Raw genomic sequence first — 72,089 nt, forward strand, 5'->3', positions numbered from 1 at the left:
AGGGGAGGGGAAGGGAGCGGGAAGTACGGACACACAAGTCACAACTATCGACGTAACAGACTGAAGAGGGGCGAAAGCCCGAAACGCGTTTCTGTAAGAAGTAAATGTAGGTGATGGAATTATTTGCCAAGTGTCTATAAATGCACCAAGTCGTGACATAGAATCAGAAGAAACAAGAAAAAGAAGACACGGTTTCGACAAATAACTAAAACAATATCATATAAATGTTTTACATTTATTTGACAGCGCTTAATATATATATATATATATTTTTTTTTTTTCGTTTAATACACCATCCCGTATATCCTCTACTTATATGCTGACATAATGATGATAATATTACATAAAATTGTGGAGCAATTAATGACATTTGTATTTCTCGAACTAACAAATTTTACAAATATTTTTCAGTTCATGATGGCTGTCTTAAATTTGTCTTCTGAACTTCCAAACTTCATTTTCGGAAAATATTTAGTAAGCTGGAATACTTTACAAAGAGGATCCTTGTGTCCTGTTGGGGATGCGATTGATTTATTTTGTACTAAGAGACGTTATAAAAACTGAAAGCATGAGCAACCTAAACATGAGCAGCTAACCTAAAACAGAAGTTGCTAAACTTTTTAACAAGGCTATTTTAAGCAGCTTTATCAACGCATCCTCCGAAAGTAATATTAGAATTGAAATTATTTTCCACCTTCTGGAAACAGAAGAAATAACAGTAATTCCTATCGGTATTTACTATCTGATCAGTTTGGAAAATTATAAAATTATCAATATGACAATTTATTTTTATAAATACTAAGCAAAAACGACAAACTATATAGCCTACTGTATTGAATCTCTAGAGCAGTGTTTTTCAACCTGTGGGTCGCGACCCCCTCTCAGGGTCGCAAAGCCTTACACGGGGGGTCGCGGGTAAAAGAAAAAGACAAGTGTTTGTAGGTCCTACACTATAATAAAAAAAAAAACTAAAGTCTCAGTGAGAAGGCTGTGCCTGTTTATTTTACAGTACAATTGGTTTTTTGATCGCTATTTAAGTCTCAACAGAAAGAAACTTAAATACGTAGTTTTTAAAATCACTGACATAGTTTTAATATGGCCCTGGGGGGTCGCCAGAATTTTTTAACTTGTAAAGGGATCGCTTATTCAAGAAGGTTGAAAAACACTGCTCTAGAGTATCATTTCTGTCCGCAGTTTTTGCCATCTCTCTTGTTTGTAACTTACGAGTAATTGAACGATACAGCAAAGCGTCAGCTTTTGAAACGAATTTATCGAACTTATGAAATGTTTGGTTTAATTCTTGATGTTATTTGTTTATTTGTTTAGAAAGGTGCTGTTTTGTGTGACGGTTAGTCTAAAAATACAGCAGAGCGTCGATTATCCGAAACAATTCGGGACTGGGATTGTTCGGATAACTGATCATTTACGAAAAATATATTAAACACAAAACTATACTGTATATATTTTGTATCATACGTCCTACAAATGCATATCTTATATAAAGTAGTACATTAAAGCAGGCCTACAGTTTAGGTTGTCAGGGAGGGAAAGAGTGATGCAGCGCCACAGCACTAGCGGAAATTTGAATTTGCTGACTGAAACACTTTCGGTTAACTGGTGTTTCGGTTGATTGGTATTCGGATAATCGATGATCTACTGTAATTAAGTTTAAATTAATTAAACAAATAGTAAATACACGACGGAAATGTTAAGATCTTTGTAAACATTTGTTATTAATAGAATAATGCAAATTATGAGTTTACTTCCGGAAGTAAAACAAATAAATCAATTAATTTTTACAAAATTTAATTTTAAAAATACAGAGTCTATTTCTATACTACATTAAAAATAGAGCGTGAATAAATCCTTTTCGATTTTATTACTGGCTCGAAAGATTATCCATTCTAATCAGTTTATTGTTTGTATGTTTAGTTTCTTGAAATTTCTTTGGGAATCGTTCAATACGAGAACGAGATCTTTCTCGTGTAGTATTTTAATCATCCAATAACGTTTTATATGTTATCACTGCATTTATCAACATGAAGTGTATGTTGCAGGTGCTCAAATGTTTCGAGAATCGCACTTAAGGAATTGACTCCATCGATAAGACCCGATACTGTAGTAACAATATAATACTGATGTTAATCGTGTCATGACAATACTACATCTTGGTAATTGTCAATCAGATTAAATTTCTAAAATAGAGTATATTTAGTGCATGGACGTTGATTTTATCCTTCTAACAAAATATTTTTATCATTTTTAAAAGAGTATAGTGATATTATCTAAGCTTTTCAGTCAAATATATTGCATGAGCCGCACCGCTAACGTTCAAGAGTATTACGCGACTCACGAACCGTGTGTCGGCCACCGTTGGTATATTACATGTTATTATCCAGCCTTAATAAAATTTATCTCATTACAGCATCTTTATTACATTTTCCCAGATAACACTGGATGCTTAAGCAATTTATACATAAATTTATATTAATTTTTTTTCAATTAGTTTAAACTTAAAACTAATAATTTGAATAGCTTCTATTTTTACTTGTGGTTAACAAATTGTATAATTGATAAAAATACAATTCAATAGAAACTAAAATTTATTTAATAATAATTGCTATACAAAGCCATGTCTTCTGTCAAAGATAATAGAATAAATCCATATAAAATTAGATAAACATTAACTTCAAACATAATGATGTAGCCAAATTACAAAAGATGAATTCAACAAGCACAAGATAAACAATTCAAAAATCAAAGGAAGTAATTGTAATCGAAAAATATTTGTAAGCATTAATTGTTAAATATAAGATAGAACTTAATAAGACAATCCAAATTACTAGGGTATGAGAATATATAAAAGTCAAATTGTAATTAATAGATGTGATTATTGTAATAATTATTATTAAGAAAAGAAAAACGGAAATAAATTAATTGTAAATTAATGTTTATTTTTTTTTCAAGATTAAGAAATTTCTATTTTATTTTATTTATTTCCTATATTTATTTTCTTTCCTGACAACATATTATTAAAATAGATTAACAAAAATGTACTTACAGTTTATGGAAGTTTTACAAATTCAATAATGTATTTAAAAACGCCAGGATTAGACAACATTCTAAACAAATATATAAAACTTCCATAAACTGTAAGTACATTTTTGTTCAGAGATTGCTTTAGGGAGAAGTGTGTAAGTGTAGAAATTTGTTTAGAAGAATAGAGGAATATCTATATCTTTTCTCTATTCTTCCAAACAAATTTATACACTTCTATCTAATTAAATATCTAATTAAACATGTAGATAGATAAAGAGAACAGTGTTTCCTGGATAAGCGTACGTCTGGGTTAGACAAAGAACTTTTGTTGTACGCGAAAAAATTTGTAATCGCTGCCAAATGTAATTTTAAGTTAACAAATTTTCAGTTTTTTTGTAAATTAAATTATTTTGTTTCTGAAAACCATTTTACTACATTTTTTAATTAATTTCAATTTATAGACGTTCAGAGGTAATTTACAAAAAATTTTCATTTTTATGAAAAGGATGCGGTCTGGAAAAGGTTAAGAACCACTTATACAAAAGGACAATACAGTATACCAGGTGATCGTATTTAAAATACCACTATTCAACGCTGACTAGAGTGATAGCAGTCCAAATGCAACTAACTTTGATATGGTTACATTTCAGAGCATTCGTAAAAAATGAATACCAAACTCACCAACATCGCATTTTTGACATTGTAAGCAATAAACATTTTATTTGGTTATTGCTTACAATGACACAAATTCAAAGACACTCAATATGTTATATAGAAATCTTAGAGATACAGAAAATACTGTTCAATAAGGTCCGTAAAAATGCAAAATCTGAAGGTGATGAACAGTATGCTCAACGACAGACCATAATTGATCCTCTGTAATGCTTCTCAAAGACAGTAATACACTGTTTCTCATTCAAGCCTGACAAATTTGTAATATATTCTCGATAAACTACGCTAAGAATGCCTACGGAACCAAAAATAACATGAATTACGATCCCGAGAATGAGGTGGCCAAACTGTAGGAATCACGCTGTTATAAATGAAACGTCGCCAAAAACTACTGTAAGCTATATAACTGCGATATGTGGAGATGCTTCATCTTGCATGAAAGTAGTTGATTCAAGGATTTGTCACTGTTGCAATCAGGTACGGCAAAAGAGGCGTTGAGCATCTTTCGATATCTTTGAGATGTCACATATATTGTCCCGGACCCATTAGGACTAAAGAAAAGACACTTCGTAGAAGAATGGTCTAAGGATAAATTTAGCTGTAAATCATACAAAATTGTAACTTTAGGCAAGTACATTGGAATCTGTTTGAAAAATTAGGGTTTCCCATAGCTCAAATGCGACAGTTAAAGATACTTACTGTTCCACTGAGGTAAAAATGTGCCTCATTGCTTCACAGGATTTTCCACATAACCATTTTCATTTTTGCAAAGAAGTTTAATACAAAGATCAATCGGGTTTCCATGTCGGTGGCAACTGTTTGCTGTGGATGGTCTTCTTCCAATAACAATGCATCAACTTTCTCAATACTTTCCATATTATAAGATAAAGCCAACTGCTTTGCACTGCACGTGCATTATTAGAGCCTGCAATATTTTTCATTGTTTGTTCAACAACCGTGATAACATCTTCAACACTTGCAAAATGATAGGTTTGCATTCTCTACTGAGTTGAATTCCCAGATGCCCAGTTTTCTGGAATAGAGTGATCATTCTAGAATTCGATAATTTAATGTAATCGCAACATTACCGCTGTTTTCCTAATACAGCTTTACAAGAAATGTGCGTTCGGTCAAGGTACTCCGTATGTTGCTGAATTGCTTTTGTCAGTAAACTGAGCAGAAATTTTGAAATTGCAGCCCTATAAATTCTCGAGAACAAAGTTAGATACATGAATGTCGAGACTAGATATGGATAGCATGGGGATAGGAAGCCCGATTAACTACTGTATATATAAACTTTCGGTTTAAACCGATAGACACCTTACTTTAACTCAAAAATTTTCTCGAATGGAGAGTTAGATAGATGGCCAGCCTAACTCTACTGTTATCACGAAAAGTATGCTGTACAGGAGCAAGGCGCTACTAAAATTGAGAGAATGTATTTTAAATTAAATAAATTAAAAATTGCAACCCAGAATTGTGAATACATTTTCTTTTCTTACCAAACAAAAGCACAAGTTCCCAGGCTATGACATAATCATTTAAAAAAAAAGCTAAAAAGAAAAGTGAAAGGTCACAAATGACTTATTCTCTAGTTTACTCACTTAAAGTTATCGCGAAAAATACACTCGCTTGCATTTCAATGGTTGTAGCTTAAGTCCTAGCAAACGCTTTCTTCTTTAGGTGTCTTCTCCTGTCAGGAAGTTGAAGACCATTTCACGCCACAATGATCTATCTTGTGCTTCTCTTGAGCACTCTTCGTACATTAAGTATGTCCAATTCCTGATGTTGTTGAACCAGTTCATTCTTGGCCTACCCCTGCCTCTTTGCCCTTCAATCATTCCCTCCAGTAATACTTTTTGTAGGCTTTGGTGTCGCAGTACATACCCCAGTCACTTTTCTTTTCCTTACTACTTCTAGTAAGGTTCCTTGCTGATTTGCAGTTGCCAAGATATCTTCATTTGTTTTTCTTGCCCTCCAAGGAACGCTCAGCATTATTCGAATCATCCACATTTCAAAATACCTTTAATTTCTTTTCAGTATTTGCATTCATTGTCTAACTCTCTGCTCCGTAAAGTAGGGTCGAACAAACATAACATTTTTCCAATCTAGTTCTTGTCTGTATACTAATCTCGCTTGATGTCAATCAACACTTGTTTCATGTTTGTAAACGCAGTCCTTGCAATTCCAATCCTTCTTCCAATTTTCATATTATTCCTTCCATCATCTGTAATGATATGTCCCAGATAGACATAACTTTTTACCTGCTCCAGTTTACTGTTTCCGATTTTAATATTTACTTTTCGAGTTTCTTTCTCATTGGAACTGACCATAGTTTTGGTCTTTTTGCAGTTTAGTGTTAGTCCGAATTGATTGCTCAATTTTGATATTTCCTCTATCAGCATCAATAGATCCCATTCATTTTCTGCTAATAGCACAGTGTCATCAGCATACCTTAGATTATTGAAATTCTTGCCCCCTATGTTTACTCCTTTTAGATCTTTGACCTGATTGAAAATTCTTTCTGTATAAAGATTGGACAAAATCGGAGACAGCACATAACCCTTCCTTACTCTTTTTTGTATTGGGAAGCTTTGTGAAAATTCTTTGCCAATCCTTATTGCAGCACTCTGTTTCCAGTATAAATTGGTAAGTAATCTGACATCCTTTCCATCCATACCGTTTTCTAATAAACATGTAATAAGGTAATCATGTTTCACATTATCAAACGCCTTTGTATAGTCTATAAAACATAGATAAATGTTTTTCTGCAAACGGTTTATGTAACAGAAAACTTTTTCGTACATTTTTCTTATAGTGTAAATGAACAAACAACACAAATATTTTTGGAAAAAGGATGCAATTGGGAGTGCTGTTATGTAAAACTGCCCAAAATTTGGATGGGCTACAACTTTTTTTTGAAGGGCGGGCAAACGAAACTTTTTGTTGGACAAACGTGAGCAAACGATGGGTAAACGAATGGCATCAATTACTTTCAAAAAATTGCAATTAGGGGAGCCAACTTCACAGACTTAATATCTATTTTTCTGAGCAATCTCTTTATCAAGCAAGAGATCATCGATATTGATTATTTTTCCATTATTGGTATTAATTTAATTGAGGTTAATTCAGTACCGTTAAATAAGATTTTGTTTCTTCTTAGAACATTCAAAGATTTTACAATTTAATATTATTTTTATTCATTTTGATTACATATATTATTTCTGCATGAGTGAATAATGACTGGAAAATCATTAAATGAAATCGTAAGAGTCAATATTCAAAATCTAATTGGGCTGTAATTTGAAAAAATTGTAAACCTATAAATTCCTATTGTCGTCTGTCCTTACTTAATCTCGAGAATGGAGTTAGGTAGATGGAATCTGAGATAGATATGGAAAGCTTAAGGGCAGAAGGCCCCGATTAACTATATGCGAACTTCCAATATAAATCGAAAGTCACGTTATTTCAATTCAAAACTTTCCCTGAAAGGAGTTAGATAGATGACCGGCACGACTCGATTGCTAAAAGAAAAGTATGAAATACAAGGACAAGACACTACTAATTTGAAGATGGGTAATATATATTCTAAATTAAATTAATTTAAAAATGTGATTAAAAATTGCAGCCCGGCATTGTGACAATATCACAATAAAATAATTGCTCGTTAGATTTATGATTTTAAGATTAAATTTCCGAAAAATGAGAAAGAAATAAAGTTAGTTATAAGGATTTTACAAAATTCTCAGTGCAGTTAAATAGTCAAAGGGTAGTAAGATTACTTGAATAAGTAATCGAAAAAACAGACACAATCTGGCTACATTAAAAATCTAACATCAAAAATAAATTTTCTTTTATTTTTGTAACGTTAACAGGCTATTAATTCTTTACAATAAAAGTAAGAGAAAAAGTGAAATCACATTTAAAAAATCTTAAAAAATTGAATATTTCAGACAAACACGTATAAAATATAATATATACCTATGTATATATACAGAATATAGAATCTTATCTAATAATTTTGATATATAAATGAATAAACTTGAATATATGCTTCTGTGAAAATATTCTTTCATGATTATAATTAATATTCTGTTTTTCTTAACTTTTTAAACTATGTGAAAAATTGTAGTAGATGTATTACAAATTCTATATTATCTGTTAGTATCTAACATATAATTCTGATTGATTTAAAAAAAAGAAATCTTTACCTGTAATACAACAGAATATCGGTCGTAAAAGTTTTTTAAACGAGATGATAGAGACCAGCTGTTGAATGTTTAGTCGAAAATCAAAAACAAAACATCATTAAAACCTATATATAATGCATTAAATCATTAATTTTAAAAAAAACATATATATTATTTATCCATTACAAGTACATAAAATAGTTTCATTTTGTAACATCTATAATTCCTAATATTATTTTCCGGCAAATACCATGTTGATATCGATTAGCAGAAAGATTGTTTTTGTTTGTTGATATATCATCAATATCATATTTGTCTGTCTTCTCAGACATCTTGTCGCTATCTCCAGAATCTATAGAGATCGGTTATTCTATTGAATCTGTTAAGGAGAGTCTGTTAAAATATTTTCTATTGTATCATAATTTGTTTCGATTTCGTCGACTACATGTAAAAATATTAGAATTCGTAAGTTAATATCATCTTTTTCTTAATAAATACAAGAAAGTTAAACATTCTTTCTTTATTTTTATTTGTCATTGCAATTAAAATGAAATTTTTAAATCATTCATTCTTTCATTCAAAATTCTCTTTAAAACATTTTATTTTTGTACATAAGAGAAACATCGTAATTTATTGAAATACATATACTTAACATTAATATATTGACTTATTTGTAATTAGTCTGTAAAAGTGTAAAAATATCTATAACTTACATATACAGTACTTGTATAGTACATCCATATATACACGGAGTATATAGTATATGTAGAAATAATAGCTGTTTTATTATTTTAAAGAAATCACACATGAAACATGTTTTATCATTTAGGAAATGTAAAATGCTATAGCTTACTATTTTTGATATTAGTAGTCAGAAAATACTCTGTAAATTTCATATTTTTCATTTGATGAAATAACAATTACATAAATAATTTTTTATACATGTTATGCACAAATAAATATTTTTAGTGACTTTTTTTGTTGTTGTTGTTGTTTAAATTTTCTTTATTTTGAATGTTAAAAACACTTTTAAAGATTAAATAATCCAAGTATTAGATCTCTTTTAGTGCCATAAAATGGAGAACTGACTATCTTCTTGATAAAAAATGAAGAGGAAAAAACATTTTTGCAAGTAAAATCTCGTTACTGTAGATTTCGAAAGGAAAATTTTAGAATCAACAATAGCTCATTACTTTTTTGAATCTACTTTTATATAAAAAAAATATTATTTTTTCACATAAAAGTCATATATTTTCTCTTTTCTTCAGAAGGGTTTGGTGGATATTAACATCAAATTTTGGTTTATTTATTACAGATAAAAACTTGCATCATTATTGATGACAACTTTGAAGAATCGCAAAAGAGAATGTAAAATTAAGGTATACTCTTCAGGATATTCGATTTCATCACCTTTAACAATCATTTATTTTTTCCTTTATAAAAACTTGTTTAACCCTTAAAGACTGTAACTTCAAGCTTTGACAACTTCAAACTTTCGTGTTGATGATTGAAGGTAATCGAGAAAACAAAAACAAAAATTCGTCCTTGAACTCATTTGAGGGTCGTTCTTCTCACCGAAAGTAAATTTTACAACGTTTTTTGATCCGTTCGGTTTATTCTTAATGGCATTTCAGTTGCCATTTCCTTTATATTACTATACATCAACTTATAAATATTAGCCTTTCAATAAAATACGAAACTTGAATTTTTGTTTATTGTTACGGATTTTGTGCTATACGTGAATATAACCTGAATTATAATTTATTTTGTTATATTTTTTCTCTTATGTCCATAGAATAGTTTACAATCTAGAGATGTGTGATATGTCATTCTTAAACTATTCCACTATATTACTTTTAATTGTTTTATTAAAAATACGTTTGAAGTCTTCGAACTTCCCAACTAAACATTATAGAAAATAATATTAAGAGTGAAACCATTGTTGCACAAAGTTATAATTAGACTATTCTATTACCACTTGCTATATAATTACAGCGAAAGCACTTTCTACATTTCGGTAGGTTTAGCCCGAAGGAGTTTTGATGAAAGAATAGTACGAGCACGTAGATAAGATGACAATATTTTGAATTATTTTTGTTTCTTTTGTCTAATTATTTAGATGTAAATTGAAAATGTATATATATTTTTTAATCTGCATCCGAAAGCACTTTCTACATTTCGGTAGGTTTAGCCCGAAGGAGTTTTGATGAAAGAATAGTACGAGCACGTAGATAAGAATACAATATTTTGAATTATTTTTAGAAATATTTGCATATAAATTTGTAAATTAAATTCGAATCTTAATTAGTATTGTTTTTAATTATCTATACTACCACGCGAGGCGCTTTATATGTCAAATGGTTATCCTCACGTGATGTAAAAAAGCCAATTAAAAAAGAACGTGTACCAAGTAAGATTTCTAGCGCCATCTCGTATTCGATTTTAGTGATATATTTTATTTTATTTAAAACTTTGAATAATGAAAAATATATTAATGCTTTATATAATTAGAGTAACTTTTGAAAATTAAATAAATATGAAAATATAAATAAATTTTAACAAAAAATAAATGATAGGTAACTATAAAATTTTTTTCCTGTCGCCTAGCGACTACTCTGCTGCCATCTTTGAAGAGAAATAATTACTATTAGACTACTTTTTAAACTATTACTGAATAAATACAGTGATATATATGTACTTAATTTTTCTTTATTTCATACTCATTAAATTTTAAGACAAAGAAAAAAATGAAATAGTAAAGTGTTATCTTTCTAATATTATTTTTCTCAGAATATGCATTGCATCTATTATGCTACAATTACTCCTTTAAAAATGGCAATTTATTCTTAATTGATTTGTATAAAAACATAATTATTGTTTTAAAACATTTAAATATATAGTTTTAAACAGCTTTTAAAAAATTGATTATGGATTTTATAGTCTAAGCTCTTTGTAACACAAAAAAAGATCATATAAGTAAAATAAGGAAGGACTTTTATATAAGTAAAATATAAAAAAATTCACAAAAATTTCTTATAAAATCTTCATACATTTAATTTAAAATATTGTTTTATAAATNATTTCGATGCGTAAAAATTTTTATTTTTAAAAAAAAAAACATTCGTATAATAAGATTTTATTGTAATTATGTTCTTATTCCATGGATGATTTTTATGATCTTATTTGCAGATTCAACGATGAGGAGAATCCTTATTACATAAATAAAACTATATAAAAATAACTTCTATGACACTTTAACTTCTAAATCTTCTCAACTTCATATTTTTTGTTTAAATAACTATTTAAAAAACTTGTATATTAGATGCATTTTTAACGCAATTAGTCTACTATTGATTTGTTATTCTAAAATTATAATCTAATTATAACTATTATATAATTTATCTCTGCTTCTCTTAAAATAAAATATACAGAAATCATAAATATTGTTTTTAACATAATAAATATTGCATCTTTACAATATTTAAGTTTAATTATTATTATTAGAGCCAATTTCCAGTTGAAATAACTTTATTTTTAGGATTGTTAATTTGACGAATAGAATTTTATTTTTCACATAACTTTATTACTCAACGGAATGGAAGTACATTTAGAGTTTTTTTTCTTCACCAAGAAATATCCTGATTCTAATCGATCCGCATTTTCACGATTTTTAATGGATTAAAGCTTCATTCCTCATCTCTCATTTAGGCTGAACGTTTAGTCGAAAATCAAAAACAAAACATCATTAAAACCTATATATAATGCATTAAATCATTAATTTAAAAAAAAAACATATATATTATTTATCCATTACAAGTACATAAAATAGTTTCATTTTGTAACATCTATAATTCCTAATATTATTTTCCGGCAAATACCATGTTGATATCGATTAGCAGAAAGATTGTTTTTGTTTGTTGATATATCATCAATATCATATTTGTCTGTCTTCTCAGACATCTTGTCGCTATCTCCAGAATCTATAGAGATCGGTTATTCTATTGAATCTGTTAAGGAGAGTCTGTTAAAATATTTTCTATTGTATCATAATTTGTTTCGATTNTATTATTTTTAAAAATGTATTTAGGAAATAACTCTAAGGTTTACAGGGTGTTTTAAAAATGGTTATTTTGATAGTCATTAAATTAGCACTATATATCAATAGTGTGCATTTAGGAGAGATGGGATGGAGGAGAGAGAACACCCTGAACAGAGAGAAGTGGAGAAGACAGATTAAAGGTGAAAACGCTTATCACATATAAACCTGGGAAAAAGCGGAGACAAAAGAAGTATGCATTTAAACAAAATACATACTATATGGGCTTAATCTAATGACTAGTTTTTAGGTGGTTACCATCAGTATATCTAGAGAACTGAAAACGATTAGCTGTTTTGCGAAGCATACGTTCAAGCATTTTAAGCATTATCTTTTAAATAGCTACGTCTATGGCGGGGATATGGGGAATGATGTGGGTGTCGGTTCCCTAAAAAGCTTTAGGAATAGAATTTAATTAAATTTAAAAAGTTTATTAAAAAATAAATATATAATTTTTTTAAAAAAAATAAAAAGTATTGTGTATAAATAAACGGTACTTTATGATACGCTTAATTTTTCTTTGTTCTGATTTTTACATCATCCTCCCAGATCAATCTTAGAGCAAAATCTTAGTTATACCACCTGCTACAGTAAAACAATTTCGAAGATCAGCAATATCTCTAATATTTCTGCGATATACCTCAGACTTAATGAATTGTTAGGTAAAAATTCAGTGTTGTTAAATCTGGTATTCCAGACGATCAGGTGATATCAAGAACAGGTCCAGTCCTCAGAAATTTGTTTACTAATTCACGAATAGTTTCGGTAAGATTTGTTTAATACTTTCTCCTAAACTTTTCTCAAGTTTTATTGTTCTTCGTGTCTTTTATCTTGTGTGTTACCACAAAAACTCGTTCTCGCGCATTCATTGTCACTGATATGGGTTTGAAAGTAAAATAAAAACAAATTGAATATTTGAAAAGACATAAATTCGTAAAACAATGTGCATACTATTATGGCAGTATAAAAGTTTTTTAAAATATCTCGAAATATCCTGTATTAATCTACAAATATAAACTATAAGAGATACTTAAATGTAAAGTTTCAATATAGCTTTCTTAATTATGTGTAACATATAAATCATAATAGTTATTGCACTTATATAATAATCTATTATTCTTTCTAAAATTTACAAGAATACATTTATTCCTTATTTATTATCATTTCTTCCAAATCAAATATTCAGCATTTCTATATTTTTAAATTTGCAATTTAAAAAAAAAATTATCGGAAAAATCAACTGTTTTCGAACTTTTGAATCAAATATTTTCAAAAAATTAAAGTTATAAACAAAGAATTTATACTTAATTCCGTAAGAAAAATAATTATATACAGATATAAATTAAAATTTGTACATTATAATAATTATGTTACTTAATTTGATTTTAACTTGAAGGTTTAGAATTCTCCGAAACTGTAATCTACTACATCAAACCACGTATTAAAGTAATGAAAAAAGACAGAGAGAGAGAGATTCTTTCTACCTATCAATTGTAGTTTCTCTCGCATACAAAATAAGGGTTACCCTTTTTCACCACCATTTGTTGAAGGGAGCCAAGTTTTCAGTTTTCATCCAGATAGTGATAACATCGCCCATTAAATCAGTCAGTATGCCGAATTTTTTGGTTTGCTTCTTGAGATAAACCGAGATAATCTCAGCCTTGTAATTGCTAACTTGAATTCAAGGCTATTATTTTCACACTTGATTTTTTTTTTTTAAATTTTTTAGAACTTGCCACGTTACTATTATTTTTCAAACGCAAAATGCTCAGAGGATGCTGTTGTTCAGAAGGCCAGAGGGCCAGGGGTCATTGTCATCACGATTTAACAAGCCACACCGCATGTAATGGTCAAAAAAGAAATCATTCCTTTAAACAAAAAGCTATTTAACAATAGAACACCGAAGATAACCATGTTTAGGATGACAGCTGCTATGTTTTTGTTTTTACATAGGTAACGCGTGAGTCACTTCACGCATCACGAATCGTCACGCAATTGTTATTCGACAAGTTGGCCTATTAAAGTAAGCTTTTATGGATGTCGCATCTTTTTAAGTAGATTATGCCAATAGTATTTATATTTATATTTTGTCATATAGAAAAAAAAGTTTCATTTTTCTTATTTTCAAACTATTTTCAACTGAATAGATCCGCGATTTTAGATAACTATCATTTTACATATAAATGTATTATATAACCCTATAGACTTTAGTATGAAACATTTTAGACTAGTTATAAAATTTATCTATATGGGAATTTTAATTTAAAAATTTTTGTATGTAGAAAATTGTCATCCATCATCTATTTCAAGATGATTACGTTAGAAGTAAAAATTTTAAAAAATAAAAAACAAAATAGATTTTATGAAAGACAACAATTTAGGCAAAGCAGATTATACTCGTAATGAAAGTACGAATGATTCCCACCATATTTATTCATCATTTCTCTTCTTTGAATTTACCGAATTAGCAATCAAGTTGTCAAAAAAAAGTGAAAACAAAAAACTTGTTTTTCTGTCTATTCTGAAAGAGAATTTGCTACACTTTTTCACCTGTGATTTATTATTTATGGTTCAATTGGTGACCTTTTCTATGATCGTCATATATTAGTCACATCCATTTATTTTCATAAATTTACCGTGAACTTTTTAATATACTTAATGCTTATGAACTGGTTCAGCTGGTCACTGGAACGATATTTAATTTTAAAATATAAGTTTAGTGAACTCAAAAAACCATTTTAACTCTGGTTTTCCTCGCATTTTACTACTATACAATAAATTGCTTGGAATTTTTTAAATACTCTATCAGTGTTTATTAATCAAAATATCTAGATATGAGGTAGTTTGAATAATTTACAAACATCATAAAAAGTTATTTCTAACAATTTAACGTTCATTTATTCCATTTTAAATAAGTTAAAAAGTTTTAATAAATAATATTCTGCGTATAAAATGTTTAGATATTTAAAAAGTTATATAATAAGCACTTATTATAATATATTTTTTCATTTGGTATTACTAATATTTAAATTTTTATGATCAGAATTTAATAATGTTCCATGGCGTGTTCATATGTAAAAAAACGAAAAGAAATTCTTAACTTCTTGCTCTCTAATTATAATCATTATCATTGGACGATTGAAAAGAATCGAAAGTAAATGATTGCTAATCTATTATCTGTAGAATAAAAAGAACTGTATCTGGTTAAGCTATGGATTTAAATGAGCATTTGTTATTATTAGAAACAAAATCGTATCAATCGTTGATTAATACAACAAACCAGGAAATGCATTCATCGGAAAATTGTTACGAAAAACCAGCGAAACAAAAACATATGCTTGTACATTTTTTGATTTATCAAACAAGCAGTAATTCCCAAGTAATTTCTTTGCTTCGATGATTTTAACTTAGCGTGAAGTTAAAAAGGAAACCAAGACGATTCGAAAGCAAAACGAGTAAGTTTCTTTGGTAAACATCATTAGTTTTGCACCCCGTCGTCTTTGACTTTTTGTTAAAGGTCAAAACTATCATAATTTACCATTCTATTTTTCATCTGTAAACAGTATTATATTCGAATTGGTTCAGAATTCGTCCTCAAAATCAACGAAATTATCAGCTTTATAAACGATTTTATAATGATTTCATTAAATTTGTAAGTTTGAGCCCTGAATTCCTTGCTGTCGCTATTACAACTTACATGTTTTAATTAAAAATTTCTTAAAACAATAACCTAATTATTATTATTAAAGTACAGTATATTCAAATTCAAGTTAAAATTTTAAATTATTTTCAGAAAAGTCTATAAATCATTTAAATCACATTTTTTATCAAAACAGCAATAATTTCGACAAAATTTGTTTTTAGATATATGCACATTAATGATAATTAGGTGCTTTTACTTTTTAAAATGGAAAAAATTGACTTTTATGTTGAGTTTTCATTCATCTAAGCGAAAAATAGATCAATAAATGTCAATAGAAATAATTTCCATGACAGTTGTGTCTTTTGCTTTGACTGCATATTTTTAACTCGATTTTATTTATGAAATAAAATAAAAACTCGAACAATAGCAAGAAATGATATAAATTAAAAATGAAATAAATTATTTCATTTTTTGATTTATGTTGTTTAATTTTAAATGAAAAAATAGTATTATAATAAACAAGAAACAATTCCTGTAAAATTAATGGAAAAACATTTATTTCAATCGAGAAGTTTATTTTCTTCTTTAATTTGAGGCCACTCATTTGATGAAAAAGCAATTCCTTTACAGATTGTTCTTCATTCTTTGACTGACAACTATGGATAGCAATGACTTTCTAACTTAAATGATGGACTAACTTTTTTTAAAAGGTCACCCAAACGCCTATGGGTAATGATGCGTCGATAACGAGAGACACAGTTAATAGCGCATGAATTCGTTAATCAGGCTACTGGGCCATTGATGAGTTCTTGAACTCATCAATATATTCTCTTTATTATAAAGATGTAACACACCTCTAACAATCTAAAATGATTTATTAAAGCACGTCAATGAGGACTTAGAAGAAGATCAAAGACCCTTTCCTTAATGAAAATAATTTTCTTTATCAATAACAGAGTTAAAAACTTTGAATACTTGAATTGAAAATAATGTTTATTTCTCTGACTGAGTTACAAAGGAAAATAAAATTTACAAAAGTCAAAATAAAATATGATCTTAACAATAAAAAATATAATTTTTAAGAATTTGGCCGGATAACGATGATGACATTGCACCAAAATCTTTTATTGCATTTGGCAAGCAAAGTCGACACGAATCGATTTGGATCGCCAATGATGCAATCAACGTTTCAATTCCCCTAAAACACCGACACATACTGCTGATATATATGTATATATATACATATGACCCTAACCATCACCTTAGCTGCCTTACAGGGAATGTTGTAATAAACATGGACATCACGTGATACACACACATGATACAGTATGTACAATTAAGGTGAGATGTCAACAGTCATCAGCAATTCTGTAACACCTCACCAGAATTTCGTAATTTTGTTTTATAAGAATTTATATCTGATATTTTATAAAAACGACTAAATTTTTGGCTTACGTCCTAATCAGATAATATTGAAGACGCCTAAATTTAGAGTATCGTTTACTGGCGCGATAATATTGATACATAAAACAAAAAAACGTTTAGGAATACAATGTTTCTAATCGGAACTAATCGCGACATTGTATAAACCAAAATTTTAAAATTTAACACAAAAAATGGCAACCATGGATACAGACCTGATATTTTTTCGAGAGAAATCTGTAAAGCCAAGGAATCAATGTTGCAAACAGATGCCTGATGACCATTGATTCCAAAGGCTTATAAAAATTTACCTTCCATCACCAGATGAACCTTTCACCCAAAGTTTAATCCTTGAGATTCCAAAAGGAGTAGCATCTGATCTATGTCAGATTTTTTACATGATGTCGTATTCATAGGTTGTAACAAGTCAGCTGAATTTAAATTTGAGATCGGCTTCCAAATCTAAAATGAAAATTTTTCCTGAAAAAAGTTTCTTAAAAAAATATTCTATATTCTCTCTTCTAGGAAGAAAACGCCATTTTGGCACCACATCTACCGAAAATAAATAGAATTAAGGCCATCTTTGTTTTAATCCGAGATTACAGACATTCTCAAGGCAGATGGCACTGAAGAAAGGGAAGAGAAGTTCACAATAGCATTCGAATGGAATTCCAGGATTAAGGCTAGTCTCGAGTGTAGGCATGGTTGGAATAAGGGCCAGAATAAATGGAACTGCCAGAAGAACTGACGTCTTTCCTTCGTCTTCTTCGTCTTAACAGACAAGCAACAAGTAGCATAATAGCCAACATTAAGAGAACTCCAGCTATTGCGATTCCTATTGCAAATTTCCTTGTGGAGACACAGAACTCATCTTCGATGAAAGTCGGTTGTGCTTCGGTTTTTATATCTGAAAGTGTAATGATTTTCATTATAATTATTATAAATTATACAATTTAAGAAATTCTCAAAATTTCTTAATTTATTTTATTATATATGGAGATTTTCAAGAAATTGTTTAACTTAAGTATTTAAAAAAATAAAGATTAAATTAAAAATTACCATTTTTATCGTCAACGTCCTCTACTTCGTTGACATAAAGACCCGAATAAACTTCAACTGTTAAATCTTTAACATCATCTTCATAGCGACTGATATCAGTTACAGTTCTTTTGAAATCGGAATTTCTTCTTTTTCTTATTTTATTTCCTCCCGCCGATTGACTACAATCAGGAGGCTTAAAAATAAAATAACATAAATTGTTAATAAATGAGAAAATTATTCAAGCATAACTAAAAATAAAATTTAATAAAATTTTTAGTCATTTTCTCCTACGTGAAAAGAACTCGACTATACAAATTTTTTGAATCATGGTTAATAAGAAAAATTGAAAAATGCTAACCACATCATCGCATCCGCCGGTTTGCTTCAGGCAAAGTTTGACGTTGCATTGATAGTAAACTGAAGAAGTATACGGAAATTTATGAGCTGGAAATCCAACTGATGCTGTTGTTATATTAAGAGTGTAATTAAATGCACCCATAATATCCTCATCTACTGGACACCTATTAAAATATAAGTGATTAGCATTATCATAAAATTCCTCTTTATAGAATAAGTTATACAATTAGGCTTAATCCTCAAAGGCGATCATTAAATTATCATCAGATTACTTCAGATTATATGAATAACAAAGCATAGTTACAGTAATGAATACGATGATTAAAAGTAGTATTAAGTTAATTAGCGGTTGGTTCAATAAACTTGATTAACAATTGGAATATTATAAGAAGAATCTCACCCTTCGTTATTAATCAGAGGCTGTTCACCCCAGTTCATTCCATCTCTGACAATACAGTTGGTCACTTTCATCCCGTAAACGTCTAAAAATGACAATTAAATTGTTATTTACACTTATTTAATATAAAAAATATATAAATTTAAGATAAATCTTAGAGTCTGATACATCTACCATGACTTCATTTTACTAATTTTTGATCAATGTGTGTGAAATTACGTTTCAAAATAAATTATAAATAATTATCGACACAGGAAATTAATTATTCAAAGCATCGCTTCCCTGCCCAAAAATTTCATTTTGCTTCACACTCCGAAGATCGAAAAAACTGAAGGAAACTCTTTAAACATTTGGATTATAAGTCGAAGATAGTTGATTCGAAAAACATAGCCAATATATAAAACATTTTCAAATTATTAAAGTCACGTCAGCATTTAAATAGCATAAGCATAATCCTTCCTTCATTGTCAGAAATGAACATTAAAAAAATAAAACAGAGACGATCTCAAACGTTTGAGCGGTGAACCATAAATAATAGTACTTTACTTATCGTATAATTAGATAAAAATTTATATTATTTTTCTTTATAATTATAAAAATAAAAATATGATATATAAATTCCAATTAAATTCTAAGAGACGTTCGCTCGAAATATATTTATATTCTCACCTTGCAAATCGATAGTTATAACTAGAGTTAATTGATCTCCAATTCGAACGTTTTCTGCTACGATTCCTCTTTGTGGATCTCCCAGATAGATTTTCATAGAACAGACAGGCATTGGCGCCGTAGCTACTAAAGGTGTGGTACCGATCATACTGGAAAAAAAATCCAATTTTTAAATGAATGTTCAATTATTTAAAATACATTTTAGAGTTCGATAGCCCAAATTAATATATATGAGTTATCGTAGAATTCTGATTAATTTGATTCTTTAGTCATTTTGATTTACTAAAAGAAAATACTTGGAAATTATGTAGAGTTCGCCTATTATAATGTAATTGAATGTTTTGTATAAGATCATATGTATTCAATTGTGTTGTACCATGGAATTTTTCTTTGAATTTAAGAACTTTTTTTTGTTTCAATTTAGCCCAGAATGAAATAACGGTTAGAAACGTTGCTTAAGTACATTATAGGTGTTATAGATTCGATAATTTTCATACTAATCTATAATTTGACAATTGCTAAAGGCTTAAATTAGCGTTTTGCTATATTTTAATATTTTATTTCTTATATTTTTAAACTAATTTGATTAATTAAAATATTACGTATGCTTTTCTTATAAAAATACATTATCTTCAAATTAAAAATTTCTATTTTAATGATTATTATAATTTATTAAACTCTACAATTAATTTTATTTTAGTTTAATTAAACAAAATTTAGCAAATATAATTAAGTTATATGAATAACGTGCGTTTTATAAATAGTTTTGAACTATTGAATATATTTTATCAATTTTGTAAACAATAAAAGCTGGTTAAATATAATTACATTTTCTAACTAATATTTCAAATAGTTCTTTTTTTATCAATAGATAGAAAATGCCATTCGCTAGAAAAATCATGAGGCTCAAATTGGGGTATTACTCAGTACAATCAAAGAATGTCATAAACATTACATGGCTATTCGACCAACAAATCAAAAAGATTTATATCCTTAAAGCTATTCTGAATGTCCCTAATTTACGCCAAATTAACAGAAAATTACCTGTCAAGATAATTAAATGCTTATTTTATCACTGTATCTATAATAATGTGTAATTTCAGAAAAGACACGTATTTAGATCTCATTTCAAATTTTTTAACATTATTCCTATTTAATTTTTTTAACTCTATTGATTTCCGAAATTTAGAATCGTTTCATAAAAAAACGATTTTTTCTCTTTCTTTTTATCAATTGTAGTAGTATTTAAGCCATTTTTTTTTAAATAAATGATTGAACCTAAAAATATAAAAGATTAAATCTATAATTGAGAAGCGCATTAAGCCTCGCATACGCAAATACTTAAATGACTGATCAATAATGATTTATTAAAAATAAATTACTATATTATTTTGAACATTAAAAATAAGTTCATAATATTATTTCATAAAACAATTTCATTATATTGATAAATAATTATATTGATATTCATAAGTATGTATACTTACTTTCTCAAGAGTTATTAAAAGGAATAGTTAAAAATTATTTCTATGCAAAAACTTTAAATACGGAAAGACTTTACAAAATCTGAATACTTATATAGGCCTACATATTAATACAAGTATATATTAATATATACAGGATGGAGGAGAGCGTGAGCTGGGAATCGTTCCCCGGAAAGGAGAAAACAAGGGTTCCCTAGTGCTTTCTATCCCTATGAATTGATGTTATTTTTTACAAACAAAAATAAAATCTTTAAAACTGCCTTCTTTATTAATAAATAAACATTCTACGTATTTCATTTGTTCAAAAGAAGGCAATATATAGGCTATATATGTGGGGGCCCTGAGGTAAAGCTATCTCCTTTTGTTTTTTATTGTGCCCCTGTTGTCTTTTTTGTATAGAAATATATTTTAACTATTCCTAATAATAACTTTTGAGAAAGTGAGTATACACACTTATGAATATCAATATATTATAATATAATATAATATAATTATTTCTCAATAAAATGAAATCTTAATATAATGTATATCGATTGAAATATTTATATATTGATATATCCATACAGGAGTGAAATATATTGTCTATAATAAGATATAAAAACTTATATTACTATAATACATTTAGCATATTTAAACAGTATATCTAAATTTTATGAATTGCAAGTTAAATTTTAAAAAAGTGGTATTTATAAAGTATAAGATATAGAAGGAAAATACGAAAAATGTCATTAACCTTATAAACAGTTTTGATATTTTTTATGGAAACGAGTAAGGATATTATTTTTTAATAATATCCTCATTCGTGTCGATGTTAAGGATAATTTTGCAAATCATTAATAAAAATTTTCTTCGGGAGAAAGAATCGTTTAATTGATCAGATTTATTCTTATTATTGCATTAATAAAGTAGAAAATAAACTGTCAACCGATTCGCATATTTAAATGATTGATGCGGAAGAACAGGAAGTGGAAAGAAACAGCTCGACGATATATAGTTAAAAGTAGTGTAGGGTTATGGGTTCAGTGTGTATCGTACCCGTAGATATACCTTATTACCAAACCGATCCATCAAGTTTTCGAAGAAGGGTGGACCGTCAGCCACCCTTCTTCGAAGTCCAACCGGGTTCAATGTCCGAATGAAAAAGTGCTATCACTAAATACTTAATGGCTTCTTTGTTCGTTCGACAGTGAAACCCGGATGTTGATTGAATGAAGATCTCGTGAACAACTTACCTGACATTGAAAGAAGAAGTGACGGTCTTCTCTTTAGTCTGATACCTGCATCTAATATGGTAACCTCGTCCTTGGTTGGTCACCAGTTTACGATGGGGTTGAATCACGACCGTGTTGAAGTATTCTACTCCGTCATCCTAGAAAGGAAAAGTGGTAAGATTGGTTCGTGATTATGAAATATTAAATAATCAAGGGTCAAAAGAAGAGACACAACAACATTATTAACAATAAAAACCTACATTTAAATCTTAATTATCAATTTTTGTAATAATTAAACTCTTTTAGTCAATAGGAACTGGAAACTTATTGATATTTTTCAGATTTATTAAAATATTTAATCGATTCTACTTATTTTCTACTCTTCTAATTTAAATTTTCCGTCAAAAATAAGAAATTAACTTGCTTTATTATGTTGTATAAATTATACAAATTAATAATCGTTTCGACAAACAGTTTTGACCGAAACTGAAATGAAAATAATTTTCATCCTGCTTGAAAAATTTAGGCCAAAAAGAATCGACTGTAACTAGTAATTAGATTGAATCAGTACGCTTAAAATTCGATACGATCCACAGATGATTAAATGTGGGAATTTCAGGTAATGCATTACACGATTCGGACGAACGAAAGGGAGTGTCTGTAATTGTGTGTGAAAATTCTTACCATATCAGTGCTCATGGTGTTGCAAGATCTCAAGGGTAAAATATAGCTGACATTAGCACCGGCATTGCTATATTCCGACATACAAGTAGAATTCTTAGATAATCCTTTGGGGTAAATCATCCCGTTGAAGTTAGTAGCCGTAGATATCGTCACTAATATATTATTACTATTACAAGCGATACTGACATCGGTAATGAGGCCGGGATCTGTAAAAGAAGTTAGAGATATAAAAATGCAAAAACATAAATTCGTTCAAATTGATAATTCGGGAGGCAGAACTGACAAAACACGAAGTCATGTTTTTTTCATCACGATTTGTAATATAGACGCTTGGCGGTTTGTTTTGCTGGCAGCGTCAGGACGCTGACACTAGTAGAAGTGCAGCGACCTGTAGTTGCTAGGAGACGAAATCTGCTGCCGACCTTGCGGATGAAAGTGAACTCTGAAAAATGAAAGCGCAAGGACGAACTCGACATGTATCTTTGTAATCATAGAAATAAGGAAAAGATATACATTCACCTTTAAAAAGTGATTAATTCTTATTTGTAAAAGATTTCTCTCTTATTATCTAAATACAAAAAAAGCAATTTTAAATAGTAAAAGGTACTTTGTTTCTCAAAGACCTCCTGTGAAGATGGGGTCTTTAAAACACATAGTGATAAGGTACTTATTGTTCACACGTGATTAGAAAATGTTACATTGTACTTTGTCCTGTAATACAAATATAACAGTTGCAGTAACGAAGCCACTATAAATTTTAATAAGGGAAGTTGTTCGGAATATTTAATATCACTTCCTAATATGTTTGCATTTGTAGTTCATTAATGAACTACAAAAGCACAACAAAGTTGCTAAAAAAAATAATAAAATAGATATATGGAAAATCTTTCCGGATTATTAAATTTTTTACATAAAAATTAATAGTCTAATAGGATCAATAAAAATATGTAATGTGCCTTAAAACATAATTTGTCTTACATTTAAATGCAACTATAAAATTTAAAATTAATATAGTTAAACATTAGTTATATTGTATACAAATTTCTGATTCTAATTAAACGTATAAATTTAAATACCAAAGTAAAACTTAATTAAATAACCTTAATTAAATATTTTTTTAACGATTAACTTTTGAAATGTAATTACATTAATTAGTTTACAGTTGCATTACTTGAATTTCAATTAACGATCAGTTAACGTTACATGTGAAATACACATGTCGTAGTATTTTAAACTAGACAAACACATTCTAAAGGCAAGAATAATACATTTTTCTTTTTTAAATTGTGGACATCCCATTTATTCTCAAAACTCTAACATGTGATTTATCTAGATCATCTCAAATTGCCATGTGGGTAAAATTAGAGTAGGTTTAAAAAGGCTTTTTAAAAATTATAAAAAAATAAGATAAATAGTATGATAAATGTCTTATCTACAGAATTTTTCGAACAACTATTCTCGTGTGATAAAGAAGTACACAATAAATACTATAAGCTACGACTTTTGTTATCAGAGTTAGTAGGATACCATCAAAAATGTGCATCAAAAGTCGTTCCATTAAGAAAGTTCTGTGAACACAGGACCATCGTGCGAAGAAAATATCACACAAAACACCAAGAGATAGTAAGTCACGCTAAATGAAATGTGTTTGAATGACTTCCTGGTTAGGTCCAAACAGAAATGTGGAAGGATGACTTTTCTTCCATTAGGAGAAATCCACCGCCACAGCAATTGTTTCAGTTTGGAGGTCGAGGGTTAAAGTAGGTATATTCGCCCTACAGACGTGGGAATGACACTCTGCAGGAAGTTCAAGCCACAAAGTTATTCTGTTTATTATGTAAAAATCTATTTTGAAGTTAAATGAGATCATTTCTAAAAAGTTTTGTTTGATTACAGAAGTTTGCAAGTCGTAAATTTTGACCTATGATATGTCCCTTTATAAGAACAATACAACAACGGAGGCGAAAATGGGTGCAAAATCTTTTGAACTACTTTAACCTTGTTTCAGTTGATGAACTTTAAAAAGTCATTTGTCTAATATAATTTTATATAAGAATTTTCATTGAAATTACAATTCTTTTAAAATTTTCAATTAACTGAGTTTTAAAGATGTTTATTTTTAATTAAAATTTGTTTATCGTTATTGATTTTATTTTGATATTTTAATTCTTGCTTTAAAATAAAACAATCTAAAATTAAAAACATTTTTATTGAATTGAAAATAATATTATTTTCAAATTTAATGCACCTGTACTGAATTGTTCAATCTAAGTCTAAGAAAAATTCTGATTTTACCTTAAAAAGTGCTCTAGTTAAATTAAAAAAAAAATATATATATATATTAAAATAAAGTAATATGAGGAGGTTATTTAATTAGCTATCTTAGAACTATAACTTTCCAAGATTAATGTATAAAGTACAGATACTGTAATTTGAATATTTCAATAGAAGTAAGTTTATATATTTAGCTTGTGTGATTGAAGAACGCTGAAAAATATGACTGGGTCATAAAAAATAATCAACTAACGAGGATTCGATTGAGCGATCGACTGCAATTGTTAAAGTCATAAAAGGAGGAATGAAAAGAGAAAATTAGACATAAAAGTGCTTTTAAATTCAGGACAGCCGATAAAGAGAAGTGGAAAATTCGTAACGGTCAGTTCGTAGACAGTCGCCACCAGCACTGGTATTTTTTCTTAGATACCTAAAAATATAACCAGTCACTCTTCAGACAATTGAATCGAGAATTGTGTCATAAAATTCGATGTACAGTACACACCGATCCACAAAACAAATTTTATCCTTTTAAATAGTCCACTTTTTCATTTCGATGCGTAAAAATTTTTATTTTTAAAAAATATTTATTTTTCTAAGATTTGCATTGACGGAAATGATTACGGTTAATTTGTTGAATTTTAAAATAAATTTCCTGTTTTTTTACATACTCCCTTGAATTTCTATTTTTAGATTTCGCTCCTACGGAAAAATGTTTAATAATTTAAAACATTATTCATAAATCAAATAAATTTTTCATATGAACACTCGAAATAAATATTAATATTATTAAAGAAACTAAAATTAGATATAAAACGAGTTAAATAATGCAAGGTTACTTGGTAACTGTAGACAACAGAATTGCAACTAATTTTACATTAAAAATAATCACAATTCAAGATAAAATTTGTAAAATCGGATTAAAAATAACTAAATAATTCATTGTTTTATCATTCTGTGGATATAAATAAAGTGTAATCAAATAAAAGAATATGAGAAATATTTTTGTAAGCTTATTAAAGGATGAGCTTTGACCGCTCTTTTGTTATTTAAAGTCTGTAACAAAAACGCTAAGAAGATAAAATTTCTATCTGGAGGCTGTTTCCTATAGATTCACCTATCCGGCCTCACACGCAATCTTTTTATCCACTATAATAAAGAAAAATATAAAGGATGGACTAAACGTTTTCTATCCACTCATCTCATCTATTTTTAGATGTTAGTCAACTCAGTGCCACATGTTGAGAAAACTGGTTTCCGAGACCTCCCAGTGACTCTCAGACAACTGTTGGCATAAAGTATTGACTACTATGTCTAAATGATTAGAAAATTTTTCTGTATAAGAACATTTTCTGTCACGTTATTTCGTGCGGCCTTGCCAAGGACATTTTCTACAGTCACCTGCATCGGATGATGGAGGTAACTGCGCTGATTCATCAACCAGGTGTTTTTGACCTTACGTATAAAATTTTCGATCAAAACAACTTTGCGATTTTTAGACAGAAATCGAATTAAGAAATTAAAGAAAATAATCCTCATTATCTGCACATCCGTACTCGAATAGCTACTAATAGTTTAAATCGTGGGATTAGGTAAGCAATTGTATTAAAATTGTTCATCGCGGATGAGACTGAGCAGATGTATCATGAGATATTACGCGTGGGTGTTTCGTGACTTCACGAACAGGTAAGGGCCCACAGGAAAACATTCCTTTTCGAGCTGATAGAAAACAGTTCTCCTTTAGCACGTTATAAATAATTTCATAAATATTTTCTTTTCTTACTCACCTGCCTTTGTAATAAGTTGGGAAGAAACATGCCTCGTAACTAGTAGTGCCTGTGAATATAAAAATTTTCCTTATTAGTTATGTCTCCGAAATGCTGCGACCAACTTGTCACTAACGGTTACAATCATTGTTCATTTTTTCAAATCAATGAAAATGTTATTCATTAAATTAATGACTTAATTAACTTCCGTAATTTTAATTGAGAGCAAAAGTACAGATATTACAATTAGTGACGTCAAAGACGAACTTGAACTGGTATTTTTCGTTCTTTGTCTCGACCGTGAATATGATAAACTGCGGTACTATAAATTATGTTATGGTTGTAATTCTAAAACAATAATAGAATTTTTAACCAAAACTTTACTATACTTTCAGTGTATAAATCTTAATAATTTTTATACGGAATTTTTATGTAATTATAATTTATCTGCTAATTAATATCTTTAATTATAAATTATATGTTAAACTTACCAAAATGACTACAGCAGATTGCCAAAGGTCCATTTTAACTATAAAAAAATAAATTTTATTTTTAATTGATATTTTGAAATCTCTCGAAAATAAATTCGAAATTGAATGAATAATATACAACTATACATTTATAAGTGATATCAAAAGAAAATTGAAAGTGAAATGAAAGATAACTTTAGCACTTTCTCTTATATGCCTACCCTTTCGGCTATACTTTGAAGTGCATTGAACTTTGACATCGACCATCTTTAGTCCGAGGCCCACTACACACCCAACGCAGCCCCATATCTTATCCGTACTCATGACATGAATACTAAGAAGCAGTTTGGATCGAGACTCGCCCGTCTGCTAGTCTTTTGTCAGACTTTATTATCTACAGATTTAATACAGTTAAGAGTTTTTCAATTAAGGAAATCTTCTATCTTAACAACTTCAGTAAATGTTTTAGCTGTAAAACGAATGAAGTTTATTATATTGTCGGTTAAACCTTTTATCGAGAAAAAGATAAACAGAAAAGGGAAAATAGCAATTTTTTTCAAGTTCATGATGTCTGTCACACTATGAAAAGAGATAATATTTCCACTTTAGACATATTGTGTTTATGCTCATTTTATATGAAATTAATGACTACTCCCTCAAAAACTCATCCATCAAGGTAGGATTTCATTTTAAGAGAACCTCCCTCGTGATTTAAACGATTTGGATTCGGCAAATTATCTTTACTAGTAAACAGTTAAAATTGAGGATGGATTACTACGTTTCGAGATGCAATTTTATGCTGCTTAATTGATTATTATTTTCGGCAATTAATATTTTATTTCTCTGCATACCGAGAACAATTGCTGGCACAAGACGTGGGCACAGGGAAAAAGCCCTCGAGCTACTTATCCTGACGTGTAATATATAATAATAAACCTGTTTCGTCCGTGACTTCGTTAACCTCCAGCATTTCACTCTCTCTTTCCTTCTCAAGAGCGAACTAGTTCAAGTTCACTGTCTGACTTGCCCTCCAAATTACACCGTTTCTTATTAAGACTCATATGGGATTACTACCTTCCGTAATAAGATGTTCTCAACAAGGTTCACTGGAGCAAGGAATTTTGAAATCAAAAACTGCCAAATTTGAAGAGTCAGGCGTAATTTGACTTCCGCCTAAAGTAGTGTTCCGAGAAGGATATAAAATCTAATATACTCTTATTGCATAACTGACTTTAATGACTGCTCTGTATTCTTTAATTCTACTTTGTAACATTTAATAGAATACTAAGTAATAAAATGTACGGGATAGGATTTTAAAAAAAAGGCATTAACTGGAAGAAGTATTTCGGTATTTTGAAAGTAATTAGCCATTCTTTCTGAAAAAGAAGTTAGGGTGTGCTCGGTTCGGATGCGCTTCATTAGTTGCGATACCAACTGACTCCATCTCTACTACGACACGAAGCTAGTGTTACGAGTTTGCTCCGAATTTTCGCATCAGTTCATCCAAAGTTTTACTATCGCTATTTCTCTCTGCATGTAAAGAAATTTTAACAGGTCATTAAAATGCTTTTTTCTTTTATTTAAACATACTTTTTTGTGCATTTTGTATTTTCAATTTTAATGTTCGAAATCTGAACTCATAATAATATTATTATTTTATTTATTTGCGTTCTAAATTTCTAAAGTAGATCAAATTTTGATTCGAGTGATTGATTTTTAACCATTTCCTTGATATTTATTTTATAAGTTTTAACTTAAAAAATTCTACACTAGTAAAAAATAAATGCTTTAAATTTCAGTAAATTTTTATAGTTTCTAAAATTTTGACATGTAAACAATTTTTAAAATTAATTTTTCTATTAATTGATTCGATTGAGTTTGATATTTTGAATCTTCTTCTGATTCAAAACATCAAATTCGATAAATTTCAAAGCTGATCTTAAAATATGAATATATTCGATATTATTTATAAGTTTGATTCTAAATTTTAAGTATGTTTTCTCCAAATAAAATATAAATTGATCATTGGTGTAAAGATTAAAAATAAAAATGATTTTTTTCATTGATTAGAACTAAACAAACACGATTAATTACGTTTCCGTTTCCGTTTTTTACAAAGTGGAGAATTAAGAACAACGCTCTTACATTTAACTGTCTTGAAATCTGTCTATTTTCTTAGTAATCCTCACCTCATTAAAACTTTCATTCTTTTAAATAGTTATCAACTGATCATTGAACTTCGAATTGAAATTTTTGTAACTCGCATAACTTGTCAATGCAAACCAATTAATGAAGATTCATTTCAGATAAACAGCATCACCGGACACGAGATTTAGATCCGTAAACAGACTCATTAAGTGAAAAAAGTAGCTTGGGCCAGTTCAACAATAATTGCTCATTAAGAGATATGAACGTAGAAATTTCCGATAAAGAAGATGAATCATAATTCGAAAGAAGAAGTGATTGCACTTTCTTTCATGCTTTATCTTGTATTTCATATTCCACTGAACACAAAAATGTGTATGAAACGATAATGGTTTCAGTATAAATTTCGAAATAAATATTATATGTGTTTTGTACATTTTATCTGAATCATCAACATTCAGATGTTTAAACGGTTGGATGAAGAGCTATAGTCTATGGCTTTCTGAGTTCACTCTCATTTTTGTTTCAATGTCACCTTCAATCTTCAGTAAATATTGATTCATCGACTAAATCTAATATAAAATTTAAATTATAGACTAATTTATTAAAAACTTACGAACTAACTTCTTTGTAATGAAAACATAGAAAGAGTGAAAGTGACTTACTAAGACCTCCAATGCCTGCGTCCACTTTCTCCCACCTGCCTCTACCTGTTCTGATGTGCTTGTAACCTCGCTGTACAGGTCGTCTGTGCTTATGTACGAGAACGCCGATTTCTATCACGTGACGTAGACGGCTGGCTGCTACTGTCCGAGAAGAAAAAAAACGGCTCCGCACATTCCGACCACCAGATGGATCATTGTCGCTTTCAAGGTTGTCCGGCGACCTCCGAACAAATTAGGGGTTAGTACACTTTGATCTCTAGAATGAACTTGGTTGGAATTGACAGAAAAAAGGAAAGAAACAAATGTTTCTGCATATTGCTTGTGTTGTTTCCTAAATATCACTCCTCGGGCTATTTTTCGGTTCCGACAGTAGTCCCTCCAAAGTGAAAAGGTTGAAAAGATGTGATGTCATCTTTCATCCCGAGTGAAAATATGCGAGTTACTCATTACCGAGTTTTTTCCGGATGTGGTTTCTAGCGACGAAGATTTCTCTAGCTCCGTTAAGAGTGTAAAAAATTTTTTATACCTAGCTCCTTTCTATTTTTTTCTTGGTCATCTTCTGCGAATAGCTTATTATTGCCAGAAGGAGTTTCTAGAATAGTCAAGAAAAGCTGGAAATGACTTGAAAAACTCAAGTTCAACCATTTCGGGTCAAGGACAAATTCGCGTTTCTCCTTCATCTTAAAAGTATTTATTGTAGCCTTACTTCTTTTTTTCGAGTGTTTACAATCATTAGGTAACATGTTAAATAGTTAAATGTTATATAAATATGTGAGGAACGATTGTGAAAATAAAAGTTTTTCCAAAGTCAAGTTTTTTTGTCAAATACTTTGTATATTTTAGTAGACCGATATGTAGTCATTTATTGCATTATTTCTTTTAACAATAAGTGAAGAATTGAATTCTTAGAATAGACAGAAGCTAATAATAATTATGAGGTTTTATTCTTAACTGAATTTTTAAAATTTGAGTTAAATCCAACTAAATATTTAATATTCATTAATTATTCACTAATGAAAATTTAATCAATTCCAAGAAAATTCATAAATTAATTTGCATGATATTTATTTATATTTATTCTTTGTAATATCTAATGGTTGTAAGAAAGTTTGGAACATAAAAATCAAAATGCGAAAACTTTATTGTAGTCTATGTTTTTACTATTAAAAAGTTTTAATTGATGCTTTAACGTTGAATTTAAAATTGTAAAATTATAAATGTAGAAAAAAAGATTTACAAATTTAAAAAACTATTAATCTAATATGATTAAATTAACTCTTTCTTTAGAATTATTATTGGATTCAAGAATAATAAAATTTCTAAACGCGATAACCATGAAGATTTTTCAGTAGTTTTATAATATCAGATATATCAATTTCATTCGCAATCAATGATATTATATATCCTTATTTATTGTTTGCCACAAAAACAATTTTATCTTTTGTTAAATAGTAACTTCACGTTTACATTCGTAAAAGTAGACTTTTCTTTAATTAAATTGTACTAAATTATGATCGGCAGAAATGCTGAATAATTCAGTAGCCTATTTATTAATGACTTTCTTAAAAGTAGTAAAAGATATTTTCGTGCAGATTTTGAGATATGAAATAAATATATGCCGATAAAATAAAATAGTAAATAATTATCATTTATATATCTATTTGATACGGATGGTTATATTATAACTATTTTTTTTTCCTTTACAGTACATACAGTACATAACTTATTAAATGTATCTAAAAATAAATATATACAATATTTAATAGGATAGATTTCGAACGAATCGCGATTTGTTTGTTTTGTATTAAATGTTTAATCAATCTATTGTGTTTCTTGTCTTTATATATATCGGATGATATTACTAAAGGAAAATTTAGCTGATTATCGATAATATTTCCATTGCTTCTTATATCAGTTCATACATTTCCTCATTTTCTTTTCGAGAAGTTAATCTATGAAGGATTTTCCTTCTGATAATATTCTGACAATATTTCAAATGGCGTATATTGGAACGAATTGATAATTACTCCATCACTGCAACGTAGATTAGGCATACATTGTTTTAAAAATAATCTCATTTGCTTAGATTTTTCCTTTTGATAATTTCGAGTTTCCGAGGAAAAATGCGAGAAATCGTGTAGATTAATATTAATATAATTGTATTTGTCATTAAACCTATATAAGTATATAGTTCGACATTTTATCGATTTTTTCAAATAGAAAACATTACACCAGTCATAATACAAATGGAGATTTTACAAATCTCTCGAAAACAGATAATAGGGCTTCGAAAGACAAATGATTAATATAATACTTGGATTTCCTCTTAAACTAGTAATTTGGACATCAATTGAAGTGTGCTGACTTCTTTAAGGTTTATGCTGTAATATATAATTATTTATTTGAGTTTGGAACCTGGCATCCTGTTTCAGAATATATTCAAGGTCAAAGAAAGAAGCTTTTGTTTCATTTTTTCTTATAACACTTTATACAACATTATTGGATTTTTAAAAAAATGAAAAACAGGAAGAAGTTATGAATTGATATAATTAACTATAAAATAATTCGAGACATTATAGGCCTACAACTCAAGCATTTAGTAAGAAAATCGACACTAGGAAACATTTTACAAAGTTTGTCCTTTGTACTTGGCATCAAACAACCAGGATAATATCAAAGATTTGTTTTTTCGAATCCTGTGCTTTAAAAAAAATTAATTCTATTCTCATTTGAACTAAATTAAATAAATTAGATAACAATGTAAGCTACAAAGAAGTTATACCAAATTTTAATGTAATTTCAATTGAACATTTTAAAACTTATATTGAATATATAACAAATACACCTAAACACTAGCGTTTTTAATAATTTTGTAGTTTATTTGATGATACTTTATATAATACAAATGCTGAAAAAAAAAACATGTAATAATGCTTCGCAGTATGTATCAGCATTTGATAAATGTATTTTATTAACATTTGCATTGTTATATGACAAATTATAAATGTTAGTAGTATAACAAAATCAATAAAATACTGTAATTATTTATTAGGTCCAATGAGTAGATACTTTATGGACACTCAATATTAAGTGCAGTATATTAACATTGACTAATCGCAAAAATCAGAATTTAATAATGATCCATTACTTTTTTATTGTATTTATATTAAATATTAACTTTTACTTCGATATTAAAAATTTAGTTTAATAGTTATTTAGTGAAATTTAAATTTTTTTTTTTATTATTATTCTTAAAATTACGCTATTTGTTTACATATAGTTAATAGTTAATTACATAAATTTAAACCGATTTTTATTTTTATCAGGAAGATAATGCAAAAGCAACTAGTTACGACTAGTTTTTATTATGAAAATTTTTAATTAATACAAGAGATCATTACATATATGGTAAAACTATATGAATAAAATTAATAAGACAAAAAATACAATCAAAAACATTTTGCTCCTAGGAAGATATTTAGATATTTTATAACATTATAATTATATTTTATGTTTAATTTCTTTCGATAATTTTTTCGTGTCATTTACATTCCAAATATAAGTGACTTTTCTATCGATATAACAAATTATTCATCAAATTATTCTATATAATTGTAAGTATCGGTTATTAAATGGTTGTTATTTTTAATATTGCTATGTAAAATATATTATTAAAAGTCTAATCGTAAAAACTCTGTTGCAATTTGAAATATAGGTTTGTCTCAATTATGAAAGAATAATGGTTTTAAAATTATTAAAATTAATATTGTAATTAAGAATTAATTTTTAAAATATTATTAAATAGCATTCAAATTTAAATTTGCTTGTATGAATTTATCCGGTCGTGCCTTTCTACGGTTTACGATTATGGTCAACGTTCTCCCGTTTTTTTAAATCTTTATTCCGATACACTGAATACATTTTTTAGACAATGATATTGTAAAACATAAACTATATTTATCTTATAGTTTAAATTTCGATAACTCGAAATTATTAATAGAACAATGATTAATTTTTATATACTTTTATATAGGCAAGAACAGTATCCTGTTTAACAAGAATATTATTAAAAATAAAAATTGTCAAATTTTATATTAAAAAAAGAAAGCTGATATATATTACATTGTAATGCTTACAATATACAGTCAAACCTCTGAACAGCGGACACTTACGGAAACATAAAAAATGGTCGTTGTTCGGAGGTGACCGTCGTTGGGCGGTGGCCTTTATTGGCGGTTCGACTGTATTAAGAAACTGAGTTTAAAAATTTATTACTATATTGTTTTAATATAATATAAAGTCTAAAATAAAATATTAACAGGTTACATAAATACAAATCTTTAATAATCTTCTTTTACAAAAATTGTATTAAATTTTTCTATAATTTAAAATTGAAATTCTTAAGTGTAACTCTTATAAACTAGCTCCATGACAAAATTAGTTTAAATTTTATAGAACCATTCCGATTATTGTTGTTATAAAATTTAAATGATTATCATTTATACAGAATCTTCGACTGATTGTTAAAAAATTAATAATAACTATAGCTATATTTATAGTTTTTTTTTTTCTTTCATTATTTAAGAATTTCATCCGTAGAGTTTTTCAATTTGTCAACTGAAAAGAATCAAATTGGCTGTACAAATATTTCAAAAACTTATTGTTGCTTAGCTTAATCTGTTTTAAAAATTATTTATTACTACAATTCCATTAATTTAGTAATAACAATATTCCTAAACTATAATAAAAAAAATTTTTCAATTTTTATATTTTATAATGAATAATTAAATATTTTGATGAAGTGGTTCATTTTATATTACAAAAATAGTAAATAAAGCTTATTGTTTCGTTTTGAACACATTAACTTAATTTTGCGTGATAAACAGCTATTTTACGGTTCAAAAATTAATTTTTTTATTTTATTTTATTCAAATATAATAGAAAAATATAGTTATCATATTCATTTTCTTATTCTAAGTTGTTATCTATTATGGTAATTGACTTTAATTAGGCAATAAATCAATTTATAACTCGTTTGTTCTATGTTTTTAATGATAAAATCGCGTGTTTTGAACGATAAAAAGTTTTCAGATCAAAATTTCATACACACATATATTTTTCGAACTATGATTAACTTATATCAACAAACTTAATCTATAATTTAAGTAACACATTATATTTTCATTACATCTTTAACAGTGTATCATTTTATTTATTTTAATTAATAAACTAATTGGTTACATTTAAATTCTTAAATGAAATCTCTACAAATTAAATTTTATTTGATTCTAGAGATTGAGTCTATGTAAATAAATTATTAACTTTACTTCTTTACATTTTAATAAGCGAAACTTTATGTAAATGTTTATACATAAATCATATATAGATGAATAAAAATGTTAATAATAATTGTAAATAGGATATTTATTTAAACATTTTTTATATATTGTTGCATTAAATTAGTAACTATGAAAATAAATTATTAAATATTGTAGAATTTCATTTACTCATTCATTCAGAAAATCATTTTTTACACTTAAATTTTATGCTTTAAAGCTCAAAAAGTAATTCTCTGTAAAATATGCAACTATTTCCATCATATTTAATGGTTTTCAATCAAATGAATATTTTAAGCGAAACAATTTTTATTATTGAAACAAAATTATAACTAAAAAATTTATTTATTTATTTATTTTCTGTATTTTCATATCGGATGGCAATTAAATAAAATTTTAACTCTAATAATCGTTATGATATATTTAATATATTTATTTGCCTTTTTTAACCTATCTTTACTCTTTTATATAAGTCAGTCGGTCACTTATTTTTTTATAATTTTATTTAATATAATCTAAATATACTCCTTAATTAGTAACTACAGTATGGAAAATGTAATTGATGTGTCTATTGTGATACAAGCTAATTGTTGATTTTTTCGTTTATATTTTTGCTATTTAAGTATTTAAACACTTCGCATTCGAGAAAATCACTTTGTTTAGCTATAAATTAAAGGTTAAAGAAAGCGAAAATATATAAAAGAAATATTTAAATTATCATATAGACTTACTGTATACTCATTATCAAGAACAACGATTTTCTTTTGATAAAGATTTCTGATAATGAGTATATAGTAACCTACTCATCATCGCTTGAACATTTTTTCTTGTATTCTTTCTGCTCCATTAGAGCATTTTTATAATAATGTCAAATTTAATCTTATATTCTAAATTATTTTAAAATTTCAGCTTATATAAGGTCTGATTGAGAATGAGAAAAGTAATGAGACTAAATTTGTATTGTACAGTCCGTTATGGCAACATTTTAACATTTGTTTACATAACAGCCAATTGTGTAATCCTTCCTAAACATTTGGCGCAATTTTTAACCTTTCCGTGTCAACATAAAGGCTATTATTGAGGATTTAGTGAGCGTTTCGAGTTGTGATTACAGAACAATGGAGAAAAATATCTAACAAAGATATTCAGTAAAATTTCATACGAAATTGAAAAAGATTGCAACTGACTTCTGATGCATTAAAATTTAAGTATGGTGATGAAATTCTGTCACGTGTTCATTGGCATAAAATGTTTTCAGAATGGTGAGTATTGACGGAGGATGAGTCGAGATCAGGATGTTTTTCAACTTCAACTTTTGGTGATAATGTTCAAGGTGTACGGACTATCATTCTTCAAAATTGACGAATGACAATTTGAAGTCATCAAGTGATCATTTTGAAGCCATCGAGAACATCCAAAAAGCTGTAACCGATGTTGTGCAACAGCTCGATGAAAATGACTTCCATGTAAAAAATGAGGCATGTAAAAAAAAGAAGGAATAAGTGCAGTATGTCAGAAAAGGCTTACTTTTAAAAGAATTAATATTAAAACATAACGATTTTGAATAATTAATTTATAATAAAATTAGTCTTATTACTTTTCAGAATTCGTATGTAATGACAATATGTCTAATTGTTGTTCAGACATTTCCTTTAATCAAGATATTCTCTCTGTATATGATTCCAACTAATGATTACAACTAAAAAGCATAAAAGATTATTCTCTCTTTTCCATGTTATTTTAAAGTATAAAATGAAATAACAATCAGACGCACTGTTTCAATTACTTATTATTTTTTGGCAGTTTTTAACATTATCACTCATATGAAAAAAATCACGATTCAATTTCTAACCATGCAACAAGTGTGTTATTGATTACAGTTTTTGTGTTAATGTTATTATTTTGGAAATTACAATGTCGAGTAATCATGATACTAATGGTGTATTTACAGCAAGAAGTTAGGTACAATCTACTTAACCTTTTTAGTTTTTAAAACCTATTTTTAAATCTTTATTTTTTAAAATGCTTTAGATCTAAGTTATTTATGTACCGGAGAAAATTGTAATGATCATAAATTATATAAGAAATAGAGTTAAATAAATAGCATAATTATATACTGTACTATAAAACGAATAATACAGGACTATATTCTTTTTATTTTTAATTATGATTCGTGTATTCCATGTTTTATTTTTGGTATATTTTCGAAGATTAAAAACATGTTGCGAAGTCTGTGACAGTCGACTTATTATCGTAATAGTGTGTCAGCAACCAATGTTATATTACACTAATGCTTGTTAACATAACTATATTTTAAGCATTTAAGATAAATATGCTAAAATTATACATTCATGTATAATTTATTTTAAATAAAATTTTTTAAAAAATGTACAGACTATTTTCAGAGATGATAAATTTCTTCTATTATCATTAACGTAGATAACAAATGGATAAAACTCCAAAAAAAACTGCAAAAAACAATTCAATTAATTTATGTAAACCTTTAAAATAGAAAAAATCAAAGTATAGCTGGTAAACTGTAATAAGTTTATATATTTAAAATAAATTATCATTTTCAGGATCGGATTTAGAGGGGTGTGCAGGGCAAATGCAGCAACACACCTCTTTTCTCTTTGAAGGTTTTAACCGAGTAAAACCTTCAAAGCCTGTTTATTGCTTGAAACCGGGTGCTTCAAGCAATGAACAAAGCACAGTGTTCTCTTTCTGCATCCCTCTATAGATTTCTTGACCTATTATCGATCAAATTTTTCAATATTAAACTATATCGTCGAGAATAATTATCTTTGTTTAACTTTCCATATGCATGTCTGGGCATTCGTTCCAGATTTTAACTGCATGCTATTAAATCTTGGATTGGAATCATTCATTTGTGAATAAAAACATTAACGCTTGCATTATTTGTAACAATTTGTAATTGTTTTGCTTTCGATTTTGATCTCCGTTTTTTAACATTTCAACTATATTTAAATAATCGTTTGCGAATAATTAGTTACCTTTAAAATAGCAAAAGATAATTATATATAATAAAAATAAGAATTTATCATAAATGTTTTCTAAATGCACATATTTAAATTAAACAGATATTATCATTCTCGAATCTGTAAGCAAGCAATGTCAGGGAGACAGATTTTTTAATATATATTTAGATATTAATTGTAATAGCCATTGTTATTAAAATCGATAGTTTGATCGTCTAACTTTCGAATTATAAGTCATTACTAAATTATAAAACTGCATTTTTTTTTTTAAATTGAAATAGTCAAAATGTTACAATAATTCATTAAAAAAAAAAAAAGTTAAAATTTTTATTTGTAGTAATAAACTCTTCTTATAATCTTTATATAAAAAACAAGTGTTGTCTCATTTATAGGTTTGAGAATAGGCATAGAAACTAAATTTTTGAGCATAAACATACATTTATAAAATATTTATAGATATGAGAATACAAATGTATGGAAACTAACTTCTTCAGCGTAAGGTCAAACTTTTGCTGGCACTTTCTCTTCACTTTAACCACTTTTATTTTATTTATTACAACGAAAGAAATAAATGGCGACAACTACCGTGATAACTGCTCGACGATAAAGGTTTTCTTTCGTGACTCAAGTTCATTTCGAAACAATATTTGACTTTCATACTTTTTTTAAATACGATGTGCATTTTTTTTAATAATAAAAAAATATTTAATTTACAAAACCTGTACTTTCATCATTTTTTCAAGATTTTTTAAGTAAATCATTAAAATATCACTTTAAATTTCTTTAAATTTACTTATATAAAAATGCTCATAAAGGTATTAAATTTATATAATTTATCATCATGAAATAAAGATATGAATAGCTATTTTATTTTAATTTTAAATACTGTACTGTATTAGAATAAGAAGAAAGAAGGGTTTATATTTTGTATTTCGACTTTCAAATTTAAATAATTTTAGATTATTAGAAGTAGAATATTCTTTCATTTATTTGTTTGCTTTTAAATATTTTCATTTTATCTTGAAATTGATTATGAATGCTTAAACTCAGTATTTTTAAAGAGTTTTATAAATAACTGCGTTCCAGATAAATAAAACACAAGTACCAGCATTAGTTATTTTAACTAAATAATTAATTAAAAATAAAGTGGCATGTAACTTATTCATTATGTATTGAAAATTACACAGCGTTAAATTATTTTAATTGATAAATGTTAATACAATTGAATATATTTGCATACAGTAGAAACACTTATCATATATTTCCCAGACATGTAAATAAATGAGGCCACATTTCAAAAACAAAAAGTATTTCTTGTCAAATTTTCTTCACTTCTTTTATACTATTGTCTAGTTTTTTATCTTCATACCTCATTTATTGTATTTAATAACTGACATGAATCTCATCCTTATACTTTCTGGTTCTTATTGAATTTTTTCCTCAAATTATTTATTTTTTCTCATTTTTGCACATAATAGTTCATTGTCTTTTAGTCTCTTCTCTCACCTTTGTTTATCTCTGTTAAATAGAAAAGTGCCGTGTTAATTATTAGCCTAAAACTTTCCTATTCTGTGTATATTATACATATTTTTTATGCAAATTTCTGCGACGAAATTAAACCAGGTAAAATATTTTTACTCCAATGATCAATAGAAGTTTAATATAGCAATTTCAGTTTTTTGTAAGTATACATCGTAAAATGAATCGAACTAATCTGCTTAAAACACATACAAAGTAATTTTCTTGACAATTCATCCGTCCTGGCATGATATGGCTGAAGAAATGAACCATGTCAAGTTGTCAAATAATCTAGTTTATAAAAAACGCATTATTTACAGTTTTTGAATCGCATTCTGTAAATTAGAATCAAATAATATATATATATATAAATTTTAATCTCATCAAAAGATTCTAGGATTTTTTAGAATATTTCATTTAAAACAAGAATGGGCAACCTACGAGCCAAAAATTCTCTTTATGATTATTAGCAAAATATATATAATAAAGGAAATATGTTAAATTTGTATTTCGTTTTTCTTATTAATAAAATCAATTATATACACAATTAAGTAGCTATGAATACTGTATTACAATAAATAACATAAAGCTGTTTATGGCAATCTTTTCATTATACTCCATTTTGACAATACTAAAAAATGTTCTCATAAATCGTGAAAATAGAACAAAAATTTTTTGATGGCGTGTGCCTTACGGATATTATATTTGACACACTATTTAAAGAAAAAAAACAGGCTGTCGACCCTGATTTAAAAGATTGATTTAAGAATGAATGCATTGCAACCATAATAAATTTGATAAACGGTTATAGATCCGGTATTCAGTAAGCTTATTATTTAGAATGTTTTCTTACAACATAAATTTCCAACATCAATAAAAATGTCATATATCTCACGAAAAACTTTAGTATGATACAATAATTCACGATGTTAGAATCTATTCATACTTTGCCAATAGACAAGAGATTGATTTTATTTGATTTATTTAGTTTGTTTTGGTTTTTTATTTTATTTTAACCAAATTTATATAAACCAAAAAATAAAAAATAAAACGCATAATCATTTCTAAATTTAATATAGGTCTGTAGATATCCTTAATGTAAAGTACAGTAGTTTTAACTTATATGTTTAAAGTAAAACAATATATGCAAAAAATTTAGAGTAAAACTTTGTAAATAGTTGAGTTTTTCTTACAGTAGTCTTTTATAAAAATAAAAAAAGAAAATTATATTATCGACGACTTCGACTTCTTTTAATACTACTTAAAATGTTCAATTATTTAAAACGAATTATAAAATTTATAAAAATTCAATTTTCAATTTACGGTATTTATTTATCTATTTATTGGTTAAATATAAAATATTGGTATCATTATTTTTAAAAGCCTATAAAAGCCATTATGAAAGATTGGCTTTTTAAATACAGTATTTTTCTTTATTTTTTCATTTTAATGAATTTTTGAGTAATAAATTATTTTACAAAAATTTACTTTTGTGAAATTTTTTTAGGATTAATGTTTACTTTTTGATATGAAGTATTTTTAAATTATCAAAATTTATTAAGAAAAATTTTGATGTTATTATTGTTTTAAAGCCTTATCATCTTTTCTCCTTATTATCGTTTTTTATTTTTCATTGTTTTTTCATCTCAAATTTTAACAAATTTTGAAACATTTCGAGTTTGTTTTTCATCCAATAATTATATTTAAATGCATTTTTTTATTTGCAGAAAGCATTGGAATAAACAAAAAAAAAATGGTTTTCCTTCTCATTCTTTCTAATTATACTTGAATCAAGTTTTGAAGATTTTAACATTTCTTACATTATATACTTTTCCCTATATTATATACATTTCATACTTTTATAATCCTACCAAACTCTATAAGTAAAATACTTTCTATATTATGAAATTAATTTTTAAAAAAAAACTGTTTCATTTAAAAATAATTTACAAAAAATAATATGCGAAATAGCAAACAAAGAATATCTTTCTTTGTGAAGATAAGGAAAAGTTCAGTATAAAGAAATCGATTATTTAAAAAAGATCAAAATATTTTACAAAGAAATGATAATATAGTGCAATTATTGTTTGCATTGCATTACATTAACCCTGCAAAGTTTAAATTTATAATAAAATCCTTAAAATAAACTTTATCCTCTAGTGCATTTGTAATAAAACTTGTGCAAAAACAAGCATTCGGAAACATTCTCTAACGAATGAGCGAAACAGACACATAAAATGCCTCTTGTGTTATAAGCTCTGCCTCTAAGCAAAAAATAAAACTATTAAAATGTTTAAATTTTAAATATATTCTAAATTTATTGTTATTATAATAAAAAAAAAACATAAACATAAAAAACAAAATCAAGTTCGTGTGTCTAGACTAGAGCCGTCGAGAGAGGAGAACTGAGTCTTCTTCCAGGCTCTGAGAAAACTTAAGGCTCGCAGCGGCTTCTAAGTTCTACCCGTATAAAAGTAATGTTATTTTTACTAATAAAAAATAAAGTATTTAATACTGATTTTTATTAATAAAGAAACATTCTACGTATTTGTTATATTCAAAATAAATGGCTAATGGGGCCTGCTAAGAGGCAAAACGACCTCACTCTAACCATCTATCTATACAGGCTCTCGATGGCCCCAGCCTACAGTCTCCGAGTTTATCTACTGTGGCAGCTAAGAAATGTTATCAACTAGCCAGGATATCTTATTAAAATTTGAATATATATCTAGAGTGAGAAGAGCAACAAAGGACAAGAATAGAAAAAATAATTAACTAAAAGCGAAAAATTCGCGGAAAAAATAATGTTTATCATATGCAAAATCAAATGCAGCACTGTTACAGAGCTGCATATGATTTTCTAATTAAACTCTTAATATTATCAATTAAATATCGATTAAAAGTGTTTTTAAAATCAAAGACTTTTCTCATTTCATTTACTTAATCGACATCATACAAGGCTTATGAAATAAAGAAATCGAAAAAAAATAAGTAAATTACAATTAATTTGTTTTTAAATTTCATATCTTCGTGTAAATTTTAATTAATTTTCTGTGTTTTATTCTAGAATATATTAATTAATTTTTAATTGGTCTTCTTAAAAGTTTTCTCGCTAACTTAAAAAAAAGAAAAATGAAATAGTAAAATTTAAAAGTTGAAACTACGCCAGATCTACCATTTTATCTTATGATGCTATCTATTACAGATAAAATGACATAATAAATAGTTTTAGTAGTAATTTTTAGTAAACTAAAGATCACATAACCTTAAAAAATATTACGTATTATTTGTTACTTTAATTTCAATTGTAGTTTCAAATGCTGAGTAAATATAATGTGAAGGTAGTAAAAAATATATTTCTTATGAAACATTAAAACATTAAATAGTCCTCCTTTAAATAAAATTTCATATTTTATTCACGTTTCTTATTATGAATAAACTAAGTAAAAATTCTGTAACTAATAAAAGCAATTTTATCATAATTAATTTGTATTTTACCTTAAATTTTGATCTTTTCCTTCTACAATTGTTACATTGTATATTATTTTGCAATACACGATTAAATTTTTAACACAAAATTTAATTTTATCATTTGTACTTTTGATTATTCGTTGATACAATGATTTTCTCGTCATTCCTTCTCAGTGTTGAGAGTTTTATCTACTACTGTACTTCATTTAATTAATTCTTCATACTTACGAGGATATTTCTTAAGGATTTTTAATATAAAAAGTGCCATTTGAAAAGGCAAATAACAACTAATACAAGATATTTTTTGTAATCATTTTAAAATAGTTTTAGCATAGTTTTGATGCATCAAATGATAATTTGGGAAAATATATAATATTCACTATCAAATTTTACGTTTGTAGCTCCTTGAAATACGGAAAAATGGAATTAATGTAGCTGAATTTAAAACAATGATTTATCATATTTATTTTCTTAGGTAGTCTAATTATTTTAATTGAGATTAATTATTTAAAAACATTTTTTATTTCTGAAACAGTGTATAATCTCTAGAAATATAATTTTGAACGTAAACAAACCATCTACTCTGTAATCGTTACATTATAAAACTAAATTTCTTGATATTGCAAATATTTTTACATCACAATAAAATATAATTATCATATACTTAGCGATGGTAAATATAGGCCTACCATTTATTAATCAAACACTAAATGTCTGGTTTTGATTTATTAACCATTAACTAAATATTTACAAAAGTACGGGGTTTAACATTTTTGTTTTACAATAAGTTTTCAGGAAAAATATCATTTGATAAATTATCAATATACCCATTTACATAGTTCGAATGAAAGTCCGTTTCTTTAAATATTTTCATTTAAATTGAAATTCATTCATTTATTTAATTGAAAATATATACAATAGTACAAAAAAATGTTTATATGCTACAATATATATAATAATAGTAAAGTTAAAATATGCACTCCATATTCATTTTTTTCCCTCTTGTGACAAGTCCTCTTCATTATACTAGTAACATATCCTAGAGGCAAATATTTTATTCGAAAAATGTAAATGGTTAATTGGGAAATGGAATCGAACATCAAAAACTTGATTCAATTTATCGAGTAAACAAGTCGTATTCGATCCTGATTCGTTTGTCTTTTCTCGTATAAGCTCTCTTCTTACCGTGATATTTTTTATTTTTACTTTTTCTCAACACGGCGTTTTCTCTTCTGAAAAAGTTTTCTAACTCAATTAATTCCCCGAATAAATTTTGCAGCTTTCACACACTTTTGAAAAAGAAAATTCCCATGCAAGAGGGGAAAAAATAGTAGGGATTGTGACGTTTATGCTTTTTGTTAAAATTAAAAGCAATTCTACGTTTATGAAAAGAGCACACAAATAACTCAATTACATTTGATTGCCTCTCTTCCAACAAAAACATGTTTACTCCAAAAGAAGAAAGTATGATAACCGACTGTACTATTTTGTTCAATCACTCATAATTATTACTATTTGTGTGAAAAACTATGTATAATTTTAATTTTTAAATTTTTGAATGGTAATAAGTTGTTGATTTATTGTCGATGTAACTTTTACAATTTATAATTTAAAAAAATTAATTTTACCTCATATTATTACTAAACACATATCCTTGTGTAATGTAACGTTTATAAATCTAGCTTTATGTTTTATTCATATTAATCTAACTCTATTATTGTGTCTGTTGTTTCACGAGTAATACAGTATACATAAACACAATAACGCTTGTGGACATGACCAAAATGAAAATACTTTAGTTTCTTCTTCGTGTTTTTATCGTGTAAATATCGTCACCCATTTTTAAAAGAAACAATAATAGTTAATTGAACAAATAGATAAAAATATATTGTGTTGCAAAAATTTTAGAAATACGAATACATTTATTAGCACAGCAATATATATACTGTACTGTAAGTGTCTCTTATGTCAGGATATTGTTAAAATCAACATGTGCCGAAACATAAATTAAATAACATTATAATCATTTATTGTAATCAAAAATTTTCTTTTAATATTCATTATGTTGTTAATGATAAATTTAATTTTACTTAGATGACTAATAACAGGCAATTGACAAAACAGATAATAACAATTATAAGCCGTATTGTACCATTACAAAATCATTAACGCAATAGTCAATCATATGTTTACTTTTAATACATTTAACATTTGTTTTAATCTTGCACTCAATATTGTAGTTTCAATTTTTGGCACTTATTACTTCATTTATAGGCTAGCTTTTTGCTGTTGTTGAAGACTGATTTTTATTACTGTTTAGTTAAAGTAAATACTGTAGTTTACAGCTTAGTATAATGGAAAAAGGAAAAAAAGTCCCTCAAAGATAAACTTGAAAGTCTAGAATGCAATGATAAATTGACATAAATAAATCAATGCAATGCTGCAGTGCGGTGCAAAATTTCACAACTAGTTTTGTGCAAGATTTCCAAAAATAAAACTAATATTGAAATGCCGTTAGGAAAAAAGAGTATATTATTCGCGATATAAACCTAACCGGAAAAGATAGTAGAGTTAGTTTGAAGTTTTGATTTAATCGTGTTCGTGGAAAAAAAACCTGTTGATAGCCACTAATGTATTGCAAAGCAGTAGCTAAAAATAAAAGATTTTATTGCAACAGATGAATAACTCAATTGACGAAGAAAATGAGAACATTCAATCAGTAACGGATTTAGCGGTTGCGCAACGCAGTTGCACCCTCTTCAGAGGATTTTTCCTGAATAATTTCAGATACCTCAGGTTGTAAAGCAATTTCTAAATGCACATTCTTTCCTCTCTGTACTCCTTAAAAGCAGATTTCTGGATTCATTATTGCATTCACTCGATGGAGAAACCATTGTGTACTGACCAGCTTTTTTTCTGGAGAGAAGAAAAGTTTCGATTCTGTCTCGGATGAATTGTGCATAAAGACAGAATAGACAAAAATTATTGATGAATATTTATTGAGAAATATCTATAGTGCAGACATAACAGCACTCTATTTTCGAGCAATCCTTGGTCATACATAAGCTCTATGTTTTTTTTTCATTTTTGAATTTTTGTTCTATAGGCACTAAGAAGACATTTTTCTTCCTACCCATCGTGAGTTCGACCAGGCCTACAATAGCTACGGGTGATGAGAGATGCCTACAAAAGCTACGAGTGATGAGAGATGGAAAACCACCCAAAAATGCCTGGGACTGAATGCCTGGATTCGATTCTAGGTTACTCAGAGCTGTAGGCTGAAACATTTAACTACCTCGAGTATCCGACTGTTCATATTTATATGGTTAAACATAAAAGTGTTAAATTATTTAAATCACTGAAGGTACAGTACATATTACAGTTCTTTGTGTGCTAACATGCAAGACCAGAAATAAAGAAAAACTTCTAGTAATTCCAATAAAAAGTAAAAATTCTAGATGTTTTGAGTGTGAAACATTTACTGGTGAAATACTGTTCAAATGCAAATGTCTAGATGCCAACTGACATTTGTAACAACTGATTAGTTAAATGGAATATAAACTTGAAATAAAAGATTATTTTATTGTAGACAATTGTATAACAAAATCATGAATATCGAGTTAAATGTATCGTTAAAAACATTAAAATATTTCTTCCTCTTAATGCATTACTTGCAAGGAATCATATTTAACTGAAAGTCCTACTACAGAAGTAAAATGTATGCAAGAATTTCAGAACTAGATGATACAAAAACGAACTGATATGACTTCTATTGCTAAAAGAATATTCCTACTTGAATCACTTACTCTTTCGGCAATGTCGTGACATCAAATGTGTGAGAAGATCATTGAAAATTGTTTTTAAAAATAGACATGGAAACATCTAAAAATGAAGTTGTGTCTGTCGAAGAGTCGAAGAGGAGATCGTAGACAACACTCCAGAAGGTATTTCAAAAGAAAAAGCTTAAAAACTTGCTGAAAATTCACAAAAAGTTTCTGTCTACTACGATAAAATCATCAGAATTGTCAAATTATTACTGAAGAAGGCTTGAAGAATTATCAAATGAAATATAAGAAAATTAACACGAAAATGATCTAGATCAGTTTTTCACAACCTTTTGGGTTATTGACACATTGAATTTAATAAGATTTCTGCAACACACCATAATTTTAAAAATAAAAAGGTTTAAAAAAAAATAGTTTACTACGAAAACATTACAGTGCAAATGTAACATTACTTTTTCCTGACACTTATTGATAAAGATTTTCCACGATAAAATGCATGGAAATTCTTATTTAAAACATATATAACTATTATATTCAAAGGAATTCAAATACTTACGGTTTTATTGATTGTTAAATAATTTATACAAGAATTCTATACTTTTAATTTGAAAAATGGTCATACAAATTTCATTAAATATATTTACATATATATCCATGATGGAACTGGATATATGAAATTTCTGTATATTTGAAAAGTATTGTTTCTTAACACACAGATTTTGAACTGACATTCAAAAGCACAAAATGTCTATNAAAAACTCGCAATTTTACAAATATATTATAAAAAAATAAAAAGAAACTTTGAATCAATGCGTAAAGCGCTAGTGCCGATCTTTAAGCTGTTGAGCCTCGACGTTTACAGAAGCTCCAAAAAGATGGTTCGCCGGCATACACGCCACTTTTGTGAGAGAGTATGCCGATTCCATAAATTTTGCAACAGTGAGCATTTTAGTAAATAGTTTCCTCTCCTTTCGATCGTCAAGCAATAAAAAATCGAAGATAAATGAAATTTAAAACGAAGCTTATAATTTTAAAAAATATTAAAGGATTGGGAAACACTGGTCTAGATCGGCGATTCCCAACCTTTTTTGACTTGCGTACCCCTTAGCAGTCCATTTTCCTGTTTTATTTCCCGTTCCCCATTTTCGCTAAGTTTTATTTCGCCTGTTAGTCAAATAGTGGCGCCTTGGTCAATTAATTATACAGCGCTGTATAATATTTACATGTAAAAAAGTTTTTTTAAAAAATCGAATAGCGTTGGAGGAAGGGCACAGATAAATATAATAAAAATATAATTATTTCCTTTTTTATTTAAATGTTAAATAAAAAGCTGTTAAAGCATCGAGTGCCGTGATGTCGCCGAAGGTCTCCACGCAGAACCCGAATATTCTTATAGTACATCCGCCATTATTAATTTTTTTTCGTGTATCCCTAAACCAAAGCGCGTACCCCCGGTTAAGAATCGCTGGTCTAGATCATCCAAAAAATGTTCAAATTCGAAGTCTGCGAGTATTTCATTGTGACGTACAGTACAGTGCAAATGTGTTGAATTTGAAAAACATTATGAATTTGAGCAATTTATTCGTGAAATATTGTGAAAAAATAGCTAGAAAATAACGCTGGATAAACTATTCCAGTAATTATTATTGTAATTAATATAATTTAAGTTAATTGTTAAATATACATTTTTGAACATTTCTAATTATTTTAACATATCTTTAAATTATCGAATTCAATAAAACTAGAATTTCCATTAATTGTGGTCTAATTACTTTCCTTGCATAATGCTATCAATCTGTCATTGTCATGCCCGAGTAACTAGAATCAGTAATGGACACAATTTTTAAATATACAGTATATTATATTATATTATATCTAATATACATTAGTAAAACGTATACATATTTTAAGCATTTATACATAAAAAATATTTATTTTTTCAATCATTTATATAGCTATATTTGTAACAATATTACATAGTTTTCATATTACTATTTTAAATTTTTATTGTTGTAACTAACAGATAAGTCCGGAGTTTCTCGGGCAAAAATTAACGATAGCGAAGATTAAGATAATTACATTATAGCCAATCTTACCCGTTTTCACAGAATGCGAGAATTAGGTCCCTCGTTTCCAGATTAATTAGAGAATTTTTACATGGGTCTAAAAATATGTTCGATTTCCCGCAAATACGCAAAAAACCGCATCTGCGTCAGTTAATCTTGCACGCCGCTTTCTCTTAACACTTCCATTGTTAAGGAATACACTTATTTCATCCCCCTGGTGCCCTACTAAATGTGGTAGCCTACTAAAACGCAGTCAAAAACGCAAGAAACCGCATCTTAAATAGTACAATCGAAGTTGAGTTCTCAGGGTAAGCCTTAATCCTCTCCTTCTCCCCCGTGGGGGGAATTTCGAAAAATCCCTTCTTAGAGTGAGTTTTCCCTAACTATATAGCAAATTTCAACTTTCAATCCTAACCGTTTGGGATCCGCACTTATTATTATTATCAACCCATCTCGATTATATATATATAGATTTACAGAATTTGATTAATTTTTATTCTTAATTTTTATTCTCTAATCCACCACTTAGAGGTCTGATTACTGAAGGGCCCAAACAGTTTTGTGAACTTATAACTACTTATTTTTTAAAAAACTTTCTTATTATTATTAATTAGCTGTAAATAAATCAAACATAAGTAAATTTATGTTTGATTTAATTTTCGTATTTTCAATTATTATTATTACGTTATTGAAAATTGTGTCCTATTCGGTTGATAATAGTACCTTGTGCTATGCTGGACCAAAGTCATAGTTACAGAAAAAGCTGTACTTCTGTTTATATGCTAATAAGATATATGTATTTCCTGGTTATGTGTCATACAGGGCTGTCTTCAGAGTTTTATGGGGGCTGGGAATAGAACAGGTCTATTATCCATATTTTATGAACAATAGAAATACATAGAATGTTTTTTATTAATAAAAAGATGTTTGAATAATCTTACTTTTTGTTAATAAAAATAACATTAATTTATAGGATATGAACCACTACGGGTTTCTAAGTTTTCTCCGGGCTCAAAGAAAAATTCCCAGCTCTTCTCTTTCCGATGGCCCTGGTGATATGTATTAAAATTATAACTGCTTTCTGTGATGTAATATATGTTTATTACTGTTAAAGCAAATTGTTCATTTTCATTGATAATTTGAAAAAAATGTTTTCATAATTGTAAAAGCTATGATAACTACACTATAAGACAACTATCACATTTTACGGCATATAAGACAAGACTTTTGTCCCAAAAAAAGGCAGAAAAAAATGATCTGTTGCAATCTCCCATAGGCTAATGAATTCGCCAAACGGCCTTCAGTAGCCTATAGGCGGCCTCTAACCAGCCCAACTCTTGAATTTAAAATGTTATTGTTTCATTAAACTTAATAGTATTATTTTTATTTGTTATAGCTAAGCAGCTTTTTCATGTATTTATGTAGAATGTTTTAATGGCAAATTTTAATTGTAAATGACTTATTTTAAACTTCTTTTCTCCTGATAAATAAAAGTGAGCATTCTAATTTTATTTATTTATTTTTAAGCAGAATACAGTAAAAAAAAAAAAAAAAAATTGGGTCGAGTACCAAAGGCGTGGGATGGCTTAAATTAAATACACTAAATATTCTTCTCTAAATATTCTATGCTGAATGGGTTTCTAATATGCCGTAAAATACGATAAATGTTATTCTCATTAGAATTTAGAATTCTACACCTCTAAATCTCCAACTGCATATTGAGAAGATTTTTATTTTATAAATATTTTATATCCTTTTATTAGTGACTGAATTTTATTTAGAAGCAATTAAATGCATTGAGTCCAAATCAAAAAAGATTTCGACCTAAAACATTTTCGAAAATTAAGCAATATTCATCAATTATAAGATATTTAAGCGCCAATTGTCCATTTCCTAATTATGTAAACATCATAATTATTAAACAAAAATATAATAATAATTATCATTTGAGAAATAAATTCAACAACTTTAAGAGATTTTTTTACAGCTAAAGAAACATACAATAAAATTTTACTATTCTTTCAGACATTATTCTGCAGGTTCATGACACCCAAAAATTCCGGTATTGGCTAATATATAATGTCAGAAATGCAAAACTTTTAATTTAATGGTAAGAAATCTTTAAGAGTTGCTAACTTTCTAGTTTTCCTGACCATGACAAGCTTTTAAGCTATAAAATTTAATAGAAAATGAATGTAATATATAAAATGTAGTTTTCAAATTCTAGTTGCATTAAAGAAATACAACATTATTATGTTTGAAAAATAATAAACGTTACGTATCTAGTAAAATAAAATTTTTAGTCTACAAAAAGAAAATACAAAAATTTAGAGAATCCATTACTTATTTAATGTTATTCAAATTAGATTTGACTATGGAGATTCAAATATAATTTTATATATGTATTATCATATTTATTATTTAAAAAATTAATTGTATCAATTTTATTTTACATTAGTGTGTATTGGTGCAAAACTATTGAATTTTTCAGCAAAAATAATTAAATTATAATTAAACATTCAAAATTAGTTATCTCAATGAGCCGATTGAACTCCATCTTATTTTATTTTAATTTGTAAATTTACCATAACTGATGATGAGCCATTGAACTATATAATTGAAGGAATTTAGACTCGTGATTTAGTTGCAGTTTATACCAATTTTAAAAGCAAAATAAGTTTTGGTTTACTCCTTATGAAGTCTATTGTATATTCTAACTTATATATACTGTACTTACAATCAATTTTTTTTATTCTAAAAATATCAGAAGACAAAAGAATAAATGATATAAAATTATAAAATAATTTCGTGAAGTAAACGTTCTGATATTAATCTGAGACAGTTGAGAGTTTCTCTGTAATCAGCCGTTATACAATAAATATATTGTATAGCAGCTGATTGCAAAGAATCGAGGTCTGATTACTGAAGGGCCCAAACAGTTTTGTGAACTTATAACTACTTATTTTTTAAAAAACTTTCTTATTATTATTAATTAGCTGTAAATAAATCAAACATAAGTAAATTTATGTTTGATTTAATTTTCGTATTTTCAATTATTATTATTACGTTATTGAAAATTGTGTCCTATTCGGTTGATAATAGTACCTTGTGCTATGCTGGACCAAAGTCATAGTTACAGAAAAAGCTGTACTTCTGTTTATATGCTAATAAGATATATGTATTTCCTGGTTATGTGTCATACAGGGCTGTCTTCAGAGTTTTATGGGGGCTGGGAATAGAACAGGTCTATTATCCATATTTTATGAACAATAGAAATACATAGAATGTTTTTTATTAATAAAAAGATGTTTGAATGATCTTGCCTTTTGTTAATAAAAAATAACATTAATTTATAGGATATGAACCGCTACGGGTTTCTAAGTTTTCTCCCGGCTCGGGGAAAAATTCCCAGCTTTTCTCCTTTCGATGGCCCTGGTGATATGTATTAAAATTATAACTGCTTTCTGTGATGTAATATATGTTTATTACTGTTAAAGCAAATTGTTCATTTTCATTGATAATTTGAAAAAAATGTTTTCATAATTGTAAAAGCTATGATAACTACACTATAAGACAACTATCACATTTTACGGCATATAAGACAAGACTTTTGTCCCAAAAAAAGGCAGAAAAAAATGATCTGTTGCAATCTCCCATAGGCTAATGAATTCGCCAAACGGCCTTCAGTAGCCTATAGGCGGCCTCTAACCAGCCCAACTCTTGAATTTAAAATGTTATTGTTTCATTAAACTTAATAGTATTATTTTTATTTGTTATAGCTAAGCAGCTTTTTCATGTATTTATGTAGAATGTTTTAATGGCAAATTTTAATTGTAAATGACTTATTTTAAACTTCTTTTCTCCTGATAAATAAAAGTGAGCATTCTAATTTTATTTATTTATTTTTAAGCAGAATACAGTAAAAAAAAAAAAAAAAANTTAACAAAATAAATTTTTATCATTTATTTATATATTTATTTAAATTATTAATGCATTATGTTGTTAACAATATCAATATAGAATGCAAGAAATTAAATTTTATATATATTTCTATATTCGATATTTTATAAAATGAATTTATTCTAATACTTTTACGACTATTGGAAAAAGAAATTACTCTTTGAGTGACTTCGAATTTTCTAATTTTTTGGTATTCGCTTTATTTTATTTATTTTTCCGCTGGTGTTAAATAAATGATTCATAAATGAACGAAACTTCGCATTCGGCGACAACTAATGGTACAGTACTTAAAAAAACGATAATTCCTTATTTTTTGATTCGATTTAAAAAATAAAGAGAAGAATTTTCGAATGAGTAGTTTTCAAAATAAAAGAAGGCATAGGAAGCAAATTAAGGCCTACGAGGATAAGAATTTGGAAGAATTTAAAATATCCTGTTTTCAGAAATCTGAAAATACTTTCGAACAAAGAAAAATCGTTAAAAACAAAAAAATTCGAAAAAATGTATTAGATTACTGTATGTGTTTGGTTTATTCTAGGAAAAAAAAATATATTATATATTATACGATGTAAAAATTATCGAATATTTGTTTGCTTAGTAATTAAAATAGTTTATAATAAAAGTGTTATTATGATAGAAATGATAATGAGATCAGAATAGATATTCGTTTAAACATTAAAAATCATTCTGGGCTATTTTACTTTTTGAAGTTACTTTCATTTACTTCCTGAACACAAAAGAAACCGTTGAAATAGGTTAGGCCCTATGACAAGAATAAGGAAGGTAACTATGCATAGAAACTATATTAATTAACCATTAGCCACGTCATTTATCTTATTGAACACAAGGTAATACTTGCATGTCAGGAATGGCGAAAGCGAATCGTCCGAATTAAAATTTAATAAAAGGAAATTTGTTACACAAGATACTTTTATTTTCATTTTGAAAATTTTTTGTTCGTCCGGATGAGAAATGATTCTTTTGTTTCCAATTAATATAATTTTTGAATATATTATCTTCCTGTTTTTGTAACTTTTTTTATTTTCGCTATTATTTATTACGATGGTGTGCTTGGGAACGATCTAGCTTAAATGACGTCTCTAATTACCTATCTCAACTCTGACAATGTTTCCTGGTTCGTCCTTCACTATTAAAAATTAATGAACTATTCCTGTAAAAAGAGAGAGTGTCGTTGGGGAAGATCATAGTACTTCCCTAAATCACTTCTGTTTTTAACTTCTTAATTATTAAAAATATGTTAATTAAATAGAACTTGGTAATTTTCAATTTATATATAATTTAAAAAATGCCAACTAAATTTGGTATGCAATTATGAATTCAAAATTTTAAGATATTATGAACATTATTGGGTGCAGCGACCTGTTATTTGCTCAAGAAGCAATTGGCTAATGACTCGCTTAAATCATCCAGTTGGGTATTTCTCAGATCTGCATCTCGTTCGTTGACCTTCAAATAATCTCAACAACTGCCTTTGTGCATTAATATTGTATTATGCCTCTCTCAGTCACGGAAGTACCAGTATCAATGGCTATCATCAGAATCAATATTGAGTAAGCCGTAACAATTTGATAGATCGAAACATTTCATTCATTATTCTAAAAGCATCCCGTGCCGTCTTAAAACTTACAATTATGAAATTTTATCTTTTGTAAAGGATTGTTTAATGATTTTTCAATAACTGTCATTTGGAAAACTGGTGCAGATCTAATGGATAAATTATAGCTTAAAGTTCAATTCACACAATATATTAGTTAGATATTTATGCTGGGATAAGATAATGCGTTTATCGCTAATATAAATCATAATGATAAATGCACAAAATTACCATCACTATAAATTGTACTCTAGAAATTAAATTACAATAAATGTATCAATGTAAATTGTAGGATATTATTGTGAATTTATTGATATAATTTTTTTATAACTTAATTTTAAAAATAGGGTACACGAATTTATTTTCAAGTACAAAACAATAATTACTGACATAGCTTATTAAGAGTTTTAATATGATCTAACTTATGATATAGGCCTAAATTTGTAAATAAAGAAGAAATAGATTACAATAAAAATAAAAAAGTTTAAACGAGTTTTAGGCTTAAATGTTTTACTTCAGGATTTTACAGTTACTGTAATTCATTGAGTATTATAAAATAAAATGATAAATTAAAATAATTTTATTGCTAAAATTTCTGTAATTAGATTATTTCTAATTTTTTTTAACATACAATAAGCAAAATGTTCAGAATAATCATCCATATTATTATAAGTTTAATCAATATAAAATAACTGTAAAAGTTTTTCCTTCGTAGTCTTTTAATAAAATTGTTTTTATCTATAAAAATTTATTAAGTGATAAATGTTTATTTTTATTTTTTTCTTCTTGGTTTTGAGTGTTTTTACCGAACACCAATTTTACATATAAATTATGCGTCTACGACAAAGTAGTGAAATATTGACTATATATAAAAAAAATACATACTGATTTATTTAAATAAAGATTAAAATATATAATCTTCGAATGTTACACTTGTCCAATATTTGTGAAACCAGTTTTTACGAGAGAAAACCATTAGTGAAGCAGTAATTCAGACACAAAATGGACTGAGCAATCTATTCCATTAAAGAAATGGTGGTGTAACGTTCTGAGAAGAGAAAGACAACAGGCGCCTAGACTGAAAGACAACAACCATTTTCATTCCCAAACTTAAATTAGCTTATAATGGAACATGCCTTACTATCTCGTTTCCTTTCGGGATAGGCCATGCAGAATGTTTAATTTCCGTCTTACTGATAAAAAATATATTCAGATAATAAAATTTATATACAAAAAAAATTAAATTTTTAAATTTACAAAAATTTCTAATACTAGTTTCGTTTAATTGTTTTTATAGAATGGACCTTGACTTGAGAAAGTCAAGGTCTACTTAGATTATTCTTAAGTGAACTATGAATAAGTTAAATGCAGGAAAGTTAAAAACAAATAAAAAGAAAACGCTTCTGTTTGTGTACAATAAAATAGACACTATCAATTAACAACAGACAATGACGTAATTGTAGAGATGGTTGCGGAAGAGTACATTTTTCCTCTTTTTTTTTTATGTTAGGAAACCGCCAAAGACGTATATTGTCCTCTAATTTTTATGGACAATAAAATAGTCATTCAGGAAATTGCCGTACTAACAAATTTTGTGGAATAATCGTAAACATTTTTATTTGAAAAATCAATTTTAGTTAATCCATTTTAATTAATGCATTTTTGAAAAATATTAAAATATAGGGTCTACTCATTTAATCATTTGAAAGTTTTACACTTTATTTCTAATAATCAAGTGTACATGTACAAAATTTATTTTTCATTATTATTGATATTCACCATCACTATTTTCATTTTATTTATTTTTATTTATTATTTTATTATTTTATTTCAATATGACAATCATTTTACTTCTCATGTTGATATTAATTTCAGAATTTGAATTATCAGTGTGCGATTTTATAATATAAAATATGCTTCTAATAAAATAATAATAATAATAATAATAATAATAATAGAAATACAAGTTTAATATTTCTATGAGGTCTTTTTAAAGCTTTAAAAATAAAGCTCGTCCATACCACTGTCTGGTAGGACAGGGAACAAGTTCGAAATTAGAAATAGTCTCTCTAACTTTTTTTTATATATTTTTAGATTCTCTATTAAAAAATAATAAAATTTTATTGATAACTTTTGCAAATTTTTAAGATCTAATTAATTTATATTCTTTTATTTTTTCAGTTATTTAACAAATATTCAGAGATGTCCATTTTTTTCTAAACATTTCAGAAATTGAATAACAAAATTTTGCCTCCTCGACTGCAACATTATTTCTTGTGTTATTTTAACGCCTGCATCGTTTATTCTTTATTGCATCCTGTCATGAATAACGGTCGTTGAAACCAAACTTATGAAATGCATTAGGATTTGTACTTTTATTAGAAGGTTATTTTTCAAAACGTACGATTAAGTGCGATCATAACTTTTGAAATTATTATTATTTTTTAAAAGTTATCAATAAAAGTTTAGTTTTAACTAGAAAATCTAAAAATATTAAAAACATTGGAGAGTCCATTTCTAATTTCGAAGTTGCCCTGGCCCCACCCAAAACGAGATAGGAGCGGCTTTAATGTTTATAGCATTAAAAAGCCCCTCGGAAATATTAAACTCGTATTCTTATCAATTCTTTCAAAAAAATATGCTTATTTTCCGAGTTAACTTGTAACATCCTAAATGAAACACTCTTTATATATTTATTATAATTATTGTACTATACATTTCATATAGTACAATAATTATAATAAATTTAATATAACTTTTTGACAATGTTAGGCTTTGCTTTAATTTTCTGTACAGTTTAGTATAAAACTTGATCAAGAAATTATTCATAACTTATATGTAGAGTCGTAAAGACGGGCTTGAGACTTAAAAATTACATCTCTCGATCCCCTCTTGCTCATCTTCTGACTTGACGGTCTCGGTTAATCATATTTCTTTTTTTCTGTTTATGCATATGAAATTATATAAATTGATTTCTAGGTTATGTAATTAAAATATTATTAGAGATTCCGAGCCGGTCTCCTGTAAGAGTAAAGGCTTCAGGGTAACATTCATGTCTTCCCCTCCTTCTCGTTGTCCCTACACATATGATTCAGTGACATATATATCAACGCAGTATAATCTGAAATTAAAAACGGATGAAGAACATTTTTGAGCATAAAAAATTATTTAAAGAATTGCTTATTAGTTAGTTACAGTACATTATGTGGTGTGATTTGCGTTTTCATCCATTAACGTTTCTGTCAATATAATCAAATTAATCTTGTTTATTTAGTTTTTAATTTTTGCATTATAATATTTTAAATGTTGTTGTATATATATTACGATTCTTGAAGACAGAGATAATAATATGATAATTTTAAGAACGATACTAACATAGGAGAGATTTGCGATTATTAGTTTTATGTATGAAAAAATTGAACACGAAAATTTAAAATTAAGCAGTAAATTATCATTTCTGTCATTTTGCTAAAAATAGGATTCTGTTCGATAATGAAATATTTCTCAAATTTATATAAAATTGATAGCGTTTAAGGTGAAAAAATTATAATGTGTCACACAATATTAAATATTGCATATTGTTATAAACTATAATTCAATAATGATAATAAAATTATATTTTCATCTCTGTTTAAACGATGATAGAACAAAACCTCTTAATGAAGTATTTTCAAGTTCAAGAGACTTAAAATTGCTTCTGGCTATTCTAGGTTTTTGTTTGGGAATAAAACTTTGACAATTTTTCTACCTAAGTATATCTTCACATGTCATTTGTCGTGTGACTTTCCCAGAGGGGTGACGAATCTGATGTCTTTTCTCATTTTAAACTTACACTTCACGATTTATGGTATCACGTTGTTTTCTTCCATCACGAATCACGCCTGAAATATTTAGCTAAAGATAATTTCGAACAATTTAGAAGAAATAGTAATCTTTACAAACTTGTTTACTCAAACAATGCCAATGAATCTTTACGATTAACGAACTTTCCTATAATAATTGTAGAAAAGGTAATTACCTATAAAATTTTTCAAGACTAAAGAAATGAAATGTTCATCTCTTCAGTAATATGTATAAGTTCATTGACTTTGAAATGTAGAATACCTACAATTATAAGTTGTAAGTTTGAATACGAAAATCTAATTACAGTATTTTGTAATCCTTAAATAATATAAAAATACTGTACGATACGTTAAATACAATTTGATATTTGTATGAAAATTTCAAAGAATAAATAGATATAATGACTTTTTGAATATATCGATTACCTTTTTTTCTATTATCATCAATGATTGAAACAAAATTAAACTGAATACAGTACTGTATAAATGACTATTTTTACGATTCATTACATTTTATTAAAATTAATTTAAATCTACAATTATATATATTCTGTATTTATTTAATGCTTTTTATTTTAAAATTCGATCATTTTTTAGAAAGTAAAGTTAATGAAAATTTATAGTAACAAAAAATTAAAGCAAAGTTTGAATTGTCAGAAAGTTATTATATTATATTAAATATTAAATTACATGTATTTTATTATGAATAATTTAATTTAGTAATATTTAACGTATTATTCTGGCATTGTATAATATGGTTTTTGGCATATTATTTTAACATAAAACATTTTTACAGAAAATTTCTCTTATTTTAGACGGGAATCAGACTGCCCTGTTCCGCTTTGCACCACAGGGAACTTAGGCTCTATCACATAGTTAATGAAACTGAAGTATGTAACTGACTTAAAAATAACTCATAAGATCTGTTCACAAAAATATTTTATTATCTGCCATTACCATAATAGAAAAATAGTAAAATTAAATAAACTTTTTAACCAAAATCCACTCAAAATAGAACAGATCTAGATTATAACGTTCAAGCATTTATCGTTTAAAACGTTTATTAAATGGTAGAGCTTTATTAATCTACCGGCAGCCGAAAATTTAATAAAAGTTTCCTTTCTTTTTCTTTAATCTTTTGAAAAATTATTCATTATATGATCAAATAAACTCTATTTAAAAAGCATAGCATTAAACTGTAAAAATTAAAAATCAGTTAAACTTTATTTGAAAAATAATATATAATTTTTTTCAATTTTGTCTACAAAAGAAATATATAAGTTATGACAACGAATGAGAAGTCTTTACAAAATTGCTATTACATAAAGTTATTACTGCATTATCAGGCTGTTGCACTTCTTACACCCTATTTAAATAATAGAGAAATGTTAGAACAATCTCACTTAAAGACATTAAAAAGTAGCTAATGATACTTAAAATACTTATTTATTATGCGACGCCATTTGATTATAGCATTTATGATGCTGATTCATAACAAATTAGTTTCAAGTCTTTAAAATTCAGTTATTAAAGGTAGCGAGTTTTTCTTTAATTGTACTATATCTTCTTGCAGCAACTGGATTCAAATGAGTGTTGACGGTAAAAAAAATGTCTTAACATCGATTCTTAAAATTGATTCTTAATATACCATTGTCAGGCAAAAAGTGATTTATTGTAAGTGAAAACAGGAAAAAAGAAGTGATTTGTGGTAAGTCATTGTAAATTCATTTTTTTTTTCTTTTGTTTTCTTTAAAACACTTAAGAATTGTGTTAAGCTATTAATTAAAGCATCTGAATGTCGATTATCATGTTTTTCAAGAATAATTTATATACATAAAAACAATAAATAATATTATTATTAACGAAAATTAAAACTGTATTTTTCCGAAAATAGTGTAAATAAAATTTAATTAATCTGCTTTTTTAAAAAGTTCCTTAATCTGCTTAATCCTTAATGGTAATATTTACCATTCTTTTATAACAACCCTATTAAATTAAAATGAGTAGCTTGATAGGCAAAATAATTTTTATTTAATTTTTTTGTATTTTTTTTTATTACTGACAGTTTAACATTTTGTATAAAATACAATATATTGATGATTTTAAGAAGTTTTCATAGAAACTAATTTTCACTTGTAAGTGATAGATGAGGAATCTGCGGCTTTTGTGGCTTTTATCGCGGCCTGATAAAATACTCATATACAACTAAAATTCATGGCAGCAAAATTAAAGTTATTTGTTATGTAAATATGTTTTCAGTTCTATTTCACTTGTTATGTAAATATGTTTTCGGTATAATTTAGGGGAGACCGGGGCAAGATCGGCATGTTAAGCTTTACTTAAATTTTGTGTAATAAATACTGCTGTAAACTGAAAAAAAAGCTTTGCATATTGTCTATTGGAATGTAACCTTACTATAGAACTGGTTAAAATCAGTTTGGAAATAAAAATAATTAAAATAATTACAACTTTACAAGAAGAGAGAAATTGACGAAGTTGCCCCGGGTATAGGGGCAAGATCGGCAACTTCTCTCTTTTTGTAAAGTTGTAATTATTTTAATTATTTTTATTAAAGTTGCCCCTGGTATAGGGGCAACAGTAATGGGGCAAGATAGGCACGTATATAAAATTATGTTATTAACAATGTATAAGTTGGAATTCACTATTAAAACAAAGAAATACAAATCCAACACCCATTTAATATTATTACAACGAAATGCAAGTTCAAAGACATATATACATGAATAACAAATGCAAACATGTTTTCATTTATCATCTGTTTGATTTTTATCCTTTGCTTCTAATGTGGCTTTATGTTGCCGATCTTACCCCGCTAGTCATGATTTCGAAACATTAAGTACAACCCTGAGAACAGAATGCCAAGCCACGATCTGGCCACGTGAATAAGTTGAAGTTACATCCTTCTAACAGGAAAAGTAACTTTCGTTATCATGGAATTATAACAAAACCTGCCAATTCAATATAAATGGAAAAAAAATATTATATGGAATTGAACGAAAATGAAAATTTGCTTGATAATTCAACTACGCTTGTTGGAGAACAATAAAAACACTAAACTCAACAAGCCACCAATAAAACTCAACTGCCTAACCTATAACCAAAGTCTCCTTTTAATTTGTTTTTAAAAAAAAGCGCTTGACAAACTTGCCCCGCATGCCGAAGTTGCCCCGGTCTCCCCTATATATATTGCTAATGCGTGTATACTAGTATACAATACTTGTGCAAGCTTTAATACGTTATGCAGTCTTACCACTTCTTCAGAAATAGGATGTGGCTTTTCAATTAAAAAAGTTTACCATGGCTGCTCTAAATCAAGAGTGTACAATGTACACTAAATGTTTCAATGCAGCCTGCTACCTGATTTTGATAAGCATAGTTTTATGTTAATAGGCTTATCTAAATATTCATATACGTATTGATATTATTTTACTTTAAATTTATATAATATAGACTATTTCAGCTTAACATAGTTTTGTACTGTTTGAAATAGCCTACTATCCGTTTAAAAACAATTTAGCTTCATGAAACTCGAGGCAACACTTAAATTCTGCAGCCCTGAAGTCATTGCATTATAAAATATATCGATTATTAAAAGTAAATAGTAATACTAATTTGCAAGAGCAAAATTTCATTTTTATTAAGTAATAAATAATTTGTTTTTAATTTGCATACAATAAACAGATTTTAATGCGCGAATAAATTAAAATATTTGTTTAACATAATCAGGATTTTACATGACATTCAAACAGGTTTAATCACTTCGATCTTTATAACAATTTAAAATATTCTTGGAATATATTTAAAAATGAAAGATGTTTATGATTTGTTAAATTTGTTTGCGGAAATAATTTTCCATCAGACAGGTGTTCATTATCATTTTTAGAAAGAATTTCTATTGTGGTGAATTCACGATTTCCTTTACTTCACTATTTTTTCTTTTTTAACTTTCTTCTTCTTAATAAAACAAAAATAAGAGAAATTTTATAAAATATTTCTATTCTTTACTTCATTCCCAGAAATATGCAGTTTAACTTATAAAAATATTTTAATGAAAACTAGTTAACGGAAAAGTTCTTTTGGTCAGTTTCTATTTAAAAGAAATCACATTGCACATTCACAATTACCGAATTCAACTTTAAAATCACAATAAATACATTAAGACATCTTTTGAGGCTTCTCAGCCACAAATAATTTAAAACGTTTTAAAAAAAAAATAATGCCGTAAGGATAATGTATTCATAACGAAATCTTTAAATATTCCTTTACCAATCTCTGCAATCAACTGCACCAAAGACAGAGACTTTATAATCTCATCAATTGTTCTTAATGTATAAATAGTGCGGAACGTCGCCAGTTGATCGAAATCTTCGTATTTCGCTTTTATTGATAAAACAGATCATTAGGAAATGTTCCGCACGATTTATATATTACAAACAATTGAGGAAATTATAAAGTGTTCGTATTTGATGGTTTCAGAGAGTCATAACAAGACGTTTAAAGATTCTATAATGAGAACTTTATTTACAACGGGATTATTTTTTGAAAGCTCGGTAGTTAGGAGCTCAAAAGAAAAGTCAAGGCCATCCTAGTGTTTTCAGTGTATTTTTAATGTCAGTGTGTGGATTTATAATATGGTTTTTACTTTAAAGAATTGCTTTTCTTTCTATTATTTTTGGAGTTAATTAATTAAAAGGCGATTAAGCTCACGAATTAAAACTAATTAGTAATATGAAATAAAATTTATAATATAGACAACATGAATGTAATATTTCATTCATTCAAACTAATTTTCATTTTTCTAAAAANCTAATTTCAAAAGTAAAACATAATTCTGTATATTTATTTAAACTTATAATTACAGTATTTGAATATTGTACAAAATTTTATTTTAAAAAAAAATCTGTTTTCCCCTCCATTCCTTTCTTTTTTCTGATATACAGTACTTGATAAATTAAATTAAACTTTCGTATTGATTATTAAACAGTTGCAATATTATATATATATATATGCCTATATATAAAATATTGTTCAATAAAATACAAAGTTTATACAGATTACAATACAAACAGTTGGGTTATGAAAAATTTCTCATTATGGAAATAGCATTCAAATGGTTAAAATACCAACACACTTTAAAAACATAATTTTCTGCGAAAAAAAAAATAAGAATAAAGCTTTCTGATTCATTCATTTCTTCGTTTGTAATATGTTTTTTAATATAGAAGAATGATTATGTATAATTTTCCTACTTTCAAACTCTATCTTTTATTGATTATTCGATTCTATTCAATTCTTTAAATGCTTTCTTCACAGTACTCCATGCTGTTTGCAAATAAATTACAAACAATATTTCATTGTTTTAGATATCGAGAATGTCGGTAATACTTTCTTATAATAGCATGCATTGTATTCATTTATCGCTTTTTTTTATTAGTATTGATTTAATGATTAGGTTCAAATCACTATCAAGAAAAACTTGTTTAAAAAATTAATTTAATATTAAGAAAAGAGAGGGGGAAAAGATTGGATTTAAACGAGTGTACAGTCACGATTCTCTTTATAAAGTATAGTTACTATAATTGCTAGTTAACTTATTCAATACAGTCTAAAAATAGTTTCTATAGCCTATATAGTAATACTGTCTACTTATATACTAGTTATATACTTGTCTTAATTATATTTTCTATCTCTTAAATAAAACATTCCTAATTATATTATTTTTCTTTTCTTTTAAGATTATTACAATTATTATTATAATATTGATCAGTAGCGCGTTATCCTATGGGCAAAAAGGGAAATTGCCTGTGGCACCCACCAATAGGGGGCCCAGATTAATGTTTTATAAACTCATTACTGTAGTAATAATATCGAAATGTAAATTTGGGCCATATCTGGGAAGCTTAGATTACCCGTGTGGTCCAGGCGCAGCGCAGAACTTGATGAAATCCCCAGAGGTCGAGTTAAAAAAAAACCAACCAGAATACAGGTAACGAGGATTCTCCCCAAAAAAATCCCCCGAAGAAAAATGTCTGAAGTCAGCATTGTATATGAGACTACCTAATTCAAATTTTCCTAGGCCCTATGAAGCTATGAAGCGCCACTGATATTCTTATATTGTAATCATTATAATAGAAATTGCAACAATATTATAGCATATTATATAGCATAAGAAGTAGCTATGTAGAATATAAATATTGTACTACATCATTATATAAAAATTAATTTTTAGATCTACTACTTTAGGTTTATAGAAAAGAATGTACAGTAGTTACTTCATTTATCATCATGTAAGACTAACTTCGAACCGATGATAATTAAACGTTTAATGGAATTTGTTCTTCCGTATTCAAAATAATTTATTTACCATATTTTATGGTGTATGAGGTCATTAAGATAATAATGCTCGTTCATTCGTGAAATTAGCACAAACCAGCTGAAAAGCGAAATTTTTCATGAATAACTAATATTAGTTAGCTTACTTTATTAAATTATTAAATTCCAGTTTAAAATTACGCTTCAATTATATGAAATTCTAACATTCTAAATACGATTTATAATCATAAATTCCTAAGTAATTTGAGTTAGAATAATTACTTGGCATTGAAAATGTATCAGCTCTGCGACCTTAACCCTACCTTCAGCTAAAACAAAAAGAAGAAATAAAAAATAATACACGATCTTATTTGTATATAATTAGCATTAATTAGCTTGAAAAGAACGTAAAGAGCTTTATCTTAGAATAAGGGTTAGTGAAATGTACTCTCATGAGAGATAACATACGCTTCACTTTACGCAATTAACCGTGCGTCTAGACGCTCACGCGGTCGAAATAATTTGTTCCACTTTAAAAATTCCTTTAAAATTTGTTTATTTATTAATTGTATTCCTAACTACGGACCCATAAAAAAGAATTAACATTACAAAGATTGCAAATTTGGGTTGAGTTTTATAAAATAAACATTAATAATTTTGTTTTCGTATGTCAAATAGCATTTTTTACGAATAACTTTCGGTAGCGCTTTTCTTTTTTTTTTTCCCCCGTGAAATGAAAGCTATAACTATAAAACGAAAAATAAGGATCTCATTTTATGTTTTCATAGATTTCTCCGAGACTAATTGACGACTCAAAGCGCAAACAAAGCAACACATATTTATATTTCTGTCAATGAAGAAAGTTAAAACTTCCCTCGAAACAAAATCCATAACTAATTCAATTGTAAGCCAGTTTGGACATTGAAATTACAAATGACAAGAAAATTATTCTTCGGACATTCACTCATTGGACGGGTAATCGTCCTCTCCTTATTTGTGTTGCGAACTTGACACGGGATGAGAAGTTGAACGATCTTCCGTCGCTCGCATCGCGTCAGAATGGTATACTACCAGCATCTTTTTTACTTGTTTATTTTTTACACTTCGGCAACACCCTGCGGTGGCCATTGACTTATGCTAGCGGCATTACCTCGGGATAAAAGGAACCCCCGTTTACACTTGTTAGATGGCCATTTAACAGCTCTTTTTCTATTATATAAGTCACTTTTTATGAATCGTGAATAATTTTAACGCTTTTAAACTGTTAAAAAGTGCTATGTATACAGGAGGTCTTAAAAGATATGCCTAATTTAATAAATTGTGTAAATTTCCTCCCTTCTTCCTGAACTTTAATAGATTTTAAAATGAACAAAAACCGGATCTGAATTATATTCCCGTAAATGATAATGAATAAATATATATTTTAAATAGAATTTGTAACGGAAATATGTGCTGTTAAATTCTAAATCATTTCAAAATGCTATTAAATATTAATATTAATATAAAATTCTTATTTTACTAATAAAAATTTTAAACAATATGCAATTTTATAAAAGATAATTGATATGTATTAAGCCAAAATATTATTAAAAAATGTATAATATATGCAATATTTAGGCTAATATTTTTATTAAGCAGATAAATTTCCAAGCGAAAAAAAATGCCATTATCTTTATCCGAAATCTTAACATAGTCAAGAATATTAGGAAGAATCGAACATTAACTTACAACATAGAATGGATCATTTAGTTAAATATTCCTATTGTTCTTAGAAATTGCACAAAGAATTTTATAAGATTTCGCTGGTATTCACATATGCGAATAATTCTTATGTTTAATATAACAAGATAACAAATTCACAGATTTTCTTTCTTATCAAAAAATTTCAAACCGAATTTAATTAATTAGTTTGAATTTTTTTAAGTTTCGGGGGGGTTAATTTATTATTAAAAAAGTCTAACTTAATATGGTTATTACTAGCAAACTGATCCGAAAAATGATAGTAATTTTTAGTTTACAAAAGTTATACTCAAAAATTATTATTATTATTATTATTATTAAATAAATAAGAAACTGGTAATCAAAGATTTTTCAATTTCAGATTCTAATTATATTGGAAAATATTTGTACAACTTGTTATTTTGATATTATAGCCTCGGGAAACAGACCTTCGACTAACCTAAGTCAGTTTTTTCTGCTATCAAATGTAAAATTATTTAATGTTGTTTCAAAACTGGTAAGCAAAGCATTTCACAAAGAAAAGGTAGTAATTACGAGATGAGATGCTAATAGCGACAACCTTCCATTAGTCACTCCTTTCGTTCCCAAATAGAGCGAATAAACAGTAAAATGGTAATTTCCTTAGTCCGGCAGATCTTTATTCCTATTATACAAGTTTTTTTTTTTTTTATTCAAATCGCTGGTCTATTTAGGAATAGAACAAATGTAAAGTTGCCAGACTATTCAGGTACCAGTCCCAAATGCAGTAAGTAGGTTAAACACGCACTCCTTCTTTCATCCTTCCAGAAAAACAAAATAGTCATTGGTGCCTTGTACTGATTCACCTAAACTACCCACCATCCGGGAACAACGCCCGACGTGATGATGTCACTTCCACTGCCCGAAGCTTAGCTAAATTATTGTTCCAATGCTATAGGGAAGACCTGTTAATCAAGGATGTTAACCCCCAGGAATTGTGACTGAAATAGTTTTGAGATCAATTAAACATTTTCATAGCACACGGTTGCGCATCACTTACGAAAACTGGGTGAGAGTCTTTGTGAAATTAAAATTGGAACAACACGTTCATCTTTTTACTGAATTAAATTTGAATTCCATCCTTTAATAAAACGTTAATAATAATTACGAAAAAATCTTCAATTATTGTTAAATTAAATTAATCATTTAAAATGATTTCATATTCAAAACTTGATAGTCTCAATCAATTATTAGTAATTATACCTGATAATAAATATTTACGTTAGGTTTATTTTTCGCTTACTTATTTACATGTTTATGCTTACTTTTTCTTGCTTTAAATATAAAAAAAAAGTCAAATCCGATTTATTTTTTTATTGTATTTTGCATTTTACGTATTCATAGATGTGAATATATTAAAAAAATATTTTTTTAAAGGCGTAAAATAGAAACTTAAGAATTTTTATTTCGCTTCATTCTTTTATTATCTAATTACAGTTGGAAGTCATTTTAATAGTATATTCTTGTACTGTTTATCACAATTATGTTTAGTAAAAGTTGTGGACAGTTAAACTATGTTTTCATTATATATTGTGTATTGTATATAATTCATTATATAATACTGTATACAGAAAAAGCAATAATGTTGTTTGAATTAAAGAAAAATAATAACTTATATTTATGATCATATTATAATTTTGATTAAATATTTATTAGATAGAAATCATAATAAATCTTAATTTTCTTAAATTTTGTTATAAAAATGAAATTTATTATTTAAAATATAACTGTAATAAAATGAATGAATTTCTTCTATCAAAGATCTCAAATCATGTAATACATTTGGGAAATTATATAAAATATATTGTTGAATTAATAATAGCAATAATTTTATATTAAAACTGCATTATTTTATAATTATTTTAGTTTATATATCAACTTACAGGCCAACGGAGTATTACGACCAAAGATCTTTCAGTGCCCTTAATAAGAAAAAAGAAAGTAAAGGGAAATATTAAAATTAAATAATAAAAATTGCGATATTTTTCATGTTAATAACCAATGTTCGAGATGTGTTTATTGAGATATTTTCGACGACATTAGATAACAATTATAGATTGTGAATAGAGATAAAAACAAATAAGTGGAAGAAAGCGCGTGAAGATGGAGCTGATATTCTGATGCTGAACCGGAGGGCGAGAAATGCATACGATTCCGATATCTGATCGAGTACTCGAACACGTGACCATATAAGAAGATAAAATTGTCATATCAGAATCGGTCGTTAGCTACTCGGTAATTTGAATAAATGAACACTGTATAATTATTTTGATGGAAAGTCTGTATAATAATACTCTTCGTAACATAAAACAAAACAGGAAATAATTTGTGAAATTTCCTTTTTTGTTCGAATTATACAATTTTAAAATATTTTAATTCTATTTTTAAAATTTATAAAATTAAAAAAACAAAACAAATAAATTATTTACTTGTTGTCTTGCGACATTGTAAAAAAATTTATATCTAAGTGGAAAATAAGAAGTAATAAGAAATGATGACGAAGAAAATACTTAAAAACTGTTGATAACTAATTCATTATTACAAAAATTTTAAGTTAAAATTGATTTATTTTTTTATTTCGGTTCTCAGCTTCCATTTATCTTTTCGGTTCTTTTATTCTTTATTTTTTCGATTTTAAATTTTAATCTTGATTCTGGATTCGATCTACTACAGTAAAAAGAAATAAAAATTGTTATGTTTTGAAATACTTATTAAAAAATTATAAAATAACGTACAGAATTCGAAAGCATTAATTAAATAAATACCCATTGCCATATTTCTGAGGATTCCCATCGTCTTGAGGATGACGATGGGAATCTTCAAGAATATGGAAAATGAAAACTCTATATAATTTTATGTATATTGATTAAAATTCATTATCTTAACCTATAAATTCAAACATTCATCTACGTCTAGTGTAAGTCTACCTGTTTAGTCAATCGATTTTCAGGCATATTCCAACAAATCTTCAGTGTATTATTTATATCATTTATGTGTTTTACTTTTCCGTGAATAGACCAAATATCAGTTGATAACATTATTCAATTTTATCTTTTGGTTTTGTTTTAATTAATAATTAAATTATTTTAAAACGTATACATATTAATGGAGCATGTACAAATATTTTATGTAAGACAATCCATTTACGTATAATTCTATATTAATTTCCATACAAGTATATGATTCATTTTAAATATTATTTAATAATTTTATTAAATTTTCTTTAAATATTCACAATATTTTATACAAAATGTAATTCACTGTTTACCTAATGTATTAGCTAATGTATTAATATTCATACATTAAACGAAAAATATAGTTTAAAACAAATACATGATATTTATTATGAAAAATCATTTTGTAGAATCGTTCGCCAGATGGCGACATTTGTTTTATAACAACATTCATCAATTAATTTTTCTTTCGAATTTGGCCTTAACTGAATTTTCTTAAATTATATTTTAAATTTACGGTAATTTATTTTAATATTTAAAAATTTCATTTTAAAATATTTTTAAGAACAATCAAAATTTTTGAGTTTAGTGCCATCTGTCAGTAAGTTTTGCAAGTAAATTATAAATTTACTTGCAAAAACTTACTGACAGATGGCGCTTTGCAAGGATTACTTTAACAAATATATAATTAGTTAAATCAGAGTCCCTTGCGCTATGCTCTGCAGTAGAGTTAATGTATCAGGTTGCCGATAGCTGGCGTGAGAGTCGCTGTTAGGCGAGAAGTTTGTTTATCTATTTGGTTAGTTTAAAAACATTTTTTGTAACTTTCTCTACTGTTGTGTCAAAAATATCTTATTCGTAATTACATTTTTTTAATTTTATATCATATATATAAAATAATAATAAGTGTATTTGGTTTATAAAAAAACTAATAACATGATGATTTTAAATTACAGATGAGCATGTGGATAAATCGAAAATATAACTATTTTCGATTTAATTTATCCAGGCTTTAAATAGAGATCTGCTTAAAACTGTTAAAACTAAGATTTCAAATACTATAGTAGCGATAACAGAGACTTATCACACTGCTACTAGTAACATAAAAATGACACTTCTGATATGAGATTTCATTAAAAAATAACTTTTTTATTATTAACTCGCGGGGGAGAGAATTTCGACATGTATATTATATAAAAACACAGCCGTATTCGAACGGAAAGTTGTGTGAAAATTTCAAAGCAATCGGTGAAGAATTTTCGGAGATTAGCTATTTGGAACAAATGGACATTACATTTTTATTTATATAGATGTATAACAATATAATTAAGAAAACCATAGCTTATCCTCTGATACATTTAAATAGCTATAGAAATTTAATCCAGATAAAGACAAACTATTTTTAAAATAATTTATTAATTTTAACACTACATAAAGTGTGCTATACAATTTTACTTGATTTATTATAGCGAGAAATAGTATTTGGGATGAAATAGTTTTGTATTTTTGACATGAGAAATTACATTTCTTATGACACTCACATTGGCTTTACATAGTTTCGTATTTATACAATATTCTGCACTATCAAAATTAGAATATGAATGAAGATTTATTGATGGCCTAATACGTCTGTCTTTTGTTTATATAGGTCTAAAATATCACTAACATGTCTTTCTTTTAGACTCCATGTCATCACTAATTACTGTCACTATTAATATTTAATAATACTGTCTGAACTCTTGCCATCCTACATTTACCTATTTTATTTGTCAACCTCTAACTCATCATTCTCTAATCATATCTAAGTTATGTGCCTATAAATTTGTTGAATATGTTGTCTAAATAGTTGGAATTTCCTCTTTTTTCTCTAAAAGTCTATATTTTGAATCCAAGAACTAAATTTACGGACTTTTAATCCCCTCTCTAATCTGTTCCTAACTTTTTTGGCTTAACTTTAATCTCTCTTTATCTTATCAAATTAATAAACACAATATAAATTGTGAATAACATATATCATAGCTCTTTTCTCACTGCAAACTACAATATTTCATCTAATATGAAACGTAATCATGCGACACTAGCGTAAAAACGGGCGTAAAAACCTTCGCCGTAAAAACTTTTAATCACGTAACCAATTTGCGCTTGCGTCTGGATTGCGGTGGAGTTTGGTCCGGCTCAAGGACTATATACTACAAGGATAGCCAGATCCCTATTCTACAATGTTAGC

General features: G+C 27.3%; 1 protein-coding gene across 1 annotated transcript; it reads right to left on the minus strand.

Moving 5' to 3' along the window:
• Positions 1-16,645: 16,645 nt before the first annotated feature.
• Positions 16,646-31,016, minus strand: LOC111618936. The gene is made up of 10 exons (XM_023360563.1): positions 30,226-31,016; positions 27,437-27,474; positions 26,967-27,015; positions 22,906-23,111; positions 22,243-22,379; positions 19,527-19,675; positions 18,861-18,942; positions 18,462-18,624; positions 18,122-18,296; positions 16,646-17,969 (listed from the first exon to the last, which is right to left on the minus strand). The coding sequence occupies exons 2-10, from the start codon at positions 27,467-27,469 to the stop codon at positions 17,746-17,748; spliced, it is 1,218 nt and encodes a 405-aa protein (XP_023216331.1). The 5' UTR covers positions 27,470-27,474; positions 30,226-31,016; the 3' UTR covers positions 16,646-17,745.
• Positions 31,017-72,089: the final 41,073 nt, after the last annotated feature.

The sequence above is a fragment of the Centruroides sculpturatus genome, unplaced genomic scaffold (assembly GCF_000671375.1).
Source record: "Centruroides sculpturatus isolate CEXI.00-Female unplaced genomic scaffold, Cexi_2.0 scaffold66, whole genome shotgun sequence".
Taxonomy (NCBI): Eukaryota; Metazoa; Arthropoda; class Arachnida; order Scorpiones; family Buthidae; genus Centruroides; species Centruroides sculpturatus.

What these genes read in the sequence shown, in the direction of transcription:
- LOC111618936 (XM_023360563.1), bottom strand. Translation starts at nt 27,469, where the DNA reads ATGGACCTTTGGCAATCTGCTGTAGTCATTTTG. An exon ending in TATAACTATCGATTTGCAAG is followed by an intron (nt 18,943 to 19,526) that starts GTGAGAATATAA and finishes TGTCATTTTTAG; the next exon opens with ACGTTTACGGGATGAAAGTG. An exon ending in CCTCTGATTAATAACGAAGG is followed by an intron (nt 18,625 to 18,860) that starts GTGAGATTCTTC and finishes ATATTTTAATAG; the next exon opens with GTGTCCAGTAGATGAGGATA.